The sequence below is a fragment of the Meleagris gallopavo genome, chromosome 1, assembly GCF_905368555.1.
Source record: "Meleagris gallopavo chromosome 1, MGAL_WU_HG_1.1, whole genome shotgun sequence".
Lineage (NCBI taxonomy): Eukaryota > Metazoa > Chordata > Aves > Galliformes > Phasianidae > Meleagris > Meleagris gallopavo.
Window position 1 is genome coordinate 110,857,386 of NC_139404.1, and position 69,135 is coordinate 110,926,520.

Below are 69,135 nucleotides of genomic sequence, written 5' to 3' on the forward strand. Positions count from 1 at the left end.
CTACCCTAACTCTTAACAACCCTCCGCTAAATCATGTCCCTGAGCACCACATCCAAACAGTTTTTAAATACATCCAAGGATGGTGACTCAACCACCTCCCTGGGAAGCCTATCCTGTGCTTAACAACCCTTTCTGTAAAGAAGTGTTTCCTGATATCCAACCTAAACTTACCCTGGCACAACTCGAGGCCATTTCCAACAACCAGGCTCAATGGACCAGGTTTAATTCCTCCCTCCTCCATTCCCCCTTTAAATGCCTTCTCCTCTCCTTTTATGTATTTTGTCTCACAATGTGTAGGAATGGAGAAGCTTTAGTTGTTACTGCTTCTTTCTGCCATGCATTCCCAATCAATTAGAGTTGGGCATATCATTCCAAAAGGAAGACTTTTTTATTAAATGTTTTGCTTGCACTAGCACCTGCAGAAGGAATCCACTGCTGATGTAAAGAGAGATCACAGAAAAAAAGGAACTTTCTAAACTTTCTATTTTTGTGTTTTAGCATTTTACTGACAACTTTCAAGTTCAGAATAGTTTGACCAAGTCCACAACTGGCTGAGCTGCAGATTAGAAAGGAAGAAAGACCTACACATCTGTGCATTCTTTTTTCCCAATCAAACTTTGGAAAAGTTTCAGCTGCCACTAGGAAGCTGTGTTTTCCATTTGGAAGCTCTGCAGGCAAGATAAGTTTCTGAGGGAACAGTGCTGCCTTCCTGTGAGGTAGGGAGGAATGTAGATCTGTGTTGCAGTGCAAAGTCCATTCCTATGGAGTGTAACACACCTGCCTAAGGTATTCTATTTGCAGCTAAACCTGCAGACGTGGCCCCTTTCCTGCCCTCATAGAACATGTTTGAATAAGGCTAATGCTCCGATAAGAAGACATTTCCTCTCTCCATATTTGCTTTCTGTGGGGTGTGTGGTACTGTATTTCCTTTAAAAAAGTGGTCTCAAAACTCCCTCTTCTTTGGATCACTCTAAGTTCGCTCGTCAGCACTGCTGAGAGACTAGTTTGACTCAGAATAAAAGTTTTTCAGATTCCATGTGAAATCTTTATTCTGCTGAGTATTTTACGTATCTGAAGTACATGCCTGGGGAGGAGAGGAGAGGGGAAGCTCTCACTTCTGGCTATGTGAAAATGTGTGGCTTTGCTGAGGTCAGTGAGAGTGCTTGAAATCACTTTGCAGCCCTGTAACATTCAGAAGTGTCTCGCAGTTTCTGGCTGCCCTGAGCCTGTTCTGTCCCGGTCTGAATATTGCAAAGCTGCCACTTAGAAATCTCCTCCTGATACAGATGGATAAATATTGGCATCACACATCGTTAACTTCTGTATGAAAAAAAAAAAGGAAAAAGCCCTATCTCTGCAGTTTAATTGTGAAACAGCTCGTTTGTTCCTTTTTGTAGTGTTGCATAAGAGAAGCTGAGTGTGGAGGGAAAGCAAGTGCATAAGTCTGTATTTTCCCTTTTGCATTACCTTCAGAAAAAGGACATGGTTTCTATTACATCTCTGGCTGCAATAGATGTAGTAAGATATTTTTTTTTCTGTGTATGACTATAACTTCTTAAAAACCGCCTCCCCAGGTTGATCAAGCAAGTCATGAAAAATGGCCTGTTTATAAAAATGATGATTCAGATTGAGTTAAAGGACTGTAAGGCAGGCTGTGCTGTCCCTAAAGAGACAAAAAGAAAGGCTTTATGGAGAAATATCTTGTTTTCCTAATAGCTTGGTTTGGAAACAAGTTTATAAAACACATTAAAATTCCCCAGGGCCTTCAGCTGTGTAGTGTTTCTAAACAGTCACATTTACCTTGACCTTACAGTTGTAGGATAAAAAGGATTGCCTCCTTGTTTAGTCCCGGGAATACAATACTTACCATTTATGTAGCACTTCAAATCTTAAAAGCTCTAGAACAAGGAACCAAGAGTCGCTGCCACCCAAACAGGGCAGTGGATTCGAGCACCTTTAACATCCCCCATAAGATGCTCCTTTCCTGCTTACCTGAAGAGAGAACCTGCCCTGTGGGTTCTTGCCTGCCAGGGTCAGAAATAGTCAGCAGTACCCCAGCAGGATTCATTGAGACTCAGGCCCATCCACCTAAGCCAGCCTGGTTCACACAGGTAGGTCACAATGAAGGAACTGTTTTGATTGTGTTCAAAATAGTACTAAAAACTGACAAACAGAAATAGGATTTTCCCTTTCTCCCTTCCTCCTTTCCTCCCTTCCTTTCTTCCTCTTTTTCTTTGCCTTCCCCTTCCCTTCTCTTCCGCTTACTTATATAACAATGACATTTTGTAATCCTTTTGCCCACTTTTAAATCTCAAGATTTATAAGTGCCACTTCTCACCAGCTTTATACTTGGAAGTACTTGGAAAAAATAAGGGAAAAGAGGAGCAGGTAACAGCAATGTAACAAGCTAGAGAGACCAGACCCTGTCAGATTCTTATATTATTCTTAATTTCATGGTCTACATGTCTCTTGCTGTCCTCACCAATGCCTTAGGATTTTTACTTTTATTTTTTTGACTTAGCAAATTACTAAGAAAATGGCTGAATGTAAGACTAGAAGGTGAAATTTCTTACTATTATGGTAGTAAAAACTTGATTTCCTTGGTCTCAGCACCAAGGCAGAAAGTTTCTTACTGACCTCATGACTTCTAAAGACAAATGAATACTGTATTTTCTTAATCAGAAATTCAGTCAGTGTCCATTCAATATGTTCATGTTCACTCAGAGTATCCTCATCTCATAGGGTCAAAAGTGTGGACATCGAGGTGTTTCTGAGGCTCTTATCTCCTCCTCTGTCAGATTCCTACTAGAGAAATGGCTCACCTTTTCACCCTGAAAGGCAGAGTGTGATGGCAGCATGCTGTCTAGGGCAAGAGAGAACCACTGCCTCATATAAGGAGAGCCTATTGTTTCTGAGAAGGCTCCAGGAAACCTTGGGTAGCTGTAGGGGACAAAGTGTCCCCTACTGCCCAAGCACTCCCTTGGTAAAGATTCAAAATGAAGTCAAAGGAAAGTGTGTTTTAAGGACAGTCCAACTTGGGAAAACAAAGTGACAATTAACAGCAATAATAATAATAGTAATAATAGCACAGGCAGGAAGCATTAAAATCATAGAATATCCCAAGTTGTAAGGGACCCATAAAGATCATCAAGTCCAATTCCTGGCTCCACACAGGACCACCCAAAACTCAGATTCTATGTCTGAGGACACTGTCCAGATGCTCCTTGAATTACAGCACTCAGGGCCGTGCCCACTGCCCTGGGCAGCTGTTCCATGCCCACCACCCTCTGGTAAAGAATCTTTTCCTGATATCCAACCAAACCTGTCCATATTAATATGGACTGTAAGATATGTCTATTATTCCACAGTCCAGGAGACTAGACTGTGTATCTCATTTTCACTCCTTTATATATGTACATAAATTGTATAATTTTAACCATTATTTTCGATTTATAACAGCTTAGAATGCTGGCCTCTCAAGTCACAATGGGAATCTCTCAGATGTTCACTTAATCTGGATACTAGCCTTCAATTATAATGCATTGTTTCACCCAACTGAACCATTACACAGGATTTTTTTAAAACAAAGCCTACAGTTGGAATAAAAAAAGCTTTTTTTCATATTAACCTAAATTTCCAGATGTAAGATGCCATTTTCAAAAAGCAACGAGTATAAAAATAAAAAATTGCCAGGACATTTTATGCATTATATAGCGCTTAACTCAGAAGAAGAGGCATCAACTATAGATTTAAAAACTCAGTAGATCCCTAGGAGCCGCTATGTAATCTTAGAAATGCAATTCGGGTTCAAAGCAAATTTTAAAATCAATGTCCTTATGACTCATCAGCAGCAACGTGTCCCACAGAAGGGAAAGCTGGCAAAGAAGTTGACTAATGGATGCCTCTCTTGTAAGGCTGTCAGGGCAAATAACTTCACAGCACATTCCAAAATGCTGAATGGTCCAGTGAGAGGAGAGAATGGTCTCCTTTACTATCCTTTTGTGCTTGAAATTGATAGGGTTCCAAACCCTTCGGTGATTTCCCTGGGAACCAATCCTGAAAAATGTAGAACTCATCAGTAAAATATTTGACTTGCTGAATAATCTCAATCATGTTTTCCATAGCCACCACAATAAAGATATTGTGGCAACCTTTCCAGATAAAATCAGATGGTAAAGAGCCATGCCACAGAACTAAACATGTGAGTTCAGCATGCTTTTACCAACAGGCAAAAGCCAGATTGTAAGTACTGTGAAAACTTCCAGACTCCATCTATAAACCTAAATGTGTAAGCTAGGCAGTAGCATATCTTACTCTTTCAAGGAATTCCTCTAGACCTAGTGAGCTTGGGCAGTCTTCTATAGACCTAGAGGAAGTTCTCAGAACTATGGTTTGATTCATAAGTGGTCCTGTGCGGAGCCAGCAGTTGGACAGGATGATCCTTGTGGGTCCTTTCCAACTCAGGATATTCCAGGATTCTATTAAAGTTATAGCCTGACTTTTTCTATACATAGCATGTGCTCGTTAGTCAACCTTTCTGTGATAATTTTTTTTTCCACAGTTGTGTCCTTTACATTATAACAGGGCTCTGTAATTTTTAACTCTTTTTTCATTGAATGGTTTTGGTTGTGTGTGTGTGTCATTCTGAAAGGATGGGTTGCAGACATTTGATGGATGGGGAGGTGGACACAATCAGATCATGTGCTTAAGTGGAGCACAACATCTCAAAGAAGTCAAAAGCAACCTGAATCCTCTGCATCCATAGTCAGAAAGTGGGATCATGTTTTTCTTACACCACACAAAAAAACCCCTCACACGACAAGGACCAATGAAGGCCCTCATTCACTGTATAAGAAGTCTTTGATCCTGGCTGGATGCTCCCCATGACAGTGGCATCTCTTGTTGCTGCAGTACGTGTGAGCTAATCCCAATAAGTTCATATGGCACTTATGTCAAGAAGGAATCCCCAGAGAGGGTAAATTGGAAAGGAAAATGGTCTCGTGCTCTTGATATGTTTTATCTAGAAGTATCTCATATGGAGAGGTTAAGCTGGAAAGGCTTACTATGGCTATAAAATCTAGCAAGGCTCCATGGGCAGATGTCATTGTCATTATTCAAAAATATAGCATCCCAAATCCATAATCCTTTTGAAATAGTGCAAATTCAGTGCTTTTCTGAGTATAAGACAGAAGCATTAGAGTTGTTGTGTGTTGGGAGATAGGACAGGAGCTGGACAGAGGACAGCTGTCCCTATCACTCAGGGCACGGATTAAGCCAGGGCATGTTGGCCTAAAGCGAAACCTGAAGATATCCTTCTATTTGGGAGCCTGCCTGGCTGTAAATCTCCTGGAACCTCTCAGATTAGTACTTCAAATATGCAGAATTTCATTACGGAGGAAATTTGCAACACCCTGGTCCTGATGCAAGTATGTGACAGCATGAGGTAAGAGCACGAGAAGCAAGCTGAACCTCTGACGTGCATGTAGGGACACAGGAATTGCTTAGGAAGCAATTGAAGTTGCATAGGAAGTAACTTCAGGAATACAGTGAAGCATTTCTTATTTATTCACTGTGTATGTGCTGTCGAGGCATCATGCTGGTCTCTGCTTCTTGTTAGCTCTTCAGTGGCACACCAGGTCCCAGCTGGCAGTGGCTAATTGCAATCAGCAGGTGAGAAAGGAGCGTCTTGGCAGCTGAATTGGCTCCAGCTCTGGAACACCTTCTGGGAAATAGAGGGAACCTGGAAAAAGAAAGGGAGAGAACTTAAAGCTGGGTTTCTGTGAAAAGCATTAACATTTCTCATGCTGAGAAAGACAGCAACGCACAGGACAAACCACACTTGCTTTTTCTGGAAGTTATAATGGAGCAATTCAGTATTAAGAGACAGGAATCTTCGAGCACTCACCTCTAGTGGTTTTGAGACAATCTAATATCACTTGATGACTTTGGAGCATGGCTTTTTTACAAGATTGTGAGCATCCTTTGTGAGCTCAAAGGACAATGAGAGTATAAAAAATGTCTTGCAGTTCAAATACAGGCACAGCCTTAATGTCTGAAAGGTGCCCACTGTCATCAGTGATCCACTTGTAGTCTCAAGCAAGTAGATTTCCACTTCATTTGGGTATTACTGGGACCTGAGATGCCAAAGTCAGCTTGTGGCAAATGTGTGCTCTGTGTCCTGTAGCTGTGACTACTTCAGGTGATCTGGTTTGGTTAAAGAGATCTCTACCACCTCATGAATCAGAACCCATAGCAGAGGAGACGGTGATTAAATCCGCGAGGAGAATTCGCTGCTTTCTTGCCTTGAGAAGTAGATCCTTGAGGGTCAAGGTTGAGGCACAAAAGCTGAGAAACTTGCCAGGCAGCAATGTCAGCTTCTCTGTTGATAAATCTGAGATGACTTCCATTTCCATGACTAGCAATATAGTATCTTGACAGGTGCTCAGTTATCACAGCAGTAGGTACGCTACAAGACACAGAAAGCAATGGATGACAGATACATGTTTCACCAGCTCTGCATTTTAGAAGGGTATTGTGAACTCAGGATTCTTCTGTGTGGGCCATTCCTTGCTTCTTTAATCAATGAGAACAAAGATTTCATTTCCACAAAAAAAGGACAACACCCTCTCTCCCAACAGAAACCTCACTTAACCTCACACAGGGATAGCCAGTATACGGGATACATACTATTTACATACATATATCTGCTGAGCAGTTACACATCAGTGATGCTGTGTAGCTGCTGAAATGAAAAGACATCGAGTAGCCTGTGAAAAATGAAAGAGATACCTGGATTCTTCTAATGCAAGCAGCGCGTCTGTGTGTATTTGTTTGCGATTTTGCCAATGTTGTGAGATCATCAAGGGCAAATTCAGCTAGATACAGATCAGTTCATGGGCAGAAAAAGCAATTAGTGCTTTATTATCATCCCGTTCATATGCAATTAAAATGGAGTCGATTCTCCTTCAGATAAAGATGCATAAATAAGCAGAGACCATTGATTTGGGTGCTGAAGTAGGCAAAGGTATGCAAAAAGTCGCAAAAGATCACCTGTCAGTTCAGTCACTCAGACTGAGATGCTGCAGGATGAGGTGGCTGGGGCAAGAAGAATGCATGGGAAACAGCAAGCCAAATGGTGAGATAAGATGTATTCAGCATTTTCTGCTTGTTGTTTCCAGCCTCCATTTTAACTGCTCTGAGTTTACAGATTAATTACAATACATTTCTTCCAAAGAAACATCTGTTTTGTGGGTAACTTTAATCACATCCTGGTGATAACTTCCCATGGGAGCTCATCTGTGTTGCCAAGTAATTTTCAGTGAGAGCGAAGATGGTCATGGGATTGTAGCTAGGAGTGCACAAGTGGAAACAATTGTCACAGTCCACTCTGTGCAACTTCAGTGCAACTCCGTTCCTTGCATGGGTAGCTCAGAATAAAGGAAAAGGGTCAAGAACTCAGATCACTTTGTCATGAGAATATAGCTAGTACCAGTATATGGGCAATTGCTGACCATCAGCACCATCATGCAATAGTATTGCTGACCATCAGCTGATGTGAAATGGCAGAGCACATTTGATGCCCACTGACCGCACCCCAGCATCCAACCCATTAAGCAGCTCGCTGAAGCACTAAGTTCAGACATGCTGGTTTGAGGCAGCTTCTGCTGTTGAAATTGCTGGCAAATGGCTGAAACCTGGCATTTCTTGGGTCAAACTACATATTGGCCACTTAGCTGACGTCAATTGTCCCAGCAACCGCACACTGCAAAAACAGGCTTCTGCCTGTCTGGGGTAAACAGCGCTAGTGACACTCCTTAAAAATCAAACAACCTGTCTGGTGAAAGCTTTTAGAGCCTTTCACAAGCTGCAAAAGAACACATAAGTGATCAAAGGCGGTAGGGTGGGTGCATTATTGTTCTCATTAGAGCATCATCTGCCAATTTATTGCAGCAAGGAGCCAGAATCAGCATAGCCTTCTGTCTGGGAAATAAAAACAAAACAGTGCTATTACCATTTCAGGTACTGAGGGGCTAAGTATTGGGGTGCTGTGGGTGTAGCTCTCACTGGAGCCTGGATGATAGGAGCAAAGGGAGGAGGAGGAGGAGACTGCTGTCATGGGGAATGCCTGCAGAAGCACAGAACTCTGCTGCAGCCACCAGCTTGGCAACCAGATTGTCTGACTATGGAAAGGACATCAGCTCCTCAGGATTTCACTGTCGTGTAGAAATGCAGATTCTTGATGGACTGTTAATTTTTGTGCCTAAAAAGAAATGTATCACTATCTTAGACACATGCTTCCAGTCACACGTTTATTTGATAAAGGAGATGATTGATTTTTTTTTTCACCTCTTCACTTATTTATGGCCTAGATCCTGTCATCTTTGAAATAAGCAGTTTCTGTAGAAGAGGCTCAAACATCTCAGCAGTTCTTGAATTAGGAGAAAGTCATACTTTCTGTCCATCCACATGCAGCCATCTGACTCCTGTCCTTCTAATGGAAGACTAACAGTTTTGCTGGTGGAAGACATTGTAATGCAGACAATACTATTTATTACTTGAGGGGTAGGGGCCTGTGAGCCATTCATTTCCAACACAATGTGTGGTCTAACCTAACCACCAGTTCATCCCATGACTTCTAGAAGCCAGCACTTTGGCAGACCCTATGCAGTGACAACTGGTGATCCTAATTTTGTTCCTTAATAGATAAGCAGAACAGCCAGGGAGCACAGGTCACAGCACTGTGAGCCGCTCTGTGTGCCCTCTCCATCCCTGCTGGCACCAGCTTGTTGTGGGAGCAGTTGCAAATGTAATAATGCAGCCCTGAGATGTTCCGAAGAACTGTGCATGCTGCACTTGAGGGAGGCTCTTTAGGGGTTGAACTGGATGATATCCAGAAGTCTCTTCCAACCCCTATGATTCTATGACTCTTCCCACCCACTGGGGAGGCTGTGGCATGTATATGAACAGAGGCAGCTATTCCGCTTCTAAAACAAACCTATTCCACTTCTAAAGCATGAAGTTTGGAAATTTATGTAAAAGGTATGCGTTCGCCCTTCTCTGAGATAGACCTGAGATGCTTCAAGATAGACACCTCTCACCTCTTTGCTTTCTTGGCTGGTTTATGTAAAAAGGATGGGCTTGCTGCTCAAGGGGCAGAGTCATTCTGCAGCGTAACACTGCCAAGTCATGCAGCTAGAGAGTCCTCTGGGGAAAGTGAAAGCACTGCCACTCTGGTGCATGGATCTGATCTTTTATGAAAACACACACAAATCAGGTAATTACATAATATTCAGATAGCTAGCACTTTCTTTGTATTTAAATGACTCAAAAAAGATCAAGCAGTAAAAGTGAAACATCCTGCTTAAAGCATCCTAGGGATGCAAAGCAATGTCCCAAACAAGAAAGCTTAGTTTTTAGCCATGTGCTTGAGCCCTGAGCCAAATGAGAAGTACAGATGAGGAGTACATGGGCTACTCCAGCATCCAGGCCTCCCAGGGCAAAGGAAAGCTAGAACTCTTTGCTTGTATTTCAAGAGACACAGCTATGCTGGAACGTGAACACAGTGTTTAATAAGCTTACACAAAGTTGTCTTTTACTTCTTGTTCTTTAAGAAGAAGGAAGCTTTTTTTATGTCTAACAATGGCTATAGCCAAGCTGTACAGCTCATGAGGGAACAAGTGAGATGCTATATTATTTCAGCAGAGTAGACATCGCTAATTACCTTCTTGCCTTGTAGAATGTCAATTTAGCTGAAAAAAATAGATCAAGCTATTCTTAAGTACAGTGATTAAAGTGATCAAAGGCTCATAACAGCATGGAGTACAGCAAGGTTGTAGCTGTGCTCTAAAGCCTACATTTCATGACAGAATATAACACAAGTCAAGGTGAAATGTAAACATGAGCGTTTTGCAAATGCTCACACTCAGTTCCAAAAATCATCCCAAATGTGGACTTTTGAATTTAATAACAGATTCAAATCTCAAAGCTTTGTGGTTTTTTTTTTTTTTTTTTTTTTTCAAAGAAAAGCAAGGCTTGTAGTAGGAGATATTCTTTCTTCTGACCTTTGATCATCATTTTGCCATCATTCCACAGATATTAATATTCAGAAATGTAAGGAAATCTTGCACTAGTTTAAAAGACCTGGGACAACTTCTATGTCAGCATTCAAACCAGGCTTCAGATTTTCCTGTAGTTTATGCAACCATCGACCTATCTACCTGGGATAGAAGGATGGATCCTACTGCTTCACTATTTTTAACATTTGTCTTCACCATATTACTATGTGGACTGAATACTAAGTACCTCATATAGAAATGAGAAATAAACCCAGTAGTCAAAGACTGGACTCTTCAGAACTTTCTTCTTCTGTACATGCAATACAGAAGGGTGATCTATTCAGGCTCCTAGATCTCTTTACTGGCCCTCAAAGCAACCCATCTTCCCAATTAATACAGTGTTCCTCTCATAGGAACTTCCACAGAAACAGCAAGAATTGGGTGGAATAAACCCAGATAAAAGTGACTTGACTTGTCCACTGTCAGGTTGGGAACCCATGGTAGGATTAAAAGTTGCACTCCTGTTTCCTTGGGTCCTAAGCTATTCCATTATGTTCAAATTATTTTGTTGGTTTGACTCCTTCCTGAACAAACTGGCAGGTGAGTTTCTTTTGGAAATTTATGAAAGATCTGCAAAGAATTAACAGATGAAAATCATGAGAAATGACAGCATCCCTAAGTGCCTTCCTGTACGGCCTATGGGAACAGGAGAATCTGTGTTAAGTTTGATAGGCTTGGAATTAAAGCTATGAACCCCCACAAAAGATAATTTCCTGATTTCATAAAGAGATCCTCCAGATGAAAATTGTTTTGCCTGAGATCATTTATCTGAGCAAATGGAGTCTAATAGGTACTCAGAGGACGTAAGTCAGACCCCTCCAGACACTGTTGCATTAGTTTACAGCAAGACTAAATTTGACCCAACCCATCTAACAGGATGTTTGCTAATCAAAATGTCTTTGAGGAATATTAAATGATTGCTTCTGCTCTTGACCATGTATTTCCTCAACAGATGAAGGGGGCAATTCCACAAAATTTTCACAGAGATTACTGAGTACTCTGCGGAAGACAAGACTAACTGGTGAAATACATGCAGTAATTGTCTTCGGCATCCCCATAAACTGTTGCAAGACAGAAACTCATTTTGACTCTGAAACTAAGCAAAATCAAAACTTGAGATGCAGTAACATAACCACTTGTACAGAAAGGGAAACTGCAAAGAAATCGGAAATGAGTAATTTTAGAATCTGTTTGTCAACAGAAAGAACAGTTTTGCTCATTTCCATTTTCTGTCCTGGGAGAGATCATCCCTCAGTCTTTAATTTCTTACCTAGAAACTCTTCTTCGTAAAATACAGGTGACATTCCTAGCACACCTCAGTTGATTCTGGAGTCAATCCTGTTGTTCATAAAGACCTTCATCTTCAGGACGTATATGCTAAGGTAACAGAAACACTGCTGAATTCTCACTGTCTACTACTGTGGGTGCTCCAGGTTCTGTGTAACATAAAAATACTGGAAATATCAGAAAACTTGAGAGGAGTTAATATTTTGGGTGCAAAGGAGAGGATGGGGGCTGGAATTAGTTCTCCAATTTCCTCCCTGTCTGATACATAGCTTGGCAATCAACTCAGAATCATGAGAATTCTTCCTTTTCCTTGACAACAGTTATAAACAGAGGCACTTGTTAGGATACGACTGCAGACATACGTGTTTTTGGCATTTTGATAAAGGGTCTCCATTGCTCGTTGTTCTGCTACCAAGAAAGTGAGGGCAATTTTATTTTTCCTGTATGTGTAGATAACAATTCCTGGAACCCCAGGTCCCCTCCCATTTCCCTTTTTCCTTTCCTGGCTTCTTTCCGCTGAGATTTGACAACACCAGCCTTAGGCTCTGGGTTGCCCTTAAAATCCCCTCTCCTGCTGCCCCTATTTGCATTTGGAATATATGGTAGTCCACAGAAGCCATGCTAATAGCTTTTGTACTGCATGCAGCATGACATCCATTCTGGAGGGCAGAAAGCAGCAGCACAGCTGTGAGAACAGCAGAGAAGGTTCTATGTTTTTGCTGAGGTTCTTCATGTAGTCTTCCTTAGGGAAAAGGTTTTGTAAAGGGAGCTGCTTAGTTTCCCATTCCCACAAGGAGTTAATGGCTGCTGCTCAAGCTAAGCCATTTCCCCTGGTTATCAAAGGCTGTCCTTCCAGCATGCTTTGCTGGCACGGAATGCCAGGATGCAGGATTAAAACAGAGATATTTGGAAAGTTTCTAAAATTCTAGCAGAAACTTTGTGTTGTAATAATGGTGCAGTTTTCCCATTTCTGATCAAGCTTTAGAAGCTAGCAAAACCTGTTTTCCTTGTTTAAATGTGATGCCTTGTGCTAGACTTCATATAACATTGGTTGGAAAGCCCTACCAAAGAAAAAGGCTTTGGTTCACACTACAAGCAAAATTTTGGTTGTGGTGAATGTAGTACAGCCAAAACAACACTGTTTCTCCAGCTCAGTGCCCAACAGGGAACTGCTTTACTGTATTTACATTTGCAGAGTAGTTTCTACCACACTTAGCGGCTTTTGGTCAATATTAAGTAGCGGCAGCTGCACCCACTCCATTATGTGAGTCCTAGCTCCCCAACACCTGCATTGTTAGATTACTTAGCCCTCTGTAACTTCTTGGTTGTATGGTCATGATAAGAGGAGTGCCAGTGTTATTAGTTGTCCAAAAATCATGTGCAGAGGACTTCCTAGAGGACTGTGCTGCATGTTCTATGAGAAAGGAGGCCCAATCCTTGTTTAGAAGTTGAACACTGACAGCGGCAAGAGCCATAGTTAAGATAGCAGAGCACAGAGCAGCTCAGGTAGCCAGAAAAAAGGTATACATTGGTGTCACTGGGCACCAATTGGGAACCACGTGTACTTTCAGAAAGATTCAACCTTTTGGAAGTTTCTGAAGAAGGATTTTGTCAAAGCTAGCAATTAAGCCAGATCTCCCACTTATCTTCCCAGTGCTTAAATTGCAAGAATGCACTTGTTCCCTAATTGCAAAATAGCACCAAGGATGCGTGAGTGTCTCTGACAGTTAGATTGCTGAATGTTGGCATAATCAGCAAACCCCTTGACTGCAGGCTTTCAAGTGTCCAGATCAGCTCCGGAGTTTGGAGAGAAAAAGTATGTGAGGAGGAGAAATCTGGTGAGAAAACAAGCAGTAGCTAACAGTTCTTGCTGTCATGCTATGCTGTAATTTTTCTCTCCCCTTCATCAAATTAGGTAATTAAGGGAAGGTTATCCAAATTCAACTTATCGATTCCTGAGTGCCTCATACCTGTATTTAGTAAGGCAAGATTTGCACTGCCCTCTAGAAAGTCTGCAGTTCATGAAGGTCTGAACAGAGTCCTGGAACGTATTGTGGCAGGGTTGTGCAACCTTTGCTTGTGCTGCTGCCTTGAGGTCAAGCAGCCTCTTTGGAAAAGCCACTTCTTGTACTCCCTGCACCAGCCACCAGCGCTGAGTGCATGAGCACCTTTGATGTCCCTTTTGTAGTGCCTCCCACCCAGGTATCTTCAAGATGCAAGTAAATATTAGTTATAAAGCCCTAATGCAATCCTGTGAAGTGAGTTGGGTTTCTCTCTGCCACACCAAGAGGGTTGAACAGAGGTGCCAAGCTGGCAAATGTTCTGCTCGAGATTAGACAACATTGCTGTGGAGCACAACATAATTGGTAGGGTATGGTATTGTTGTAAGTACTGCATCCTGCCTTCCAGTCCTTGCCTTTTACTGAAAGAGCTGAAGGATTGAGACTGAACTCTCTTAAAGCTCATGTGGCTTTTGCTGAGCCCAAGTGCAATGCCTCCTTCAGAAGGCATCTACCTGCCTATTTCCCTGCTGCCCTGATAGCATCGCTGCTTTTACGTTGAAAACCTCCTCTCAACTGCCACCCTGTCTCTCAGCAGTAGGAAATCAGATTTTCCATCCCTCAGCACCACTCTCTGCACTTTCATGTCTGAAGGAAGAGCTGGGGAAGGCATGGAAGTTTTTCTCTCTGTAGCAGTGACTCTATTTTCAGCTATAGCCTAACAGATTGCTTTGCTTTTCAGCCTTATCATCCTCTACAACCTTAATGCATGCAGCTACACAGGGTTACTATTAGTGACTGATATCACTGGCACTGTTGGCTGGGGCATTTAACACTAGGTGAACTAAATTCTCCTCTATACCACATCCTCATTACTCCCTTGGATTTTATAGAAACACAGAACCGTAGGAGTTAGAAGGGGACCTCTGGGGATCACCAAGCCCAACCCCCCTGCTAGGGCAGGATCCTTACAGTGGGCTGCACAGGTCACGAATATCAGTTATTATTTTATTATGCGGTTTTTGTGTGTGTGTGTGTGTGTGAAACAGAAAATACAGAAAGTTTGCTATGTCAGAAAAAGACAAATGAAAGTGTCAGCTCCTGTCTAGGGCCAAGCCAATCAGAAGTTACCATGCACTAAGTGACCAACAGCTTTGGCCTGCTGGCATCATCATTCACTCTCCAGTCTCAGCCCCTTGCAATTACTGCATGTCATACTTTTAAAATCACTACATAGAAGCAGCTAGCTGGTTATATTTAGAGCAACGCTAGGTATGGAAGCACATATTTTAGCTTCTCTTGTTACAGAGACATGAGAGAATCAGAACGCTCCCCACACATCAGCAAAGGAAAGTCTTCTTGGCCCTGCTGGTGAGGAAGGCTCTGGAAAGAATGGGTCGAGGAGCTGGGAGCTTACAGGATGTTTCCAAATTTCAGCACATGCAAAATAGCCTCCAACTAGCATGGAACTAAAGGAGAAGTTCTAAAATGTGCTACAAAGTCAAAATTGCACTCCACTCCTGGAATTCCAAACAATTTATTTTTACTTTTCCAATATTATGTTGAGAGTGGGGAGATCACTGAGGGTGCACCAGCTGGTAAGTAGAAAATCTCTGAGGACTGAAGACCCCAGCATAAGCATCTGCTCCAAAACAAGCATCCTCCAGTTCAGGTTTCCCTAAGAAGATGGATCCAGGCTGGATGTGACTCTGTGCAGCCTGGTCTGGTGGCTGGTGACCCCACACATAGCAGGCGGGTTGAAACTAGATGGTCATTATGGTCCTTTTCAACCCAGGCCATTCTATGATTCATTCTATGAAGCGCTTCCTCTTTAGCAGACTGGCCCAAATGAGAACGGCAGTGCACTGTGAGACTTCCAGGCTCTCAGGGCCACTGCCATACTAGGCAAACTGGACAGTTCTAGAGCGTGGGTCTGAACACTACCTCACAGTTGTACACTTTTTTTTTTTCTTCTGACTGTTATCAGCTATCTGATAGAAAGTGTTATTTGTCTCTGGGGATCTCACTTTGCATTCACAGTGGCCCACCAGCTGTGCAGACCTGCAAATAGCCTGTTACAAACACACCATAAAAACAAACACCTGCTCCCGCTTTTTTAATACTGCTGTCTCCTTCTATTGCCATTTTCTGGTTTTTATGTTTGGTACCTACCAGTCTGTCCACACACACGCATGCTCACGTACAGGCACAAACCAATTAGCACAAATCAATTAGCACGCCCTCTTTCCTGTGTGAATGCAGCTGTTCCTCGGGCAGACAGATTTCACAGACTGGTGACACCTCCGCAGCTTATTTTGGGAGCTGAAGGTTGATGTTTCACACGCTGGCCTCAAAATTACAAAAACAAAATCTCTGCTCTCAAATTCTCAGGCCTTGTTCTTCACACTTGCCAGCAAGCAATGCATGCAAATCCTCAGTGAGCAATAGAGGGTCAGGACAGGTCTTCCTGCGGGAAGGAGATGGAGACAGAACACAGAGCTTTAGGAAGCAGAACTGCAATAGAGATGCTTTGAGATCTCAGAGGTGTGACGTGCCCTGGCCACAACCTCCACAGAGGGACAGATGTCAACGCCTGGTCACAATGCCATTGAAAGCACACCAATGGCAGAGTGCACAAATGTAGGAAGAGTTGGTGGGATAGCACAAGGGGTTTGCAAACTGCCAGTTCTGGGACAAGGCCTGTGAGCTTCTCCTCTCACAGTGGTCTGAGTACTTGTGGTGCACTCATTAAAGAAATATATATTTTTCCTGTGATTTTTCAGCTAGTCACCACTATTTGATGAAGCTGCTCATTAATTATTGGCTACAGAAAGATATTTCCTTCTTCATCTCCCTGAAAGACAATCCATTGCCCCTCAGTACACAGCTCAACTCTAAATTGCACAGAAATTTAAGATAAAAATGCCATGTTTTCCACGGTGTTAAGTGGCTGGTCCGGGTTTCCATGCATACTGTTGTGTGCTCCGTCCCCTTCTCAGCTGCAATCAATACCATCCTGATTTCTTTATCATGCCTGATGTGGGATGGAGATGAGCAATCCTGTTCATACCTCAGCTTTGGCATTTTGATTCCCAAACAGCCCATTCACCAGTAGCATAAAAATAATGTAAAAACAAATACATCAAATAAATGTAGCTTGAAGACACCTCTATTACAACCCTGATCTGTATTCTATAAGCAAAATATGTACTGTGCATACAAACACTGGGCGAATGAAGGGATATGGGTATTAACACTGACATATCAAGCGGTTCCTTCATAAGACCATATTATCTCTGCAATCACCTAGAAGCATTTGCATTTCACAGACCACGTTTTCCAAACCGCACCTCTCGCCATTGCCTCTTACTATTCTTGGCTGATGTCTAGGCAAAGAACGAGGCCAGGTGGGCGGTTTCAGACCAGTAGTGGGAAGTGGTTGGAGCTGATAGCTGAGGGTCTCCTTCTTTGAGGGTTCTGGGGAGGTTCTGCTGCTGCTGGATGCAAAGCAACACTGCTGCAAGGTTGTGTGTTCAACATACAGGGACGGCAAGTCACTAGGCAGGAAAAGGTCAGATGAATCATGAGCAGAATTCAGTCTGCTCTTCCCATGGGGTGGGGTGACTTTTTTCACGATCTGGTATTGCTTCTTGCAAAGTGTTTATCAGGATTCCTGTTTGCAGCACTCCACTCACAGGGCACAATTCCTGACTGAAGTCACACGGCATTTTTATATCCCTCATCAGATGAAAACTGCATACTGGAGAGGGAGGTTTAAATAAGCCACCCATTCTGCAAACTGCCTCCTCATGTAGTTGTGCTGACCGAACAATACAGCACCAGCAGCTCAGAAAGTTTGAAAAACACCATAATCAATTAATGGATTTTTTTCACTATCGACCCACTCCTAAATCCTGGCTGCTAGTTTCAGATGGGGCAGTTTATAACGCTAATAAAACAAAACACCGGTGTAAATCATCCCTGCATCAGTTCAGCAAGCTGCTTCCACATACCAGACAGGCTCCAGGCCTTCACTGGGTGCTTTGGACTCTAGCACAAGAGAATTTACATTCTCTTTGCAGTTCCAATGAGACACCTGCTACTTCTCCTAAGTCACTGTGATGACACTTGCTCTTAAACAATGCATGTACCACTCAGGGTACTTTATATGATAAAACAAAAACCCAACCCCTCTTTTTCAAAGCAGGAGAACACCTTTGGCTTGAAGACAATTTATATGACGCTGCACAAAAACACAGCTGACATTTTTATAATCCTGGATTTTTTACCTACAGATAAACAGAACAGGAGGTGACTGGGACATACATGCAGGATGTGGGAGGTTAGAGTTAAGTTCCTAGTCTGCCAGGGGAAACATGATCCACTGCTCCCACCTCTTGCTAGGAGCGTCCCTACACTCTATCTTCCATCTGTCCCAGGCTGTGGGTGCCCGCAATATGCTGTTGCAAAACACTCAACTGTTTCTTGGCAATGGGAGAAGAAAACAAGGGAATGTCCACGTGAAGGCAGAGACACATGCATTTGTACTTGGTAAATAGGTAGGCATAGTTTAGTTAGAGAAATAAACTAATTTAGCATTCAGTTGTATGTCTCTCCTAGCACACCTCGACCACTGGAGTAATTGAGCCACAATCAAAGGAACAAAACCATGGAAAAGGATCTTGCCTACACCTGTGGAAATCCTTGTGGCCTGTCTGAGGCTTTTTCTGATGCTTCACCTTCAGTAATGTGAGAGTTCAGGACACAGAACCATAGAATCATTATAGTTGGAAAAGACCTCTAAGACCACCTAGTCCAACCATCAGCCCATCACACCAGAGCCATCCTGAATTTTATCTTCAGAACATCACTATGATCTTTGCATTCACAGCTGCACACTTCACATGCCTATAAACTGGCACAAATGAATTTCAAGTTTAGAATCTTTCTGCAAAAGTAAGCCTATCAGTACCATGTAATAGGTTGCCCTGTAAGGGGCTCATTTACAACCTCCTACTTTGTGGGTACTCTAAACATCACAGCAAGCACGTGCAAGAGAATGAGAGAGACAAGATCACCTCTCTTTACTATTTAAGACACAACACTTATACTAATGTTAATCGAGTAATTATTTCTCTGTAAGGAAAGGATCTGTAGATAAACTCCAGCCCACTATCGGAAATGGTTCTGCTGGCATCAGTCATAGCTACTTCCAGAACAGGTGTCACGAAATATTTCTCAATTATTAATAAGCCTGAAGCTGGGTGAATATGTATAGTCATGTCACAAGGGAAACTGGTATATTAGAAAACTCCTGAGTTAAGCAGGATTGCCTGATAGCAAGTTGGAAGCGCTTCCTGTTTGTGAGGTGTGAATTTGTACCATCCTGTTGATACAGCAGGGCTGAGACGTGGGGAGTTATCAGCTCACAGAACAAGGCCTGATCCAAACCTCATTAATGGATCAGGAATTTTTTTCCCCATCTCTCCCATAGACACAGAAGGAACCACAAAGGGAATTAGTGCTATATCAGTTGGTGCCAAGAAGAGAAATGTCCTCTCTATCCAAAAGCCCTGTTCCCAAGACATAAGCCAGCTGATGAAAGTTTAAACTCCTTTGGGCTCCCTCTCCTCACCCACCCCAGGTTTGTGTGCCCTTCTGATCTGTTTTCTGGGCTGTTATTTTCCATCTTGACTTTAAGCCAGCATGGAAAAACTTCTCATGGAACACTGCACGACTGTATTCTCTTTAGACATGCTACTGACACCGTTCTCATGTATAAATAGGGCCACACATTCTGAAGAAAGGTCTTCCAGGGTGAATTTTACCTACCACTTGTAGACTGTGGAGAGTCACTACACATAGCCTCTTATGTCTGCCTTCCTCACACAGCTACAGTGTGTAACAGCATCTGAGCAGAAATGAAAATCAGCCTCTTGAGTGCCACTGCGAACAGGCAAAGCTGCCATACACCCACCCATCATTGGGATGTAGGCATTTCTACAGAAAAGTGGTGCCTAAATCACTTGGCAGATCCTGTGCGCAGTATTTATAGAAAAATGACATCTACTCACATTTATGGTGTTGCATGAATGGATAAAAATGTTTGAAGCATATATTGCTGGACAGGCGTGTGTGCTTTGCTGGAAGTCTTGCTTTGCTGGTAGTCTTAGCATCTCCACATCTATAAATGCTCACCTGTGATTTGAAGCATGGAGTCATTTCCAGTTTCTGGCAGCAGAACCTTAAAAAGAAGAGGGGGAGTAATTATATGCGAGAAAACAGATAGCCCCATGAAAAGAGAAATTAGGGAAAACCCACACTCCTAGTTTGCTCTGGAAGAGCTGCAAAATAAGTGTTTTCTGAGACCCAGGGAGGGTGAGTTAGGAAAAGAGTGAGAGATCTGAGAGTACTGACTGAACTGGGATCATCAAAGATGGAGGGCTGAGCTCTGACCTGGCACCTTTGGAAGCCATGCTAATGAAAGCTTTATGCACTGAGTAGCTATGCATTTAATTTGAGAGACCTGGGCAGGCTCTTTAACTGTTATCTTGGAGCTAAAAAGTCACACAATCACTTCCTCGAACAATGATTTGTAGTCAGACTGTGTTCATGTCAGTTGAAGGCAGATCACGACCTCCCAGAGGACTTCAAAGATAAGATAACAAGCAAACATACAAAAAATGTGGTCTACCTTGAATTCCTCTGGAGGGTCAGCAAGGCACTGCAAAGCCAGCTTTGGGCTGAATGAGCTGACTTACCCTTCAGTAAAATATGGCTTTCTTTCTGCAAACCTCAGTACTTCGGAAAGGAGAGATGCTTGGGACAATCTAGTCTTTGGAGCAGAGGGGCAAACAGCACCTCCACATTGACATTTTCATGCGTGCAATCTGCTGTGTCCAGGGAACAGCACTGCTTGACCTGCACCACATTGCAATGCAGAAAATGGAAGTGGGGTGCAGGGTCAAAGCAAGGGTGCTGTACTACCCAAGAGCAGCCAGGGTTGGGTGGGGAAGGAAGGAGTAAGAGAAGCAAGGCAAGCAGAAGATGGTTCATCGGATTGACACCTTCTCAGCTCTTGGTGGACACGAAATTTAACTCTGACTCTCAGATTTTAGTCCTTCTTCCCAAACCTGGCCAAGCCCTGCTGACACTTGTTTATGTTTTAGGAGCCTTTGCATCACCTGGTGGCAGTGAGTCCCATAGTTTAATTACACATGTTATGAAAAAGCTTTCATTTGCATTTATTTCAAATCGGCTCCTTGGTAATTTCAAAGTTCCCATTCTGTCCTATCTAATCTGGAGGATGTGTGCCCAGTGGGTAGACCACAAGACTGGATCTCTGAATTAATTCTATTTCCATCTCTGTCATTCTTCTAAAAGAGAAGGTATTATTATTCATTGGAGAGAGCTTCACCTTCACCCAGCTCAATTAAAATTACCCCAAGCAAATAGTGATCTGGAATTTGGACTTAAATGATGTAGATGAATCTACTGCTCCCTGTACACCTGCAGAGGACAGGTAGAAGCTAAACTGGATAACAGAGGCAAAAATTTGATTTTATACTTCCAATGCCTGGATCGATTGGTGGAATTGAAACTGCTGCCATCATGTTACAAAACAACTTCTCACACAATAGCAGATCCCATTACACAGCAGAATCCCTGCAGTCAGAGAAAGATAAGTCAAGATCCCACATGAAAAGGAAGGATGTGTAATTTCTAAAAACAGCAATTTACATACTGGCCTAAGAACCATCTGTCTATCGAGCTGCTGTAATTGTGCAATTTGCTCCTTCTATTGACACATCTTCCTGTAACTGGTGTCTTTCCAGTCAAATACCACCAAAAAAAAAATAAAATAAAAAATCAGCTAGGCCAAAGAGAGCTTCATAACCCGCCTGAAACCACACAGCTGAGAGAGGGAGGAGGAGATGCTCACAGATGTAAAGGAGGTGCTCAGATTAAAAAGACATAAGTGTCGATGTTAATTACAGTCTGGGCAACATGCTAGTCCTGGCAGCTGATCTCTCCCTTCTCTTGGCTTGGTGTGAGGACACCAGGGGTAGCAGGAAGAAATGGGGCCTGGGCTGTGTTGGGGCTGGCGGCCATGCCACCACGCGTGGCTGGAGCTGGCCAGGCTGCATTCCCCCATGGGGGTGAGGGCCAGGAAGGGTGCGTGCGAACCTACCCAGCAGGCCTGGGATCAGGGACAGCCGCCACTGGGATTCCTCAGGGCTTTCTCAGCTTCCACTGTCCTAAAAAAGCCATGCCAGTGAGGTACGCTCAAGAATCCCCACAGACTCTCCATTAAGTCGCTAATTGGAGCTAATTATTGTGATGATGATTTATGAGAGGTGATAATGTGCTTGGTGTGAAAGAGACTGCAGAGCAGCACCAGTCCCCAGCCAGAGGCCCTGGTGACTGAGGGACGTGCAAACATCACAGCCAGCATCTCTGGAAAGGCAGCATTTCCCCAAAAGCACCTTGTGATGTGGGAAACAGCACAGGGAGAAGGGAAATGGGCATCTAGGACACTCGGGCCTCCCACCAGCGGTGCTGTGCTTCTGCTTCCTTCTGATAGAGGAGAGGCACCTCTATCACCTCGGGGTGTGTTCCCAGCAGGAGCAGAGGAGTGGAATGTCACCATTATCTGAGTGGTATTAAAAGCCTCTCCTCCACCCACGAGCTCATCAGGGGAGACCCAAGTGCACAGGCGCTGCCTGACAAGTGTAAGATTTGCATGATTCATGGCTTGTGTTCTTTTGCATTTGCATTTTTTTCTGCCTGAAGACCTTTGCTTCTTTTTTCTCCCTGTAGAAAACAGTAATCTTCACCATGGCTGACTGCACTGCACAATTCCCTTTTCCCCCACGGCCAAGATCTACACACATTTCCCAAGGTATTTTAAAGATGGGCTGGCTCTGCACAGCACTCAGGTAAGGAGGGAAAGAAGATGAACAGGGTTGTTTGCTTGTTTTCTGGCAAAGCGGACTGAGCCACTGAACATATCCCCCTGTTTAGGCTATACAAGGCTCTTCTCCCTCCTCAGATAGCTCTCTGCCCTGGGATAGGGCAGAAGGAGGGCAGCTGTCTGTGGGTCAGGCCACAAACCACAAACTCAGTCACTCCTCAGCCGACAAGTACCTGACAACCACCATCTCCCCATCTTTGGAGAGTCATTTCTCTTACAAAAAATGTTCCCCTGCTCCTTCTCCTGTAAATGAAATGGGCTAAATCAGTGCTGACATCTCCTACAGAGCCCCTTTCTCAGAGTGCTGTCCAAATCATTGAAAGTATCATTTTTTTACACAATTTTATTTCACAGCCTAAAATAAATAGAGGAGAGAGGGCTTAAAATTCAGTTGACAACAGCACGTTCTGTGGTAAACGAACTCTCTCCAGAAACATTTGCAAATCTGCAGCAAGGCCTCATGCATCAGACTGCACAGGAAAACCAAGCAAGGGCCTGGCCACAGAGAGATTTATTTTTTTTCTCTCTTTTTTTCTCCTTTTATACAATTCAGTCCAAAAGGAGAAAAAAAGGCTAATAATATGCAATGACAAAATTCACTCTGTAAAGTCAAGCGAGGAGTGGCTTAATTCTCAAGAAAGAATGTGGTTAAAGTCCACAGCTCTGAGCAGGGGCTGTTCCCCTGAACCAGGCTGTCCCTGGGAGGCTCTGTGCCCTCGGCCAGGCCCTCCCCATTCAGCTCACACAGCCACTGGGAACAGACCCGGGGGGAGGAAGGCTGGCCAGGATTATTTTTAGCCTGACAGCGTCCCTTTAAAGTCCTGCACAATACATCAATCTGTGGTGAATCCATGCCTGAGCAAAGACTGATAGAGAGTTTGTTTTAAAAATTGAATGCAAATAGATGGCAGTTCAAAGTTCAGCCTGCGGGCTGCCGTTTGTTTGCCCTCTGTGCTATAAAGATTGATCACGCCCTATGGGAAGGCGGTCAGAAGGAAAGCCGGGTCCTGCTGGACAACCCCTAATTTTCACGTCTGTTATCCAGGCCTTGCCTCATCAGGCCAGAGCAAGATTGGGCAGATACATGAGGGATGCTTCACATTGCCTTCCCGTGACAAAAATGGGCCCTGGAGCGAACGTGTCACTTGCCACAAGGAAGGACACAAAGGGTGACACATCTGTGATATGGGAGTAGAAGAAAAAGATGAACACACCCATCATGAGTAACTCAACTGGTAGCTTCTGCATGCCCCTTCGACATTGCACTTGTGGAAACTTTGCTCCAAATTGCAAAATGTCACAAGCCACAAGGTTACTCGCTCAAAATGCTCTATTTAAACACCAATGGTTTCACCACATCACCTCAATAACTTGAACAGATGTTGCACAGCATCTTTCTGAGATATCATCAGACTTGCTGTGGAAAGCCCATCAGGTACACTGTGAGCACAAAACACATCCCACATGTTTTCTGGTGGGGCTTTCTCCTGCATATTGCTTGCAGTGGAGTGAGGTGGCCCCGCTGCTCCTTGGGTGCAATGAGCAGGTCAGGAAGGAGCCAGGCAAGCTCTGCCTTGGAACTCACAGGCCAACATTCTGCCTGAAATGATGCACTCAGATGTGGCAAGCTTTGTTTAAAAACAGGTACCTTCAGCCAGGAGTCCTCAGAGACAATAATGCATCTGTTTGACTTCCTCAGTGGATCAGCTCCATGTTAATCATTGCTCCTGCTCCCTCTCTGCAGCTCTCCCTGTTTGTATGCTTGCTAAAAAAAAATGTAGCCAGCCTTCCCATCAGTGAGCAGCTTGGGACACGTTGCCTGGAGTGTGACCTCCAAGTGGGCTGGGATTTGAATGTGAAACCCGCCCAGTTTGATCTGGCAGGAACTGCCGTGCTGCACAGCATGTACATCTTTAGTAAGAAGGCATGCCTTCAAACCCAGCCTTTTCAGAGGACTGTCTAAGTTGTCATCTGCCATCTTCCCAGAGAAAGATCTAAAATTAGAGAAAAGCTGCCCTCCACTGCTGGAGAACACTGCTGCTGACATATAAAAGCAGAAAAAAAACTTCAAATAAAGGTCTTCTGCTAAGGCTCACGTAACAAGCAAGAAAGGCTTTGGGTTTCTCCTGTCCAGACTGGCGTTTGTGGGGATCTGATTTAAATAGACAGCTACAAAACCAGTGCTCATCTTTGTCTGCCTAAACGCTTGTACTTTGCCTGTCATCATAAGCCCCATTACTTTAATGGAAATTTACAGATTCAAGGGTTTTTCTTTTAAGTACCTTTCTTAGAAATCCTGTGGGATGCCAGGACACCCTAATCTTTTCAATAAATCAGTGAAATAGAAAGAAATCCCCCAAGAGGAAGCAATGGGGGAGACTCTCCATGGTGGCTGTGACAAGACATGGACGCTGTTCCCAGAGAAGAAAGGATCAGTCTGTAACTGCAGCTCTGCAGACCTGGTCAACCATGTCATGCAGCCTCAGTCACTGCTCAGCCACCCCAGTCTGCATTCTGTCCCCACTGCTATGTGGTGTTTATCCTCTGCACAGGAATTAGTAGGTTAGCAGGGTTGGGCTGCTCTGATATTCAGGAAAATAGTATGGAGTTGCACCAGGAGAGGGTCAATTTGGGGGTTAGGAAAAGGCTTTTCACAGAGGGCAGTGGGTATGGAACAGGCTGCCTGGGGCAGTGGGCACAGCCCCAAGTGCTGGAGTTCAAGGAGCATGTGGACAACATTAGGGTCTGATTTTTGGGTGGTGCAATGTAGCCAGGAGCTGGGCTCGATGATCCTTATGGTTTTCTTCTAACTTGGGAAATTATACGGCTATGATATACCATCAGTCCAGGAGCCTCAGGAACTCCCTGTGGTGCTGATGGCATACCAGAGCATGTGAATCCAGGTGAGAAATGAGTGCAAACCTTCTGTTACCTGGAGGCAAAGAAGACACTACAAGAGCACAGGATTAGGCTGCAGGTGAGAAAGGATGGCAGGCAACATGCTGCTTTACTTCTAATCTGTGCATCCTAGCATGCCCCAAAATCAGAGATCCTGCTCTAACATCGTCCGCTGCCACAATTCACATCAAAGAAATCAGAAAATAAACTTCCTTTTTTCTTCTCTCTGCTCTATTTCCAAATCCCTAGCACCCTGCGAGAAAAAAAAAAACTGTTTTCCAGACTATGAACCCCAAGTTTGTGAACCAGCACGGCAACAAGAGAAGGAATAAAATTTGCAGCTGGGCTGTGAGTGCAGTTGACATAGGCACACTAGGTATCCCACAGGAAACAGACTATGAAAAGTGGGATTTCATGGGAGAAAGTACTGGGAAGCTAATGGGGAGCAGGATTGGATTGCTGGAGTTAAAAGGGACCAATCTGTCCAAGGCAGGAGCAGTGGACATTTGCTGTCTTGAACTATTAAAGTGCAACCAGGATGGCTTATCGTCACCTGGCATCATCCCAATGCTGGTATTACTGTTGTTTCTGCAAATGGATTGGATTGAGTTATTAAAAGGTATAGCCAAAAGTGCATAAACTTTTAGCATCAGCAACATTTTAGACCTGAGACAAAAGGCAAAGAATACATTGGGAAAAAATCCATTTACTGCCTTAGTTTTTTCCTCCCGGACTGACCTATGGGAACAGTCTCGCAGGAATCCAAACTATCAGCACAGCACAGCCACTTATATGCTACATAGCAGGAAAAATGGGACATGTTGCTTAAAGTGAGAAACATAAATACCGGTGAGTCTGTGCTGGCTCAGCGTGGTGTTACTGCAGGGCAGGGCTGAGGAAGATTTGCTCCAGAGCCACGTCCCATCCCTCTCCTCTTTCTTCTCTCTTGTGTTAATTGAGGTCTGTATGTCACAAACAAAACTGGATTCAAAATGGGTTATTTATTTTAAGCCAAGCCACTCAGATGAAGCTCTTAGAATGTCCGCAGACTGAAATACCTGATCCTTAATCTCGGTTTAGCCCCTGACTTTGCACTTGATTTAGGACGATGCAATCCAGTGCTCTGGAGTGGCTTCAGAAGCAGTCCCAGACTCTGAGGCCGTGAGCCAAAGGCTAATGGCTCTTTCAGCAGGTCAGTGGAGCAGCAATAAGGAGAGAAACTAGCAAATGTGCATGGGTCCAAAGCATGGCATTTGCTTGCAGGTACTGCTGCTGAGAGCTGGGTGTCTCACTGGAGGTGGCAGATATCTGCCCTGAAGAGATCAGACAGTTGGACTAGATAGCTTTTGAGGGTCTCTTCCAACTGAACTATTCTCCTCTCCTTTCTTTTCTTTTCCATTCTATTCTTTTCTGGCTGCTCTTTGGGCAGATTATGGCTGCCTTCAAAGGTGTTCACAACTGAACCATACAGTTAGTACGGTTTCCATGTCTCCTGATGACCCTTTCGCAGCAGTTTGTCTCAGCTGGGATACCATGGCGTAAATACTCTTCTGCCAACCTCCCTTTGGCTTGCTCTAGCTTCCCAGAGTGTGCCTCAGCTTGCACAGGGAGCAGATGCCTCGGGGGAAGGAGATGTGCAGCCCAACAGAGGTTCCCCTTCTGGTCCAAACACCATGGCTGATCCCAAGCTGTCACAAAACCACTCTGGCAAGAGAAAAGGAGCAGAGCTGACATAGTCTTGAAAATCTGTCCCACGGATAGTTTGCTCACACTATTGAAATCTTTTGCTGCTCTTACAATGACCCTGCATGCACAGAGACGCTCTTGTCCCCTTCTGTTCCCCAAGGGCACAGACTCTCACCCACCCGGAGAGCTTCCATGAGTGCCATGATTAGCACCAATGGGGTGCAGAGGCCGTGGCAGGGTGGGGAGCTCTGGGCACTCAAACAAAGGGAGAAGTGGACACATTTTAAAGGATTTTCTGATATTTGTTTAGCTTGGCTGCTATACTTTGCTGAAGAAAAGGGAGGTTTTACTAAAGCTGGAACAAACAGTAGATCAGAACATTAAATAAAGGGTTAGCAAACCTGCCAGTAATGCTAGGTCAGTTATGCTGATGAGGTCAAAATTTAATTCCACTGTGAAATCGGAAATTTCAAGTACAAGTGTTCACATCAAGTCAAATTATAATATCTACCCAACCTCTGAGCACTCTGAACAATTGCTTTCATTGTCATTCACCTGATTGGTATTTGCAATACTAAAATCTACCCTAGAAAGAGAGACAGAGAGCAGATTTTTTTGTGTGTAGGGCAGAAACAGGAACAAGCTGGAAACTGTCCACCCAGACCATGCTGGGGCCTCTCATGGGCTGACAAGCTTTGCGGTACCCATCTAAGCACCACCTCTGATCTTCCCTCCATCCCTGTGCATTCCCTCAGCTCCTCCACTCAATTAAGAGACATCTAAAGGTGCTAGTTCAGTGGGATCAAGAGGAGAAGAGGGTCAGGAATATAAAGAGAATGCACCTAGAGGATGCTGTCTTGCAGAGGGTGCCGGATGGAGTGAGAGGGAGCACAGAGCTCTAAGCTCTCTGCTGTCAGAGTATTCCCCTCTACTGTACACTTGCAAGGCCCCATCTGCACTACTGCATCCAGGCTTGGGGGCCCCCAGCACAAGAAGGATGTGGAGCTGTTGGAGCAGGTTGAGAGGAGGGCCACAAAGATGATCAAAGAACTGGAGCACCTGTCCTGTGAAGAGAAGCTGAGGGGAGCTGGGAGAAAGCTCTGGAAGGACCTCATTACAATCTTCCAGTAGGGAGTTTATGAGCAGGAAGGAGACCCAACTTTCATAGTCTGACAGCAACAGGACAAGGGGGAATGGCTCTGAACTAAAAGGGGAGATACAGATTAGATGCTGAGCAAAAATTCTTTCCCCAGTAGGCAGTGAGGCTGGCACACCTGCCTAGAGAAGCTGTGGTGCCCCATCCCTGGAAGGGCTCCAGGCCACGCTGGATGGGGCCCTGGACAGCCTGAGCTGGTGGGGGGCAGCCCTGCCCATGGCAGGGGTTGGGAGGAGATGATCTTTAAAGTCACTTCCGGCCCAAACCATTCTGTGATTTTATGATTCTATGATTCTATGATCAAGCATCCACCGGGTGCAAAGCACTAGCCAAACCAAATAAAGAGGAAGCAATGTAATGAAGTCATGTGGCTCCTGTTCCAATAACGTACCTCTGCCTGAGGAACTCCTGAGTATTGAATGAAAATTAGGGTGGTCATCTTTTCATTAATCCCATGGCAAAATCAGTGTCAGGAGTGACTCCTCACAAGGATGAGTAAGAGGCTGGCAGATGTGGCTGTGCTCCTTGCTCAACGTCACGCTGCCCATCCACTGCAAAGCCAGGAATAGATCTAGTGATGCACAACATCCGAATTTGTGACCTGTGAGTAGTAAATACTGTAATTAACAGTGCTCCCAAAATACTCCTGGGGTTGTGAATGCTTCTTCACTCAAGTGATCTCCCATTTGCCTAACTGAGTAAGGGCACAGCAATTGTGCCCCAGAAGATTTTGTGAGGGATATTACATTTATATCCTCAAATTGCACATCTAGTTAAAACCGTCTTATAAGTCACTTTCCTAACTGTTTGAATTATAAACGTAATACCAAGTTAAAATGAAATGAGCAATTAGCATGCATCTCTTATAATCTAAAATTCACCAAATATATCAGCAATGCTATGTAACTAAGCAAACAGGATAGGTACAAAATTAAACAGGATATAGATGCATCGTACAAGGGAGATTCAGAGGTGGAAATGAGTCGCATCTCTGTCAACAGCACAGCTACCAGCTCCGTGTGCTGCATAGAAGCAAGGCATTCAGGACAGCAGTGGCTATAGAAAATATTGGGTGCCACAGCTGTCACAGTAGCACTCAATTGCCCTTAAGAACACAAAGTGCCACAAACAAAGCTCAGAAACCACTACTATTTCTGCAAAGCATTGTCAGCTATGAACACATCCAGCCTCAGGACTGTTTTTGTCCTGCTCTCATGACGGATGTTGACTTCGTCCAGTGCTACATTACAACTAGTTGCCTAGGGGATGCTGCTTGAAATCCTGGCTGAATTCACCAAGCAAGGGATGCTGTGTATTCCTGCTGCCCTTCTCCAAAGAACAGCAGTGCTGAGAGCCACACAGCAGCAGCCCTGGCTAACTTTCATGGGCTCCTTTCCTCATCCTTGGGCACATGAGGTGTCACACCAGGTGCCAAGGAGATGTCCCTTTCCCTAGGAGGGAGAGTTATTGCCCCCCTCCTTTGTACGTAGTGGAAGAGCTGACTTTGCTCTGTGCTATTTTGCACATTGATTGTTACAGAAATGCATTCAAATATTTGTAAGGTTGATTGAAAATGTTGCTAAATCAAACTGCTCAGATTTAGCCACCAGAAATTAAATCAGATAATAAACAATCAGCATTTCATTCCCACAAAAGAAGGATAATTTTGTAGGATGTTTGGTTTATATTGTCTATGCACCTGCATTTGGAATACCAAAGTGAGGGTTGATAGCAAATTGGGCTGGCAGACAGTTTTTGAACATAATTATTCAAAAGAAACAATCCGGAATCAATTTAATCACAGCACAACTGATTTTTAATTTCCAATGGTACAAAAAAGTGCCATTCACGTTAGGCTTCTCCTTCCTTTGGTTTGTAATCATGATCGTCTGCATTGTAGCCAAGCTAATTAAATAAATGCCAAGTATTTCTCACTATGTAATACAGCAAAAAGGAAAACAAAATTAAAGATGCCTCCTAAACAGCAGAATGAATAAAAGCTCATGGCTTGGCAGACCCCTGGATTGATGTTTACACACAGTCTGGATTTGTTTAGCAGAGGTGGAGTAACATGACCATTACTGACCATTGCGCATTTAGTAGTTGTACATATGGCACGTGAGAAGAGATGTACTGCTTTACAAGACCCCTGCAAAACACCACGCAATGATGAGTGTGTGGGAAAAGCAAAGCAAACTGCCCCATGGCAGCTTGGTCCTGGGAGGGAAGGGCTGACACAATTACAATAATTTCATCTGGGACAGCAAGGCATCCCCAATCTGCTTTTATTCTCTAAGCGATCCTTTTTAACCAATTTTTGGTGTTTGTTCTGAATGTCATTTTTGTAGCTGGAAGCTACTGAGGCACAATGATCTTACAGCCCTGTATCCTCCAGAGACAGAAATCTGAGATGAGACAAAACTGGATACTCGCCTTCTCATCCCGCTTTTGATTTAGGGATGGAGGAATTAGATCCTACCTTCACTCACGGGAGGAACATTAAAACCTTTTTCCTCTCCCAGGCCTGCTGAGCAGCACCAGCAGAGAAAGGCAGATCCCACCAGCTCTACCAGGTCTATTGAAGATTGATAATTCCCATCACAAGGAGGTCGCCGGTGCCTCCTCTTCTTGTGTTGGATAAAAGCTGTGCTCAGCTGGGAGGGGACATGCACCAATGCAGTTTGGCCTTCATAACTCCATGCAGAACTGAAAATGAACTATTCTCAGAAATGACAACCAACATAACTCAGCAAGAAGCAAATAAAGATTTAAAAGGGCCTATTCTTTTTCCTTTTTCCAATACATTTGGGAAAGTCAGCATCCCCAAACCAGCCTGTAGCATTCCCAGGCAATGCTACAATCCTGGTTAAAAATAAACCTGTTGAAAGACTGTCCTTGTCTCACATTCGCTGCAGGAATTTCCCGTGCCTTCTAAATCCAGGGTATGCTCAGCAGCAGCATATGGGGAAATGCTGGCAGGACTCATCCCTCTTTCCTGAGGTCCTGATCTGCTGGGAAAGGGCTGTGTTGACTCAGCGGGTGGGATGTGGTGCATAAATATGGGTGTCCTGTGCCACCCAAAGTATCCTGTAATACCCAGCCAATTCCCAGCTGCTGCCTTTGTGCAGCAAGACACTGACAGCATGAGGTGACATCTCCCCAGTGTGATCTTGCTAAAGTGAAAACATGAGATGTAATAGAAAGCTTCTAATACAGTAAAAGACTACAGTAACTTGTGGTGAGAGTGGTGCACTTCTCAACCCTCTGGCTGAGAATTTGGGATCTCTCCATTTGTGATTTATATTTCTTTTCCTGAGACCTAGGAAGACGATAAAAGTTGTCTGGATCTCTCAAATGGGCTCAAGCCCCATTCCAAACAACTGATTGTCTTGAACAACACCTGCACAGGGAAGCGGTGCTAGATGCCCAAACCCAGGAACAGAGATGAATTCCATGTGGACACAGTTGGTGTCTGGATGAAGTTTAGGAACCGTGGGAGACTGCTGGGGAAATTGGTCTCCAGGGAGAAGATGCACATTTAGGAGCAGGGCTTGCTTGCTTTTCCCTTAACCCCCAAAGATTCATCACTTCCTCAGCACTGTGATAACCGGGTCACTCTTTTCATGTTTTCTCCCCATGAAGTGTGTCCTCCCATCATGTAAATTTGTGTCGAGTATGTCCTGGCCTCTTTCCTGCTACCTTCCTTTGGGACTGTTAAGAAAAACACTTAATTATGTCTTTTTTTCCCCATTTACCAGTGGCCAACATACTCACAAATTATGCTTGCCATGTCTTGCATGTAAATTTGAACACTCCTCCAAAAACCTCTTTCTGTGCATATCTGAAAAATTTCTTATTTACCTTAACCTCTTTGCAATATTTCTTTCACCCTACTTTGGCTTTTGTGTGTTTGTGTGCACACATGCATGTCATTCTTGCACTCCGTCCGCTCTACCCTACAGTACCTCCCTCCCTCTTCTGATGTGTTACACTTTGCATAGGTTTCATCACATTCTGCACTTGCACACCCAGCCATGGTGCATTGTGTTAACTCCTGCACTATTTATTACTTCATGGTATATGAAATGTGCATGTGGGCTGTGATTTACGTGCCACTGCTTTTCATCTACCAGCACATCTCATGTCCTCACTCTCCTTTGCTTTGTGTCATTCGAATTCATCAATAATTGTGGATTTTTCCCCTCAATAGTTGTCATAGGAGTTGACATTTCTGTCTCTGTCTGTTTGGGAAAGACAACTGCCTTGCAAGAGGATTTTATACAACCACAGATGTGCCTGCTTTTTAGGCTGAAGCTCCAAACACCTCCAAAGAGCCCACGGACACCTGGCTTGGCACTGACAAGCTCATGGCATGATGAACCAGGCTGATGTCCAGAGCTCTATGCCATACTGTGGGAGACATCATGATTGGGCTGCCCCATCTAAGGGAGGTGGGATGAGATGATGTGGCTGCTCATCTCTGTGCTCTGCAGACAGGCAGGCTACCTGCAATTTGAATCACTGCCATCCAGTCCTATATACCATTGTCCTAATGTCCCTTATCTCGCTTATTTCTTGGCATTCCTCCGCAGCAATTACTCCTTTCCTCTCCAATCTCCCTTGAAGTATCCTTTACTATTTACCCACATTGATTTTTTGCGTCCCCTTTTATTTATGCCAATTGTGCCTTGAATTATAAAGTGAATGGCAAATTTTAAGACTCTAACATGCTTCTGCTTCTCTCTGTGTGCCTATTTTCATTTCTGCCTCTTTATACTACAGATTGCTCTTCCTTCTGTAAGGCTACTTTACACAGGGAAGCCTTGAAATGGATGTGCACGTATTTTTTTTATATGTCTATCATTCTAATAAGAGTGTTCCTAAGGCACTAAGACTCACTAATGCTTAATTTTATCAGTGGGTAGATGCGTCCTGTTGTACTCCCTTGGGTTCTCCTCTCCCTTTCCATGGGTTTGGTTAGAAAAAACAGCAACAACAAACAGACGAAAAGAATGCCAATCCCAGCACATGGAAACATCCTCCTTACCCTGTATTTAAAATCTTCATGTTTGACAATGCCATTTTGGGGCAGTACAATAACTGAATTTAAACCTTCCATGGTAATATTTCCACGGTGAAATAATTCCACAGTAAAGTTAAGTGCTCTGAAGGCTTATGGGCTTACTAAAGGTTGATGGATAGTATTTTTGACACAAGCAGTTCTGATGTCATTAGAGTACTTTGCAGAGATCCTACAGAGAGTATATGCTAAGTGTTGGAAATGAGTAAGGAAAGCATCTGAAATTCAATTAATGGACAAACTTTACAGAGAAAGTCACCTTACAGGGAAGCATCCAGGAATTACAGGTCAACCACAGGAGCCAAAGGCATCCCAAATAACTTCTGGAGCTCACAAAAGTAGTTTCAGCCAGCAACTGTGACTTTTTTATACCTCATAAAATAGCCCTTTTTTTTTTTTTTTTTTTTAAGGTGCAGTCAATGCCCAAACTGTATTAGATCTCAGGAAGCTTCATCCCAAACCGAACAAGAGCAAGCATACCCAAGTCTTGGATGCAGTACAGATGGACAGGCCTGTGTGGCACAGGCAAATGCTTTCCTTGGCTGAAATCAGAAAAGCAATGGAAAACGATAGGCTTGAATTACTAGAAAATGTAAATATACTTGAAGAAAAAGCTCAGATGTCTATGCCTTTGGTTTGTTTGCTTTAAACATGTTTCTTAATTTCTTCTTTCTCAAGCACACATTTCTTTTCCCTTATTGACAATGGTTCTGCCTTTCCTTTCTTTTCCCTATCTGCCATTGCCAAACATTGCTGCTAACTGGCACCAGAAAAGCAAGAGCAGGGAGGAACAAAGGAGCTACTGTCAAACAAAGCAAGCACAAATAGATGGAGTTTTCCTGTGCTACTTCTAAAAACTACACAAAAAACCTCTTTCTCTTCCAAAAGAAACCATTTTATAATGAATCATTCATTCCACAGGGCTTTTGTTCAGCTGATGAACACGTGTAAGGCGCATTTACATCAGTGCAGGTGCTGTAAGACGAGGGTATATCACAACACACAGAAAACATGTCAGTTCTGGAATGTTGCACAGATTGCAGCATCTACCTTGCTATGAAATTACTTGCAACTGTAGTTTCAACCTTCCCTTTCAGCAACAGATCTTATTCATTGGTCATTATGATGCAGAGCTTTCCATATCAACAAGCATCATTCCAATAGCTTTTATGGCTCTGAACCAACCCCTGATTGTGCCCAGTGTGCATTGATGACACTAAGAGAACTCCCTCTCTATCAGCCTGAACATATTCCTCTTGAGAAGAAAAATCACACTGCTTAATAGGCTTTAGGGAAGAGCATGTGCTGTCTCGTGCTTTTCCAGCAGGTCCCACTGAAACTGGATTAAATCCTGAAGGGTGGTTTCTCAGGAAGCAGCTAGCAAGAAAGTCCTGGCTTTACTGTGAGACATCACAGGTGGGAATGGTCAACAGTGACTGAAGACCAGGGTCGATCTCTCATCCATGGTTAGGCCCTACCCCCTTGAAAGAGTTTCCTTCCTCTTAAAGCTAGTTTGCTCCACACGCATTAGTAGGGGCTGCACCTTCAAGGGCAGCCACTGTGGGTTCAGGTGCCATAGGCAGCATGGTGATATCATGGAACTATAGAATTGTTTGAGTTGGAAGGGACCCTTAAAGATTGCAACTCTCTGCAATGAACAGGGACATCTACAGCTAGATCAGGGTGCTCAGAGGCCCATCTAGCCTGATGGTGAGTGTCTCCAAGGACAGAGCATTCACCACCTCTTCACCATCCTTGCAATAATCCCAGTACAGAGAGAAAGGCTACAGAAAACCCAGCCAGTAGAATCACAGTATCATAGAAACACAGAATGGCTTTGGCTGTGAAGGACTTTAAAGATCAGCCCACATCATCCCTGCTGTGGGCAGGGCTGCCCCCGACCAGCTCAGGCTGCCCAGGGCCCCATCCAACCTGGCCTTGAGCGCCTCCAGGGATGGGGCACCACAGCTTCTCTGGGCAGCTGTGCCAGCGCCTCACTGCCCTTTGGGGAAAGAATTTCCTTCTAATGCCTAATCTAAATCTCCCTAATTTTAGTTTAAAATTTTCCTTCTTGTCCTATGACTATATGCACTTTTAAGAAGTCCCTCCCCAGCTTTCCTGTAGGCTCTCTTTAGGTACTGGAAGGCTGCAATGAAGTCTCCCTGGAGCATTCTCTAGGCTGAACAAGATCAGCTACCTCAGTCTTTCTTCATAGGAGAGGTGCTCCAGCCTGCACCAGCACCTCTATAATTTGTGCTGAGGGCCCCAGGCCCAGACATGGTACTGCAGGTTTGGTTTCATGAGAACAGGATACTCAAGAGCAAGTTATTCTCTGTTGTGTTGAAGCAGCCAGGTTGAGCAGGCAGCACTCAGATCTCTGGCTGTTCTATAAACTCAGAACAGCAAGAGGTGCAAGCTGGAGGAAGCAGTCCAGCTTCCTGAGCCTGTTTCTGCACCAAGGCAGGATCACCCAGGCCCACATCACTTACAGTGTTGGCTGATCAAATGTTTCCCGAGGTCTCCTGCAATGAAGAGATGGATCCAGGTGTGGGACCACTAGTGCACGTACCCTCAAGCTGTGAGCACAAGATTCAACTCTCCTCTGAAGGAGGTAAAGGCATCATCTGCTTCAAGTCTGGTCTCAGCAAGTGCAGAGGCCTTCTTCTTCTGCAGACATTTCTCCCCTGCAGTGTGCCCTCCTCCATGCCTCACTTGCAGCCAGTCTGTAGGACCTAGCTCTATGCTGAGTGCTGGTGGCACAGAAGCCAGGAGCACAACCTCTGCTACCTTTTTTATTCAAAGGAAGGTATTTTTTCTCAAGGCCATGAATGTATTTTGTAGGCACATTCTGTCCCTCTCTCTGTTTTTTCAGCATCCTTTTGAAAACTGGGCAACAGCTCAGAAAGCAGCATGCCATATCACTGCCTTTGCCTCTTGTACCACAGACACAAAACTCACCCCTTTGGTTCTGTCATTTTCTGCTCTGCACCACACACTCTGTCTTATTAGCCGTGCTTGCAATGGTGCTCTGCTGAGAGTTCATCTCGAGCCATTTGCTTTGCAATCATTGGATTTATATCAAGCCTGACCAAACCTCAATCTAATTTGCAACTGTGCTAAAGTACTTTTATATTTACTTTAGTAATGAAATAAAATTTGAGTTCTGTTTTTAGACTGATTTATTTCAGCATCTCTACTGGTACAATATCTCATTTGTGTTTCATAAATTGCTAAGGGCAGGAACAAAATACTAAAACTGTTTTCTGCAAATTACTTCTAAAGAGGACGTTTTTCCCTGTATGCCCGCACACAGAGACATATCTCTTCAGAACACAAAACTGATTTTGGTGCTCAATCTGACATCTATTAACAGTGCCTTATCCTTACAGACATCTTCTGACTACCCAGTCCTCTTATGTGTCTTAGACACACCTAAATATTGTGCTAAATTGAACACTTTCTGGAGATGTTGACAGAAGTTATGATAAACATGCCATTTGTGTGATCAGAATGTGGTCAGCTATTCTGCAGCACGGCAGGAGTGTGAGATGTTCAGGTTAGATATTAGGAACAACTTCTTTTCTGAAAAAGTGGTGAGGCAGTGGCACAGGCTGCCCAGGGAGGTGTTCCTAGTCACCGTTCCTAGAGGTGTTCAAGAACCGTGTGGATGTAGCACTGAGGGACATGGGCAGTGGGCATGGTATGATGGGCTGCTGGTTGGACTAGATGGTCTTAGAGGTCTTCTTCAACCTTAATCATTCTGTGATACTATGTATCTATGATTTTATGTCCCGACAATCCCTGTTCCCAGCCCTGTGCTGGCCAGCACTACTGGGTCTCCTCTCGGTATGGGAAAAGTTCAAGGCAAGGTGTCTCCAGGAAAAGGATGGTGAGGGACATCTCGGTTTCGAAACTCATTTTCCCTTTTGGTCCATCAGCCTCCAGATTTATTAGCCTTCCCAATGAGCTGTAAAGCCCATCTATTTCCCTGTCCCAAGCTGAGGCTATTGCTGAGGGTGTGAGTCAAGGAGGAGTTATTTATGGATGGTCCTTTGTCTAACTTTATGCTGTTATTTTTAATTTATGTGGTAGGCGCCCAGTGTACTGCTAAGATGCCTAGAGATGCATTTTAAAAATTTGAATACATAAATAAATAAAATACTCTGTACTCAACCAGACCTAAATTATGCACTACAGGGAGAGAAGCAATTCAATAGGCATTAGAGAAAGGACCAAAGGAGCATGGCAGATCGATGCTATTTGCAGACCCAAGAATCCTTACCCTTGAGCAAGCAATGCAGAGGCACTATGGCTGGCAGGCCAAATTTTAGGTGGTGCTGCAGCCCCCTGATTGACCTTGCATTTGAGGGCTGGGTACACATAGATAACAACCCTGAACACATCAAAGAACAGAGCTCTTCTTGAAAAAAGCTGAATTGGGCTGATGTGCAACAGCAGCAGCATGTGCTGAATCTGGGCACTTTAAAGCAAGAGGCATGTTTGGATGGGGCTTTAGGGAGCCAGGATTTCACCCATTGGATTAAGCAGTTGGGTAAGTCAGGTCCAACCACTGGATGAATTTAGTGCTCCCAGCACTTAAAGGACAGATGTTTAAAGAATCAAAAGAAATAAAGCAAATAAACAAGAGCTGACCTAACAACAGGATGAGTCTGATGCATGATGCAAATCCCACGGTGTGCAATAAATATGGCATACAGCTATAAATGTACATAATTACAGGTAGCATATCATTTGTGATGTGATGCAATAAGCAGCATATCACAAATGTAACAAGAGCTAAGCTGGTGTGTAATGGGGGAATCTATAAACATATATAATTATACATAATAGTGCTAAACTATGCTTATAATATACTGTACTTATTGGATATGTAATCCCAGATAGCACAGTGTTGTGTTATGATATGCTTGACTAAACTATATAACTAGGGCATAATAAATATGTCCATTTTATACCTCTTCATGGCTGCATGGTTTTAACTCAAATTTCAGGGAGCCTGGGCAGATGTGAGCACCTCTGTGCTGCCTTTGCTGTGACGCAGCACTGCCCAACCACAGGGGCTCAGGGCTGTGCTAGGGACCAAGCAAACCCCACAGCACTGAAAACATCTAAACAGTGAAAGCACCAGTGGATAAGCTTCTCACCTGGGGTTCCCTCAGGCAGGGAACCACAGATTTTATTAGCTGAGTTGTCAATTCAGCAAGCCAATTTGGTTCACTTTACCAGTTTGGTAAGCATGGTGTGGAATTTGGTGAGCACAGGCTCTCACTGTGGCAGCTGTCACTGTGTGGATACTGCAGTCAGGATCAGGGATATAAAAGGCAGCAGCATAGCTGGCTTGCCTGGGCTGTGCTGGAGGCCTGGTCTCAGCAAGCAAAAGCAGTTTCTCCCTTTCAAAATGCATTCTTCCTCTGGGTTGTCTGCATGCACTTTGCCTTCTGGCTTTTGAAAGCCGGGTTGGATGGGGCCCTGGGGAGCCTGAGCTGGTGGGAGGCAGCCTTCCCCATGGCAGGGATTGGGGTGGCATGGGCCTTGAGGTCCCCTCCAACCCAAACTGTTCTGTGATTCTATGATTCTAACTAACCAAGGGTTGGGCACCCCTCTGTGGGCAGGTGAGTTTGCCGTCCGTGATCACTTCTGAGGAGTCCTTCCCAAAACATGCCAAACTGCAGCAGAGCCAGCCCATGAGCAAAGGAGATGCTGCACACATCCTCTGACCCACATGCTGACCCTGGGAATCAGCATCTACCATGGGAAAAGTGCTGCTTCCTGTTTTCTGATTCCTAGTGATGGGCAATACCAACTTGAGCAAGGGATATTTGCCAGGTGTGTGGTCAGAAAAACTTGGAAGAGATGCATGGAAGCTTTGACTGATGGCACTGATCTTGTTTGCTGATGTGAAGCAATGACCATATTCTGTCTAAAAGAGGATGTCAAAATGCGTTGCACAACTCAGAAGTTTTATACCCTTTGTTTTGAAAGAAGTCATTAGGAACCAGATGGCTTAGGGATTTGGTAACAGAATATGAAAGCTTTCATCTCTTCATCGACCATTCGTATATGACCTATTGTATTAGTCACAGAAAATCATCAGATTACTTGCTGCTGTCTTATGCAAAATGGGATCGCCATCCTCTCCTGCAGCCTGGCTCCAGCTGAATAGATTTTCCAGTTGAAATGGTAGGATTTTGTTTCAGCAATTTGACTTTCAGTTCATCAGCTTTTCCAGTACCAGTCCTCTTGGACTGTGAGCTGAGGTCCTGCTGAAGTGAAGCTGAGACATACTGCCTGTGGCATGGGGTAGGGACAATTCCACACGTGTCCTCAGGTGCGCATGCTTCATGAATGAAAGTAACTTATGCAAGATGCTTGGCTAATGCTCCTCAAAGAGCAGAGCATGTAGGAACGGGCCTGTGCCTTTATCATGACAGCTTCTCAGAAAAACATGAGTGGAAACTGTAGAAGTGATGAAATTGGTGAACAAATATGTGTTTTGGCAGGTTAGTTTACAGGAAAGATCTCGAATGAATTGTGAGAGCAGTGAGAGAAGTGATGCTGCAGTGCATGGTGCAGCAAGTGTGGGAGTCACTGTTCTGCTGCAGCAGGCTGCCACACTTCTGCTGATCCATGATGACAGCCTGCAAGGAAAGCCCTATGTTGTGGTAATTGCATGAGAATCAGAGGTAATCTCAAGGCCAAAGCAATTTAATCACCTGTTGCACCCAGTGGAGGTGTTGTGAGACTTTTTATCTCCCCTGTGCCAGCAAGAGTGCAAGGGAGGGGAACCATAAGAGAACACCCATGGCTGTGTCCATGATCCACACAGTGCTAAAAACAAAAAGCAAAACTGAACACGTGCTGTGAAGGAAATTGCATTAACATAGCTAATATGGGCTCGTAAAGAAATCACTGTAAATGTTTTTTGGAAACACAGGAAAAGAGGAGTGACATGGGACAGAAAAGCAGATAGAAGCGGATCTTCAATCAGGCTTCTCCCTCAACAAAGCCCTGCTGTGGGAGTGCTGGCTCTCAGTGTGGGCAGCTGAAGTAACCAGCTTCTGGAGAATACATGCATTCTTCCGACCTGGAGGATGGGACCAGCTTTAGCATAGTCCTTCAATGTGTGGTGACAGACAGCACCTCACACAGGAGCACTGCATATCTAACCTGATAGACACAAATGACAGCAAACTTGTGAAACTCCTTTGCAAAAGCGCTGGACAGTCCCATCCAGGGCTGCGTGACAAGCCTGGACATGAAAGTCTCCATGCCCAGTTCTCTGCCCACCACCACATTTCCTTCAGAAGTTCCACCTGAAATAGACGGAAAGGGCAAACAGCACCTTTTGGCAGCTTGGAGATGCACCGAGAACAAGCAGCTGAGAATTGCAAGGCACGAAGAGAGAGCTGAGGATTGTGGCACATTAAGAAGAATGGAGGGGCTACATTCGTCTTTTGATTTACAACAGAGCACAGGGAACACTTGGGCTGTGCAGCTGTAGCATCACAGGGAATAGACCACCTCTCACATACAGATACCAAAATATACTGCAAAGCAGAAAAAGGCTGACATGTTTTTAATGGAGATAAAATTTGCTGTCCTACTCCCCTTCCTGTAAGTCTCAGTAATGTAATGTAAAAAGGAAAAAGAAGGGGTATGATCTCATGCTTGGTACTTTGTCTAAAGTGAGATGCTGATCACAGTCCAGCTCTCTGGGGGGAAATCTGGGCTCAGCGAGCATCTGCATATTCCTTTTAGAGGAAGCCATGTACCGAGGGTCCAGGCCATCCACAGGCAGCCACTGGGGTTTTGCATCTGATTTCATGGGCAGCAGAGATGGAGGGGCAAGGACTGGGATATTTCTCATTGGTAGGGTAGTTCTTCCCAGGTGGGAGAGGAGATTAGGGGAGATTTAGTGTATATAAGGAAGAAGCTTTTTAACGATAAGTATTGTGAGGCACTGGAACAAATTGTCCAGAGAGGTGGTAGATGCCCCAATCCTGGAGGGGACTGACACTCGAGATAAGTCTGGGCAGGGCTCTGAGCAAACTGATGTAGCTGCAGGTGTCCCTGTTCATTGCAGGGGGTTGGACTAGGTGACCTTTAAGTGTCCCTTCCAACTCAAACAATTCTATGAATCTATGATTTAGTCTGGCTGCATGGCTACATGCCACCGAGGGTAAAATAGCTCCATGACCGTGGAGGCAATGTGTTCAAATTTCTCTTAAAATAAAAATAATAAAAAAGAGAGAGAGACAAATAAAAGCAATAGAGAAGCAATTATCAGGAATGTCAGTATCAGAACAGCTGAAAATACATTTAAAGCCACCCTCAAAGACTTGGTTCTCTTAGGAGCAGCGGGCACCTCGAAAAGTTCTGCTTCCAAAGCACAGTTCTATGTTACTGTTTTGCCCTTTATGTCTTATTTTTTGCTTTTCATCCCAAGGCCACGGAGGGCAGGTGGGGAGCCAGTGGCTGTGGGGCAGTGAGGCCAAGGTGTCCCAGCACCACAAGGAATGCCAGACCATCCAGCTGGGTTGGCCACCAGCTCCCACCACGCCTGCCTCAGTGCCAGCAGTGACATCGCTGGCATTTCTGTCCCTCTCCCATCTGGGCGCGTAGCTGCGTATTCATCATCCTTAGGTTTTCTTTACTTTAATCTCCTCCATTTGCATATACACGCGTCCAAATGATAACAATTACCATAAAACAGTCGTGCTGTCGCCCCACCAATAAAAACTGCTTTGTTAATCAGGCAACTTTCCACGGCACCATGCCTGAAAGACCTCATTTTAAACTGGCAGTCTGAACAGGGCAGCAGATAAATTAGCCTATATATGATTGTATGCCGAAGTACATTGATTTAAGATTTCTCCCATTTAGCCTGACAACTTGTCTAAATAGGCTCCTGCCTGAGGAAGACAGCTTGCAGGCATGGTGCAAGTGGCAGGGCATTGCAAATATAATATGGTGCTGCGCAGAGCAAGTCAGCAAAAACGTCGGGAAGGGACTCGCTGGGTCACACGGAGTGAAAAAGAGGGTTAAAGGCGAACAGAAGCAGGAACTCTGAACAGCGCGGCTCTCAGACTTCATCCCGATTTTCTTCTTCCATTTCTAATTGCGAAGTCACTACAGGGAAAAAGCAATTACCAATCTGCTATCATTCACCATGTCATCTTCAGGTCCTCATTAGCAGCTCCATCAACAGCCTTAGCATTTAGCTTCCACCCTGCAGTTCTGAACATCCTAATCATGTTGTGAAGGTCTGGGGTGCCTGAGGAATGGGGAGCAGAGCCCACATCTGCCTCTGCAGCTGGAAAATAGGTGGCACTTCGGGATGGACCACTAAAAGGGAGGGACTGACAGGGATCTGGACACCCCTGGTGCTGTGGGCTCCCACATGGGTCAACAACAGGAGCACTTGTAAAGGAGTCACCAGCAAGACTGTGAGCATAAGCCTCACAAGGGCAGGGAGCAGCCACTGCAGGTGACCGGATGCATGGCACAGGCTCTCAACACCTGCATCCTGTCAATGCTGGTGATTGCAGCATCGGCACCTGGGGAGGGTGGGGAACTGGGAATGTCACCCTGATACACTAATTAGCATTTATTTGATCATCCCCCACTGTAGGTCCTTACTAAAGCTTTTCAGACATGAGGCAATTTTTTCTAGCAGAGCAATACATTCAGGAGCGATGTAGTTTTAGACTGCACATTTCAGCAAATAAATGGTCTAGCAAAAAAAAAAAAAAAGCAAGAGAGAAAATAAGAGTGTACCCTGAGACTCCAAAATGCACCACTCCACAAGCTCTCCTTGCACTGAGAATTGGGATCCTCTTTGTCCACTGACTCTTGCAGATGTAACACATCCTTTCACACCACCCTGACCCAAAGAGGGGTTAGTTTACAATGACTGTCACAGGATGTGCCTCTTTCCAGGCCATTTTTTTGCTGGAATCTGACTTTTAACTTTGCATGAACTCCTGAGTCAAACCTTTACCTGCAGCATCTTGATTTTTTACTTTGTCCCTTCTGTCAGGAGGCTGTCCTCCTCCTTCCATGATTTACCTCCTGTTCCTGACAAGCTTTCATTCTTTGTCAAGCACTAACTGTAAACCTTTCTTTCATCTCTCCCAGAAGGTCTCAACCCAAACCCTACTCATAGTGCGATCTTATCACAGACCGTGCTCCTACAACCATACAGGCATTTCTGCAGCTTGAGATCACTCGCCAGCCCCTTCCACTTTGCCTGCACATGCAGAGAGATGTATGTACATCTCCTTTATTTCCTGTTGACATAGCATGCATCACGCCCGGGTTTCTGCTGTGCAGTTTCACAGCTAATCTGAGCTAACTGCGAACAATTAGGAATGAGCTGCTTGCGGCCAGGAGCAGAGGAGCTCTTTTTTCTGGCACCAATTGTCATTGCTCGGCTGCAGTTAAGCCTGCTTCACATTTGCCTGGCTTACAGAATCACAGAATAATTAAGGTTGGAAAAGACTGCTAAGATCACCTAGTCCAACCTCAATCCATCCCCACCATGCCCACTGCCCATGTCCCTCAGTGCCACATCCACACGGTTCTCAAACACCTCCAGGGACAGTGACTCCACCACTTCTCTGGGCAGCCTGTGCCACTGCCTCACCGCTTTTTTGGAGAAATCATTTTTCTTAATATCCAACCTGAACCTGCTAGGAGTTTGCAGCTTTGTCCCTCCTCTTTTTGTTCAGTACGAGATGGTGTGGGCGCCATGGGCTGGAGAGTTGGAGATTCCTCACTGCACATTCAGTATCCGCCATATAGCACACAGACAGCAGCTCTTCCCTTTAGTGCACTGAAATGAAGTTTGATATTACTCTCTGTTCTTTGTTAGAAGCAGGTTTAAATTACATTAGAGGCTTCGAGATCTGCAGTACACGTCATCCCCCTCATCACACAGAGCAGGGAGAATAAACACTGCCAAGTTTGCTGCCTAATGACTCACGCAAAGGGAAGATTTCATGGGAGGGGAGGTCGGCTCCTGGTCAGTGCCCACACAAGGGTTGGACACTGCATGACCCAGGCAGACAGCTCAGCAAAGTTTTTTCTTTGTGGAAAATGTCCTTAAAATAGTGAGGAAAAGAAGTGGGAGATAGAAAGCCAAATTCCAAGGACATCATTCAGTATTCAGGCAGTTGCATCTTCAAGTTTCATCACATATGTAGGGGATTAAATGCACATTAATCACTGACAAGTCTCAGGATAAATATTCAGTTACATGAAAATTTTCTCCAGATGTACATTACAAGGTAAATACCTACAGGATGTTAAGGAATGGTCAATATCAGGAACAGTTACCAAACAGAACATTTACAGGGACTGAATAAAAGCTAAAGTCCAACTTTACAACAGAATCTTTGCTGTTAGGCATGTAATTCCTGTGAATAGCTCCCTGGCTTCAGCGGATTTAGATCCTACCTAAACAGTACCCAGGTTTCTGCTCACCTCCCATGGAGGAGCAGCTTCATCTTGGCTGTATGAGGATGCTATCTTAATATTTAGCAAAAGTATGGTTTTGTTTTTGCCAGGAATTTTTCCTTCACAATATAAGCATTTACTTACAGTGGGAATCCTTGGTAACACTTCTAGCCCCTTCCCAAAAATATCATACCTCACACTTTCAATGGCAATAAAGTGGCTTTTGTGCCTAATCTTATGGCCATCATTAATTTTGTCAGTATTTCTCAGAACTCCAAGCATCCAGTTTCCCTAGCCACTTTCATTATTCTAGAAAAAAGGGAATATTTTACATGTAGATAACATATTTCAGTCTCCTTGCCAAACTACTTGGGATAGTATCCTTTATATAATGGTTTACTATTTATAATATTGAACGTATTTGGCCTATCTCAGGAATGCTATGTTTTTATATCAGAATTCAGCAGCACACTAAAAACACTGAAAAGAGATCCAAAAGTAAGAAAAAGAAGTAAGTTCTCTACCAGGTGTTGTTTTCAGTGGTTCGGTCTTGCATTTAGAAAATGGCATTTTTAGCAAGGAGAGAAGTTTGAAATTGGCCAAACTTAGCCCCAGGTTTTTAGCTATTTTAATTTTTTTTCTTTAAAATAAGACAAACATCCTTCTTAAATCAATCCTGTAGGATTCAGAGCATTTTAAAATTCTTAATAGATCAGACAAACTTGAAAACAGAACATAACCAATTTGCAAGAACCCCAGTGGAAAGAAAAAGCCCTCCTCTTACGTTTCAGTTAAGCTGTGCTTATTATTAAACCAGGCTCAACACTGAGTAGCTCAGTCACAGTTTGGGAATTCATGGGACTATTTCATCCTGTATTATCAATTACCAGATACTGATTTCTCCTATGACCCCCACAAGCATGTTTTCTCTCCTCTTCTCCCACAGTCAAACCCACAGCTGTTTTCTACATTGTAAAACTGTTTTGTGCTCAAGCCACTCTTTTCCCCTTTTCCTGCTGACTCAGACACCTCTTGGAGCTGAGTACATCTCTTTCAAGGCTCCCCATCAGCATCCCAGCACCACTTCTGTTGGCAATGGCTCAGCTCCATCCTCTCCTCCTATGAGAATCTGAGAGCTGGTAACTCAGCATCCTCAGCACAGGGATGGTCATCTGAGTGAATACCGGATCATGTGGTCCTAAGAGTTGCCTTCATTTCATAGCATGATTGCACACACTTAGTCTAAAGTACCAGCTCTTCCATTTTACAGAAGTGTTTTAAAACTGCACCGTGCAAGGGAAGACCAAATTGAAATTGCTTGTATCAAAACATGTGCAATGCATCAGTAAGTGCAGCATGTTCCAGGATGGATGGGATTCACTTTTCAAATGCAGCCTGGACCAGAATGACAAAATATTTTATAGGTAGTCGTGATGCACAGTCAAAAGCTAGAGGAGCCAGTTAGAAGGATTGGAGGCAGCTAACGGTGCACTGTGGGTACACTGCTAAAAGGGAACCAGCAGGTTCAGTTCCCCTTCTCATTCATCATCAGTCTTAGTAGGTTCATCTACCCAACCATGAAAAGAGAAAGAAGTGAGGTGGGTGCAAGTGGGCCCATCAAAAGCAGTTCATTTTGCAGCCAGAGCACCCAAGGCTGTGGGGATCAAAGGAAAGTACTGCAAACCACCCCTTCTCCATTCTCCCCAGCCAAAACCTTGGTTTCCAGCTGAGCAGAGTTCCCAGTAGCCCAGCTGAGGCCAATGGGCACCCTTAGGACTCAGTGGGGATGGGCTGGGGATCATACAAGGCTGTAAATTTCCCAATGAAATGTTTGCAATGGTTTGTGAAATGACTGTTTGCAGAAGAATCACATATTTGGTTACAGCTACAAAGAGCCAGCACTGACCCAGGAGAGGTGTTTCTTTTATCTGCTGGCGCGCGTGCCCATCTGGTCCAATGCCCAGCTCTTGAAGGACAGGACAGAAATCTGTCGCAATCACTGTCAAGTAGTCCTGTTTCTTAAATTCAAAAAGACTGAGACTTGTTAGCTCAGTTTTGAGACCCTTGGCCCAGCCTTTGGGGTGCTGGATCCCATTGAGTCAAATTTTGAGATGCCAACACCTTAAGAATTCTGAGATGTGCAGGAGGTGGTGGTGCTTTGTCCCCTTTCCCCGGTGGGAAATTACATCACTGCTCCATGCACTGCTGAGTCCATCCTTCCATGAAAATGCCAAGAGGATTAAACAGCTTGCATAATTTCAAAAGGAAGCAGTGAGGGTGAAAATAAATACACATTGAAATAGTATAAAGTGCACTGGTTAAAAAGAAAAACAAAACAAAAAGCCACAGTCACAAAGGTATCTGGGTTTGCTGGCAGTGCTGGGAGCCAGATGGGACTGGAAGCAGGCAGGGTAATGCCAGTGACAGCAGGAGCAGTACCACCATGCCACTGAGCCCTTGGGGTGCTGCAGACATTGCAGTGATTGAATGGGCAGATAACCACAAAAAAATGATGGCTTAGGTATTTTCAGAAACTATTCTGGTTTTTTTTTTTTAACCTTGTGGGGTCTGCTCCTTTTTTGTTTTAAACTACCAAACACTGACCTGCATGTATTGGCAGAAAGCGTGGAAATTGTACTTAATAACTAACACAATAACCATCTCTTACAGACTGTTCTAGGGTGAAATAAGTGAAATAAAGAGCTTTTCTCTCCTGCCTGTGAGGCTTTGGCTCAAGTTGCCAGGGGACACAGAAACAAAGTGCCCTCAGTTGCTCAGAGACCTTGTACTGATGAATTTGCCCATTAAAGAAATAGCACTTGCGGAAGGAGTTCCCACCTTTCCTGCCTACCTGCAATAAAATACCGCGCATTTTGTGGGATGGCAGAAGCACGAGGTGACTGTAAAGTCAGGAGGCTGGAGTCCCTGGAGCAGCCTGGGTCATTCCCTTCGCCTCTACTGAGCAGAGCCCCATTTCCACGACAAACAAAAGGAGCATCAGAGCCAGAAGCCTCCATACTGTAATGACATTCATCCCAGCGGGTCTCCGCTCCCAAGGAGAGCAGGCACCAGGAAATTATGTGCAATACATTTCAGTGATTTACAGCTCTGTGCTCGTACAAGCCCACTGTCAGCTCTAGTTACCTTACAGGCAGTGGCAGCTTCAAGCAATGTGGAGATTTCTTTCCCAGCTCACAACACACAATCTAGGTGGCAACGTAAGTCCACAAAAATCCTAAGTTAGAAAAGAAAATGTAATTTCAAGGAGGGAAATGCACATCACCCCAAAAGACAGAAAAATCTAATAAATTGCTGGGAATTAAATCCTCTCCCACAACCCTGACAGTGAGAGGTCAGGGTGAAATGGCACCATCGGTGTGTGGGACAGAGAATTGACTCGTGCCCACTTCCATGGCTACACAGCTAAAGAAGGGCTGCTATGAATGAGAAATTATTTGGAGGCAAACAGCACTTATCAGTGAATCAACAGCAAGTGTGGATGAGACAGAGCTAAATCCAGTGACAGTCAGTTGACACAAAAGTCAGATTCATGCATTCTGAGACCAACATGTGAAATCATTAAATATGCTTCTGTTTCTCACTATTCTTTATCATAGGGAATTACAACTCATTTTTCAACTTGCAAAAATCCTAGTTAAAGTTAATTTTTAACTTACCTTCTTTATCTAAAGAGAACTAAGGTGAGTTCTGTCTATCACAGTGGGCACCTCTCCAACTTCTGCTCATAATTTTGAGTCACCTTTCAGATGTCTCTTTTGTTCAGCATCGGACTTTGTGCCTTATCTCTTCACAGGGACCTATTTTTCTTAATCACCCAGACTGAGACCATTTTACTTTCAATGCATTTAAGTTTTAGACTGATGACTGACCCTACAAACTCTGATTTGGGCCGCTTCAAAGCCCAGAGGATGGAAATGGGATGTTTTGCATTCATTTTTATTGTCCTTGTTGTACACATGATTGAAGAACTAGGAAACACCAGGGTTTCCTATATTTCTACATGAGTCTTCTAGATGAGCCAGAGCAGAGAAAAGGCTGGAGAGCTTCTTTCACATCTCCTATGTATGTGAGGGCATACATCTACACCTGCTTATAGCTACAAATTTGCAGCTAGACTTCCCAGGATTTCCTGTTCCCTCTTGACTTTATCAGACTTGGCAGGGAGAAAATACTCCAAACAATGTTTTCATTTGCCAGTTTCATTTCTGATATTCTTTAAAGGTGCTCTTCCTTAGAGCTGGACAAGGAGCATATTCACAGCTAGGACATCCAGCAGCTGCCTTCACAGCTACTATACAGTGAGCTACTATAAGTTAGCTACTATACAAACATGCAGAAAGACACAATTGCTATCCTGTAGGGGACATCTTCCCTACACACCAGTGACGCACATATGCATATAGACATAATTTAGATGTTGGGGAAAATTTTTCACTCAGAGTAGCATAGCTGCCCAGAGAAGCTGTGGTGCCCCATCCCTGGAGGCGCTCAAGGCCAGGTTGGATGGGGCCCTGGGCAGCCTGAGGTGGTCAGGGGTAGCCCTGCGCACGGCAGGAGTTGAGAATGGGTAATACATCCCCACCAGTGCATGTGGAAGTCCTCTGTGCTTTGTGCTCCTGCTTGCTCTGCAACTCCTTCTTGTCACTGCCAAACTGTGGGAAACAAACCTGGCTCCTTCCCTACCCCTCCACCTTTGCTTGGCTCTTCTGAGCCTCTTCTTCCTGGTCGGGAGTTGGCAATTCAGGAGGCATTGCGTGCTACAGCAACAGCCAGATGTTTGGTCTTGACAGGCTCAGCATGAGATGAGATTGAAACAGCATAATAAAGATCACACTTAGGAGAGTCCCTCTCCCCATTTTTTATTTCATGAAACTTTTTTTTTTTTTTTGAGGTACAGATAAATATAAGTACTATCTAAACCGTTGAGTTAATAACATGTAAAATGCACTCTTTGCCATGCACATAATTAGTCTTGCATTGCAAACATGAAATATTAATAAATAAAAATTAGCACCTTTGTTGTGGCTGTGTTTCAAACTGCTTTGAAAATTAATTAATTCCCAGCAGCTTGTGTGAGGCAGAAAACCATTATTAGCCTAGTTTTTACACACAGAGGCGGAGAGCTTTCTCCAAACCATAAGCTCCTTGTAGAGCAGCATCGCCTCGCTCTTTAAATAGCACTGTTGACTACTGGAGCTCAGATTACTTTGCAAAGGAAATTGGTTTCCTTTCCTGGAGACGGAATGAGCCAGGAGGAGGGCTGTCAATTCAGAAGGAGGGAGGTGTCTCCTCCACAAGCGCTGGGGAACAAGGAGGAGGCATGGCTCAGGCCCTGCCCAGCAGCAGCAGGCTTGTGTCCTGAGCTGTCAAGCAGCCTGATGCACAGGACATGCAGTCTGAGCAGCAACCGCTGTGCCAGGTTTTCTAGTGCTATTATATGGTTCCTCTTGGCCAAGATTTTGAAATCTGTCAACTCAGCCAAGGCTCAGCCCTCAGGGCCTGGGCTAGAAGCCCCGAAGCCCCTTCCTGGGGCCAGATGCTCCAGGATCAGTGATGGGTGTCCCATGCCACCATGCAGCTCCCTGCCAAGAGGCTGCTTTTTGTATGATGAAGATGTTTGTGGAGGCTCCTCACATCAGCAGAGGAGCCTGAGAGTCCTAGCCACTGGCTCAGACAGCTCTGCAACATGCCCATGTAGCCGTGCTCCATAGGAGCTGCTTCTTGCAGGGACACAGCTAACAGTGCAAACAACAACTGAGTTTTCTGGGGCTGGAATTTAAGACTAAAATGCCCACAGCGTTCACCAGGTCTTAGTAAGGAGCATGACCCACCAGAACCTGCCTGTATGCCCAGACACAAGCTGCCCCTCCCTGCTTACAGGGAACGTGAGAACTCCCAGGGCAAAAGGCCTGGCTGCTTCAGTTCACTTCTGTTTGTTTGAGATAACTCCATGGAAGAAGGGAAATAAAAAAAGGGCACTCAGGGTTACTGATGCCAGGTAACAAAGGCCACTTTCAGCAGGGCTGTGGCTTGGCTTTGTCTCACTCACCTTGTGCCGGATCTTCGTCTCACAACAAACCATTTCACACAAGCCTTGGTCCCAGCCTGCTTTCACATTTTTACTCAGCCTTGGTGCCCAGTCTACCACAGACTAACAGACAAACTGCTCTCCTTCCACGCTGGTAGCAGGCAAAACAAACCAGGCTACCCTCTGCAGAATTTTCTCAGGCCGAGTAAGTGCTTTGTGTAAAGTGCAGGGGACTCTGTGCAACCAGAGGATCAGTTTAATTTCTGTGTCAATCCTGAGGAGAGAAAAGCTTTTAGAATTAGAAATACAATTTTTGCAGAAGTATGCTACCATTTCACTGGAGCTGTCACCACCTTTGCTTCTGCAGGAGCATAGGCAGCAGTCGGATGTTTGCTATGTGAAAACCTGTCTACCACATATAACCAATGTAAGTCAAAAAAGGCCGAGCAAAACATTGGTTTTGGCTGCTGGTAGGAGGGGTTCCTCCTTCCCCTCTGTTCTAAGCAGCAGGCATGTGAGAAGGCACTCACTTATTTCTGATTTCAGTGGGAAAAATCAACAGGGCTTCAACATGCATTTTGACAAAAGGAGAAAGATAAAAAAGAGAGAGGGGAAATGCCCACACTGAATTAAAAGGGCAAAGCAGAGCCCCAAAGGACTGCTGGTGGTCTTCCCAGCACCTTCAACCATTTTTGGCCTCTGGCCAGCCCTGGTGTGCCCAGTCGCACTCTGAGGCCTCCTTGCGAAGACAGGACAGCACTGGCAAGCATTTGTGGTGCTCACAGGCTGTCTTGATGACGGGCTCTTAATTTGTAGAAAAAAACAAAACAACAGAGAGCAAAGGCCAGCAGAGCTTGTGAGATCTGTCAGGTGGTCCAAACACTGTGTGAGACCACAAAGTTAGAGGGCAGAGGCTGTTGAGACACCAAACCTGGTACCTTTCTTTCTTCGGCTCTTTTTCACCGAGGTAACAGGTTTGTTCAGGTTTTACAGCAGCACCGTGTAATAGAAAAGTAGCTGCTCCTCTTTCCAAATGTTCATTTAACTTCGGTTTACCACAGCATTCATTTTATACCTTTGGCGTACTGTTTTGTCCAGACTGCCAAACAAACTAACATCAAAGAGTAATCAGCATGGACATCTGAAAACTCCCTGAAACACAAAGCAACTCTTAAGGCATATTTAATAAAATACATAATAGTGAGGTTATCTATAAACTGACATATCATTCTGGACAAGAGTTCCTCAGAAGAGCCCAGGGTAGTTCTCATGAAACAAACAAACAAATACAAGAGTCATCTGGACAACAGTTCATTGGAAGTGTTGTGGGTAATGCTCAAGAATAATAATGATAATATTTAAAAAAGAATGATCTGTAGAGGCAAGCAGAGTGGAAAGTAAGATGGTCAAAAAACTTGAGACAATTCATTTGTAGAAAAGCTGATCCCTGAATGTCAAAGATTTACCTCACTGTGGAAGGAGCTGCAGTTTCCAAGCACTAAATGTTTTGCAGACATCCAGACACACAGCCCAAAAGCTCACCTGCATCAGTTCAATTCTTCAACTCTCTCCTTTCTGATAACTAACACGGTTGGGAAACTCAGTGCCCAACCCTGACCTATGCCAAATTTTTCGTGAAGACCAACAATATGGAACTTTGGATTAATACTGTAAGAAGTGCTCTGAGCTCTGCTATCACATTAGAAAGGAACAAGGTGCAAAGGGCAGGACCTTTTGCTGCCCTTTTCCTCTCTGCCCTGCGTGAAAACGCACAAAACATCCCTTGAGGATCCAGTGTACCACTCCTGAGACGTTCACAAAGCAAGCATGGAAGGGGTTCAGGAGCTCCCATCAGTGTGCTCCTTTATGCAGTTGACACAAATCTTTTAAAATAAGCTCTAAAAGCCAATGCCAGATCCCTGCACAGCTCAGCAATACCGAAGCATCTGCCTGAAGCAAGTTACAGAAGGGAGGTGGCAGTTTCAGGAGCCTCAGATGAGGCGTCATCCTAACTCACTCGGGAGAAGCCCCGTGGAAAGCAAATTCCTTGAAAACTGCCTGGAGTCACAGATTCTCTCGTGCGACATATTTGCACGCAGCCTAGGTCTCCTTTTAACATACTTTGCCTTTTGTCTTGTTTTTCTGGCTTCAAGCAACAGCCCAAATGAAATGCTGGAAACAATGAAAGCATTAAAGGAAAATGTCATGCCTATCAATATACGCCTTTGTGGCTGTGGGAGTGGAGAGCACCGTGATGTCACTGGTGGGAACAGCTTAAAATTTTCCATTGAGAAAAGGAATCCGGCTTTCACAGAGCCAACACGTTCCAAAAGATGTGCCGTGCCACCCGGTCACACAGACGAGGGCTTCGCAGCAGTGCAGCACAGGCTGGGAGGATGATTTAATTCAGAAATTGCAGAAACAACTTGTATTTATTTACCACAGGAGCACGTAGCACAAGCTGCCATGTGCATAGAATTCAATTCTTTGAGCAAAGATGTTGAAGATAGCACTGTCTGTATGTTGACAAATTACCGTAGGCCAGATCTGGGCCACGCAGCTCTGCAGATGAACCTTTCCCTGGGCTGTTCAGCCTGACTGTGACTTTGCACTGGATCTGTTTACAAGCGATCTCTGGAGTTTGCTCCAGCTCATCTGGGAACAAGCCAGGGGCTGTCCAATGGATTCCAGCTGGTTTCAAGGAGATGTCAAGGAGATGGGTCTGCCATGTTGGTGATGGAGGTGTTAATTAGTTGGTTTCTCTGAAGTGCCTTGCAAACAGCATTGCATCCTGGTACCCTACAGCAGAGTGATGTTTCAAAAGGATCCTCATCACCTCCCAGCAGCCAGTTAGTTGCTCAATTATCTTAAGTGCATCATTTAACATCTTCCTGGATAGTGGCTCTCTCCTGTGACAGGTATTAGAATTTAGATTCAAGTAAACAGTTTTTGAGTTCGAGAAGAGCCAAGACTGTAATGTTTACTTCCAGATCTCCTGTCACGCTCCTTAAATGCCCAGTGGGGCCAGTGGGAGTTGCTGGTTCCTCACCAGGGGAATAAGCAGAGGTTTCATTTCTGGGCTGAGGTGAAAGCTACTGAAAAAAACTTCAGCACAAACCTGTGACTTCCCCACCTGGGAATCAGAGCAAGAACAGAGTCTCAAGGAGTGAAGTTTGCCAAGCCTTCTGGTTTTCTTTAGGAGCACAATTTCTGCTCTTTTCAGGCACAAACCTGAAGGAAAATAAGGGCAACTAACAATATTACAACAAACTTTATAATGAGAAAGCACACGCTCCTGTCAACATGTTCTGAGATATATAAGGACTTCCATGATCTACAGGGCTTTTGTTGCTGCTGTTGCTGGAATGCATCAGTGGATATGAACCAGGCCAAGCAGCAAGCCTGCTTCCCTTTGAGGTCATTCTCTATCTCTGCAGTACTGCAGTTGCTGCATGCACGCACGCGCACACACACACACACACACACACACACACACAAATGGTTGAGGTGGGAAGAAGCCTTTGGAAATTGTCTGGTCCAACCATGTCATGTAGCGACACTGAAAGCAGGTTGCACAGGATCATGTCCTGTTGCATAGGTGGGTTTTGAGTATCTCCAGGAAAGGAGATTCCAGTCTCTCTAGATAGCTTGTTTCAGTACTCTGTCTTCCTCACAGCAGAACAGTTTTTCCTCTTGTTCAGACAAAGCTACCTGTGTTTCAGTTTGTGCCCGCTGACTCTTACCCTGCCACTGAACACCATGAAAGAGTCTGGCCCCATCCTCATTACACCATCCCTTAAGATACATTGATCCCTTAAATGCATGGAAAAGATTCCCTCTGTCTTCTCCAGTCTCAACTCTCTCAGCCTTTCTTTATAGGAGAGATACTCTCCTACTGGACTCTCTCCAGTAGTTCCACATCTCTCTTATACTCGGAAACCCAGAGCTGAACACAGTACTCCTTGCACTTGCCTTTGTTGAACTCCATCATGTTTCTCTTCACTCAACTTTCCAGTCAGTCCAGGTCTCACTGAATGGCAGCCTTCTGGTGTGTTGGCCTCTCCCTCCAACTTCATATCATCAGCAAAATTGCTGAGAGTGCGCTAAGTCCCTTCATCCAGGTCACTGAAGAGTAAGCTGGACAAAACTGGACCCAGTACCAACCTTCAGGGGACACCACTAGCTTTAGGCCTCCATCGGGACTCACCAGTAATCACAAGACCCTGAGACTCACCATTTAGACAGTTCTCAATCCACCTCACCATTCACTCATCTAACCCACTCTTCCTGAGCTTACCTATGAGGATGTTATGGGAAACAGTATTAAAACCCTTGCTCAAGTCAAGGCTGACAACATCCACTGCTCTTCTTTCATCTACCCAGCCAGACATAATAACATAGAAGGCCATCAGTTTGGTTGAGCACAGTTCCCCTTTTGTGAATCCATGCTGACTAGTCATGATCACCTTCTTTTCCTCCACAAGCTTGGAGGTGACATCCAGGATGAGCTGTCCTGTTACCTTTCCAAGGGCAGAGGTAAAGCTGACTGGTCTGCAGTTCCTTACATCACCCCTCTTGCCATTTTTGAACTGGAGTACAATTGGCTTTCCTCTAGTCCTCAGACACCTCTCTTGTTCTTCATGACCTATGAAAGGTGACGGAGAGAAATAATATGTGCCAACTCCCTCAGCAATTGTGGGTGCATCCCATCAGGGCCCATAGATTTGTGGGTGTCAGATTTGCCTACATGATCTCTAATGCAGTCTTCCCTGACCAGTGGAAAGTCTCCTGTAGAATTTCTCTCTGGTCACACAGATCACAGAATGGCCCAGGTTGGAAGGGACCTCAAGGATCATGAATCTCCAACCCCTCTGCCACATGCAGGGCCACCAGCCTCCATGTTTAATACAAGACCAGGCTGCCCAGGGCTCCATCCAATGTGGCTTTGAACACCTCCAGAGATGGGGCATCCACAACCTCTCTGGGCAGCCTGTTCCAGCACCTTACTGCTCTCTCTGTAAAGAACTTCCCCCTGACATCCAAACTAAATCTTTCCTCCCTCAACTTAAAACCATTTCCCCTTGTTGTGCTGTTATCTACCCTTTCAAAGAGTTGATTCCCCTCCTGTTTGTAGGCTCCCTTTAGGTACTGAAAGGCTGCAATGAGGTCACCCCGCAGCCTTCTCTTCTCCAGGCTGAACAAGCCCAGCTCCCTCAGCCTGTCTTCGTAGGGGAGGTGCTCCAGTCCCCTGATCATCTCTGTGGCTCTCCTCTGGACCCTCTCCAGCAGCTCTCTGTCTTTCTTGTACTGGGGGCTCGAGACCTGGACACAGTACTCCAGATGGGGCTTCACAAGAGCAGAGTAGAGAGGGACAATCACCTCTCTGTCCCTGCTGGTCACCCCTCTTCTGATGGAGCCCAGGATACCATTTACTTTCTGAGCTGCAAGAGCACATTCCTGGCTCATGTTCCATTTTTCATCCATCAGGACTCCCAGGTCCTTCTCTGCAGGGCTGCTCTCAAGAACTGAATGCGTACAAGTCCATAGTGCTGGATGGCATGCATCCCAGCATTCTGAAAGAGCTGGCTGAGCTGATTGCTGAGCCACTCTCTATCATACTTGAAAAGTCGTGGCTGTCAGGTGAGATCCCAGATGACTGGAGGAAGGGTCATATCACTCCCATTTACAAGAAAGGGAGCAAGGAGGACCTGGGGAACTGTAGGCCAGTGAGCCTCATCTCTGTACCTGAGAAGATCATGGACCAGATCCCCCTGGACTACGTGCTCAATCACACGAGGAATGAGCACATGATCCGAGACAGCCAGCATGGCTTCACCAGGGGAAGGTCATGCTTAATCAATCTGGTGGCTTCTACAATGGAGTGATAGCGTTGGTGGACAAAGGGAAGGTGACTGATGTCATTTACCTGGTCTTTAGGGTCTGAGATTCCTGAGGGCTGGCCTTAGCTGTAGGCATTCAGCAATTATCTTCACCAAGGCACCCATTCAATTCAGCAGCAGGCGCTCATTTTCCTTAGTCTTCCTTTTGCTACAGACATATGTGAAGAAGAAATTCTTGTCCTTGACATCCCTGGCCAGATTTAATTCCAAATGGGCCTCATTCTTTCTCGTTGCATCTGTGCATACTTTGAAATGACCTAGGCAATTCAGGGACAGGGTTCAGAGTGCCTGTTTGCACTGCAGAGAGCGGCATGGCCCTGCACCAGCCAAGCTGGCTCTGAGTGAGCTGCCCGAGACAGGGAGGACGTGACCCACTCTGGCACACCTCTGCAGCCAATATGAAATGTAGCTGGCTGAGATCTTTGGCAGGCTGGAGCATTTGTGCAGGCAGAGCCACATTCTGCTCCGCTACATGGTGCCTAAACTGAGGTCTCAGCCTTTGGAGCAGATTGGAATACCCTGCAGCCCCCTGCTTCTAGCTTTCTTTGTGGTCCGACTGAGCCCACTGGAGAGAATGCTATGGACCTGTATATTCTTGCAGCTCAGATAGTGCAAATCCTGCAACATCCCTGTGAACTGATCTTTCTGTCAGGATAATCACCTGCCCCAAAGGTCAAATTGCTACAGCTTGAATTCATTGAGCACTCCTGGTTGTAACGAAAGGGCCATCAAAGCTCACATTCCCAAAGCGTAGCTGGATCTGGCTTAGTGAGAGCAATGAAGTAATAACAATTCTTTCTATCATTAAATTCAGCCAGCTCAGTTTGGGTATGTTCAAGAAGCAAACCAATTGAGGCTGAAGTTAACCAGGCACATTTCAGGGTAGATTTGTATTGTAAAATGCAGCAATTCTGGGTTGTTAGAGTTCCGTCACAAAACTCCTGTGCAATACTAGCAAGTGAAGGGTCACACCAAATGTCTACCATATGCTGCACATATCCAGTTTCCTCTCACAGTTTTCATTGTATTACATTCTGATTTTTTTTTCCTTTAAGATTTAATTCCCTAGGCTGTTGTTGGAAGCATACGGAGTTACAGCAATGGAAGGAATTTCACCTGTTCAAATCTAGTTTGAGGGATCCAGGCATACCTGGTTTTTCTATATTGCGTAATAAACATTCCACCTCTTATCCTTCCAAGGTATGGTAGTCATTTCTTTCATATTCTTGCACATATCCACAGTACTCATTATGCTGCATGGGGCTAGGGTAACACAAGAACTGTCAGCTTACTTAACAGAAGTATGTAAATGAATGTCACTACCACCTCTAATGTCAAGCAAAAGTCAACACAAAAGATTATATTCCACCAAAAGTCTTGGTCTGCAGGTCACCGTCCCCCTTTCAGCCTACTGCAGCTATTCCAGGAAAGTCAACAGACCCTGGCAGGTCACTTCCTCCAGGTGGGTCAACAAACAATACTGCTGACTTCATTCAGACTTTAAGAGTATAATTGTTCACACTGGGAAAGTGTACGCAAAGCAAATTTCATTCTGGCTCAGACACACTCAGCCAAATTACAGCAAAAAACTTTTTCCATTATGTTTTCTCTTAAAAGCATAAACACTAAGCCAAATTGCTAACTTGACCAAATTGTTAATAAAGTACATCAGCCAATTCTATAGGTAAGTTTTGCACTTGGAATTTCTATGCACGATGACAAAAGCTTACCTGTCACAACTTGTGGCCCACTGTCAAATGCCACAGCTTTTAAATCTTATGCAACTTCCTGATGCAGCTCCTGAGTTTTAGGCAGAATTGTTACTTTCACGAGTACTGCTTTCAGGAAAGTTGTTGATGACATTTATCAGCCAAAAAACAAAGCAAAAGACATCAGGTCAAGTAGCTTAAAATAAACAAATAAAGGCTTGGGAGACTACTTCCACTACTCCTTACTCAGGCAACTTTCCTTGAAAGTAACCCCCTATTCCAAAACCAAATTACTTTTCTTGTTGTAAGGAAGGCAGAAAGATTCAGGGTGAGGACTGTTAAGAACTAAATGGGTAGTTTTACAGTGATGCATTCTTTCTCTCTTTCAGTCTTACTAAGAGCATAATTATTTTAAACTCTCATTTGATGTGTAATGTAAAAGTTTGTTCTTATGCTTAGTTATCTGTTCACAGACATGGTAACTTTGTTCAACCTGTTCTAAGATATTTCTGCAGCCATTAGAAAAATGGACATTTTAATATTCCACTTGAGCATAATAGAAACATGAATGCCAAAAGCTCTTGAATAAGAACTCATCCTTCAAATCAGCAATAGGAACAATAGCTTTATTGAATCTATAGCTACAGTGAAACATCAGTAAACTTTCATCTGAACATCCATGTACTCTGGAACAGACAGGTACCAAAAGGGACAAGATTTCAATTTCTCCATTCCTTCCAGTTTTATGGAACACGTAGTACAGATCTCAAGAACCATGGTTTCAGCTAGACATTTGGCTGATCGTATCCAGGCAGCACTATACCAGCATTCACTTGGGTTATGACGAGGGTAAGGAGACCATACAAAAGACTGTAATGGGAAGTGAACAGGTACTCTCCACTATATGTTTGCCAGACGTAAGACCACTAGTTACACTCAAACTAATTCCAAAACGGTCAATAGATTGCTTTGGGACTTCTCTCAGCCCTAAAGAAACTTTCCAGTATTTCTTATTCTTTGATGGCTAATTAGAAGATATGAACCAATGTACGAAGATGGTGTCTTTTCAGCAGCCATTTTTCTTTATCCTGGTTTATTCAATGGTGTTTTAATCCAAGTTAACTATGTCTCTAGTAGCAAATCATGTTCTAAATGACAATTAATTATGTTAGCAGGAATATAATCGAGGGGAGAATATCCAATCACTTCTACTTACTGTAGCATACACTGACCAAAAGCAGCAATGAAGAAGACACACTGCAGAACACTATTTGAAAGGAGTGAAGTATTATGGAGCATACCTGGACCACATAGCGTAAGAGCAGCAGAGATTCCTCCCTTGGAGATGAGCACACAAGAAACAGCCATGCCATCAGATCTGCTAGAAACTGCTGCCTGATTTGAAAGTGCGCATAGGATCATGAATAAATCATTAATGTCTCACAGTAGAAGTCTTCACTGGGCTCCACACACATCCTTGGTGGCTCAGTAGAAGATGTGCAGTGCTTCCTTTATCAACCTACAAAAGGAAACATGGGGTGTGCAGGGGAGGAGCAGGATTATGTGCGAAGACTTGCAGAGCCTTGGGTGGATAACTCCAAACTGTGTGGTGTGATGGGCACACATGAGGATTCTTCTCTGGATGCCATCCAGAGAAGTCTAGACAGGCATGAGCTGTAGGCCCAAGCGAACCTCATGAGGTTCAACAAATCCAAGTGTAAGTTCTTGCACCTGAGTCATGTCAACCCCTGCTATTAAAACAAGTTGGGGGGATGTAAGGATTGAGTGTTGTCCTGACAAAATGGACTTGAGGTACTGGGGAATGGGAAGCTGGACATGAGCCAGCAATGTGCCCTCACAGCCCAGAATGCCAACCGTATCCTGGGCTGCATCCAAAGAAGTGTGGCCAGAAGGGTGAGGGAGGTGATCTTGTCCCTCCGCTCTGAACTGGTGAGACCTCACCTGGAATACTGTGTCCGGATGGGGAGTCCTCAGTACAGGAGAGACATGGACTTGTTAGACCATGCCCAGAGGAGGGCCTCAAAAATGATCCAAGGGCTGGAGCACCTCCCCTATAAGGATGAGCTGAGAGAGCTGGTGCTGTTCAGTCTGGAGAAGAGAAGGGTCCTGGAAGAGCTGAGAGCTGCCTTTCAGTATCTGAAGCAGAGGGGAGGGGCATAAGAAGGAAGGGGATAGACTCTTTAGCAGAGCCTGTAGTGATAGACGTGAGGAAATGGTTTCAAACTAAAAGAAGGAAGATTTAGATCAAATATAAGCAAAAAGTTTCTTACAGTACTGGTCATGAGGCACTGGCACAGGTTGCCCAGTGAGGCAATGGATGCCCCATCCCTGGAGACGTTCAGGTCAGGCTGGATGGGGCTCTGAGCAACTTGATGTAGCTATTCATTGCAGGGGAATTGGACCAGGTGATCTTTAAAGGTCCCATCCAACTCAAACATGACAGGGTGACATAGCCTCTCCATTCCCTGAGCCCTCCATCTTGCATAGAAGCACAGCACTGTGGATGCCAAGTGTCTGTCAGCCTTTCAAACACCCCAGCAGACAGACCGCATGTCAAATATGCTATTTGCCAGGGCACACTTTTATTGATTTTTTTTTTTTTTTTAAGAGAGCAAAACATTGGAAAAGGTTTATCTGATTGCCTGTCACCAAAATCAACACAGAGCAAATCTTAGGCATTCATCCTGCACATTCTCAGCAATAACAGAGAAAGCTTATTTAAATTCACTCACCTCACAGCAGCGTTTCTGGGAGAGCTGCACTGTATCAATTTTTGAAGTGCTATGCAAGACTGAAACACCAGGCAAACAGCACAGCCAGTTCTGGCACTTAAAGAGGGTTATCTGGGGTTCGAGAACTGCCTCATGCAGAAGCAGGCTCTAGCAGCTATTGCAGCACTGATATTCTGTGTCCCAGAGCTGAAAAGTACTCGGATGGGACTGTTCATCACAACCCTTCCTCCAGCCCTTGCATTGTTCAGGCTCTCTTTTCTTCAGCCCGAACAATTTGAAACCAGACTGAGGAAAAAATAGCGCATTATGTTTTCAGCAGTCACACATCTGCCACAAGGAAAAAGAGCAAGTCCTTCTCAACAGGAGGAGAACATTCCCATCCAGTAGACCTAGCGGACAGCTCTCTTTCAGCAAGCCTTAGGAAAAACATGCTCCTAAAAAGGCAGTAATAAACTGAGATTCAGCCTGAAAGAATGCAGGCTAGTATGTTTTTGGGAGGAGGGGGAGAACGGAAAGGGAGGAGTACAGAATAAGAGGCACTTGAAATCGTGAAAAAGCTGAGAATCTGTAAACAAACTGAAAAACAGTGAACAAAATGCACTACAGCTGGAAACAAAGAAAAAAAGTCTCCAAGCTTGGGGAATCTGTGCTGCATATGCACAATGCAATTCCTAGTCTGCAATGAGCTAGGAAAAAATAATTAAGGGATTTAAAGCTGTTGATGGCCAAAAACCCCCATGCATCTTTATTTTGCAATTTTTCAGAAGACCTGAGGGTTTTAAATCTCTTGCAAGCTCTTGATGCCTGGGTTAAAGCCCCAAGGAGTCAGGACTGGTATCCTGTGCCAGGCATACTGGCTGCCCCAGAGGGGCTGTGGTTTGAGGGATGCTACAAGGAAATGAGGCTTGGGAATTTGCTTTTTGTAACCATGATGCGTATGCACAAAAAGCTTCCAGCGTTACATTGAGTTTCAAGAAGCATATGTAATGTAATATGTTTATCTTCTTGAATTTGTTTCTTCAGTGTGTGCTCTCATAAACCTACTGGGTTTATTTGGGCCCTTTGGGCCCTGTTTTTGTAAGATCCTCTTTCCCTGTTGCAGGTATGTGTTAAGTCCTGGGTTGAGGACCAGAAGCTGCAAACAGCAAAGATCTGTGAACCACCCCCATTTCTGCCTGCTACAACACTGAGCAGATAATCTCATCAGCACTTGCTCCTGTCACAAAAATGCAGAGGGGAAGACAAAGTGCTTGGAAAAGCACCTTGACTCAGCACAAGCACCCCTGTGTCACAGCAGGTTTCCTTCTGCAGGGGTTCAACTTGCTGTGCCAGTCAGAGTGGTGTTGGGGTGGTATTCCTACTAGCGGGAGCCTGACTGTAGTTGTTTCAGCAGGTTTCAACAGCCCAGCCAAGTGTTTCCCCCGGGGCTGGGGTATATAACATGGAGAGTTGAAGCTGATGCTTTCCCACTCAAGCATTATTGATCTGGCCCTGGAGGAGCCAGATGAGCAGCAGGAGTAAAACCAGAGCATTGCTCCCAGGCATGGGTCTTGCTTACACTTCTTACGTACACACAAAAAACAACAACCCAACAACATGATTTTGCTTTGGTGTCTGTGAATGTCTGGGTATCCCTGGAAGATTTTTGAAGCCATCAGCCCAGGCTAACCAGTTTTGAGAAAGGAGCTGGTATTTCCAGGCAGAGCATGCACTACCTCTTGAGCTGTGCATGCCTTGGGGGTGGGTGTGCTGGGAGACATGGGGCACCGTGCTGCATGCCCCACTTCATGCTTACCTTCCAGAAACAGGGCCTGGGGCCAGAGGGAACATGCTAGAAGAAACACGGTGCAGACAGACCTCATAATGTCCCAGACTCTGAAAAAACTTCAGTTGAAGCTTTTGTTTCTATAGTCAATCAAGGCCAAGACACCGATCATAGAAAACCATGCATCATAGCCCTTACACCCACTACTCTTCAGGTTTCCTACCCACTTTCTCAGGATGCTTGACCAGTCTGCTTTGCTTCAGGAGTGTAACAGTTAGGAGAAAATGAGATCACATCTAATGGGCATAAAATCATACATTTTATAGTTTATGACAATTTTCTCCCATCTACATATTCACATGTGCCACTGGGTTTTCTCAAGGCCTTTGCTCCACAGCCAGGACACTGAAATCATAAAATGATCTAATGGATTTTTCTTTGCTCTCATTTCAATGTCCCTGCCCTTTTCCAGTGTATTTCCTACACATGAAGCATGCTTCTTAGTACTCATTTTCAACGCTCTTTCTTCTCTAATTCTGCTTTAGCCTACTCTTTCTCCTCATTCTTTCTTTTTGCCTGTCTTCTGTTTATCAATCCTCCTTCCCTTCTTCTGTCCTATTTCAAAATTTCCCTGACAGCCAGACCTGCTATCTCTAAAGCATAATGCTGTCAGCTTTAACAGGACATGGTCTACCTCCCATGGCTTTCATCTTCACATCTTTTTTTTTTTTGGGGGGGGGGGGGGGGGAAGAGGGAAGGGGAGGACTGCATTCTCTTTCTGTCCTCCAAATCCCAATTCCTGTTTCTGTCTCTTTCCCTGCACTTTTCTTGAACTTCTTTTTCCATTGCTCACCGCACACCATTCTATTCCAGCCCCTCCTTGTGTTTCTCCTCCACTTTTTCATCTATCCGTCACAAGACAAACAAGCTGCCTAATCTACCATCTAGCTGCTACTGAGCTTTCCAGTCCACACCCTGTTGTAAGTGAGCACCTAATACATATTAAGATTGGAATCTCTCTCGTTCTCTCCCCCTGCCTTTTCAAACTGTGCTGAAAAGATTGATGTGTGTTTTTTCCAGTAGTTCTGCCTTCTCCTTCCATGCCCCTAGATGTCTTGGAGAAACAGAGTGCCAGGGACATGGATTACAGAAAACTGTAGTTAGCACTCACTCTTTTAAATACATGAGAGTTTTAGTGTCTCTGTCTCCCAGAAGAGGAGATGAGGCCTGATGTGATGATTTTTATGCCAATGGAAAGACTGATATTAAACTCAGCAGGAGCAGGACATGATACAAGAGGGGTTGCAAAACAAAGTGTGGAAAAAGAAATGGATGTGGGAAAGATTTGTAGAAGATACAGGAATTAAAGGATCATTAGAAGAAGCCCATATATAGTGTGGTCTTCTCCCTTGTAATCAGAATCTCCCTTAAAACCTGTATTTCCCTAAAACAAATCAGCAATCCCCAGGGTCAGCCTTCAGGGGCTGACCTAGAGAAGATGTTAAAGGAGGATCCACTCCTTATGACTTCAGCTATTTATTTGCCATCTTTCTTAAGAAAGCCACTTTCCCACAGTTGCTGCTTTCCTCAAAGATGCGTGCTATTCTGGGGAAAAACAAAACAAAACAAACAAAACAAAAACAAACAAACAAAACAACAACAAAAAAAAACCAACAAAAACAGAAATGTAGGACTTCTGCCTCACCCAAACTGAATCACGGCAGAGGTTCATGCAGGTCTGGAAGGAATTTGATATCCCTGACAGTAGTAAAGAGGAGTGGATCCTGCTTCTCTCCATCCCCAAAACTTCCATAAAACCAGAAGACACAGAGACACTCGTATCGGAATCCCTGGTCTTTCCACAAGGCCGAGGGCTTGGGGATGTCTTCAGTCCCACAATGGAAGAGGGACAAAGATGAGGTCATAGAATCATAGGATGGCTTGACTTCGAAGGGACATCTAAGGTCATCTAGTTCCAGTCCCCCTACAGTGGGCAGGGTTGCCAACACTAGATCAGACTGCCCAGGAATCAATCAAGCCTGACCTTGAACACCTCCAGGGATGAGGCATCCACAGTTTCTCTGGGCAGTTCCAGTGCCTCACCACGCTCTGAGTGAAGAATTCCCTCCTAATATCTAACTGAAACCTCCCCTCTTTCAGTTTAAATCCATTTCCTCTTGTCCTATCACTATCTACCTGCATAAAATAGTCAGTCTCCCTCCTGCTTGTAAGCTTCTTTCAAGAACTGGAAGATTACAATCAGACCCTGGAGCCTTCTCTTCTCCAAGGTAAACAATCCCAACTCCCTCAACCTTTCATCATGTGAGAGGTGCTCCAGCCCTCTGATCATCTTCATGGCCCTCCTCTGGACCTGCTCCATTGTCCTTCTTGCGCTGTGGGCTGGACACAGTACTCCAGATGTGGCATGACAAGGGCAGAGTAGAAGATCACTTCCCTGTCCCTGCTGGCCACCCCTCTTTTGATGCAGTCCTGGATACCATTGGCCTTCCAGGCTGCAAGTGCACACTGCTGGCTCATATTCACCATTTCATTCATCAGGATCTCCAAGTCCTTCTTGGCAGGGCTGCTTTGCAGGAGTTCATCTCCCAGTCTGTACTCATATCTAGGATTGCTTTGACCCAAGTACACCTTGCACTTGGCCTTCTTGAACCTCATTAGGTTCTTGGGAGCCCGCTTTTCAAGTCTGTCCAGAGTCCTTCTGGATGGCTTCCCTTCCTTCTGTTGTATTGACAGCACCACTCGGCTTGGTGTCAGCAGCAAACTTGCTGAGGGTGCACTTGATCCCGCTGTGTTAATAAGGATGTTGAAGAGCACCAGTCCAAGACAAACCCCTGGGGGATACCACTCATGACCAGACTCCACCCTGACATAGAACCACTGACAACAACCCTCTGGCTACAACTATTAGCCAACTCTTTATCCACTGAACTTCAAATCCATATCTTTATCCGTCCTTCAAATCCATATCTCTTCAGTTTAGAGATAAGGATATGGTGTGGGACCATGCCAAACACCTTGCAGAAGTCCAGGTAGATGACATCAGTTGCACTTCCTTTATTCACCAATGCTGTCACTCCATCATAGAAGGCTGCTGGATTGGTAAGTCATGATCTGCCCTTGATGAAGCCAGGCTGGCTGTCTCAAATCAAACTCATCATCTCACGTGTGCCTTAGCTTCTCTTCCAGGAGGATCTTCTTCATGACCTCTGCAAGCACAGACATGAAGCTCGCTGGCCTGCAGTTCCCCAGATCTTCCTTTCTCCCCTTCTTAAAAATGGGAGTGATGTTTCCCTTTTTCCAGTCACCAGGGACTTCGCTGGACAGCTGTGACTTTTCAACTATGATAAAGAGGGTCAGTCAACACGCATCTCTCAGAAGGCGTGCTTCCAGCCTGAGCTTGCTTAGCTGCAGGCAAGCGCTGCTCCAGAGCACAGGAGATAAGCACAGAAAATGCAGACAGGAAAAGCATCCTGAGCTGCCCGGCAGCTTTTTTTTTAAAAAGGGAAAAGGAAAGAGATAGAAAGAAAGAAGCACGTGGAAGGAGAAGGAAGGAAAAAGAAACAGGGTTCTAGAAAATCATTCAAAATCTATTAATTAACCCAAATTCAAATTGGCAATGTTCTGTTAAATCAATTGTGCTAGTAAGAGAAAACTGCCTTGACTTGTCCTATCTAGTCACCACAATTTGTTAAGTGTATTACTAGTAAATGATGTGTATTTTCCATAATGTTCTTGCCATCAGAATTAGGCTTCTGTAAGTTGCATTTCTCATCTTTTCCTGCAGCAAGAGCTAATATGGAAACAATGAAAAATTCAACGCACACTGTTTCCCCTCTCTTGATTGCTAATCCTATCTACTACAGGCTACATAGTGAGGATTTGCTACACATACATGACCTTAGTTGCCTAGAATCAGAATATTAAGGAGAAATATAGCAGTTTTTTACCACTCATCAAATAAAGCAGTAACTAAGGCAGCATGCTGCTGGCAAAGTAGCAGTATATAATACTGTTTTCTTTATGCTGGGGGACTCAGATCTGCCAATTCAGAGAAATTGTGTTTTCTTAGAAATTAGAACTTCCATTTGATTAGAAGTGAAAAGATATTTTCTCTTTCCTCAAACAATGTCTTCCCTTTTTGGACTGATTTCTTGGCAATCTCCACATATCAAACTTTAACCCAAAGAGTTTGTGCCTAATGTAGTTCTGGAGACAAGGTGCATCACAGAGCGCAGTTTAAGAAGCATCCTCAGAAAAGCCCCTATGCTCCAAGTGGCAAAGTATAGCTTTTCTGCAGTGCTCATAATCCACTTTTGCACACTGCAGTGAACTGAAGGGACACCAGCCAAAGTGGCAGATCATGCACCATGTTCTCAGTGTGTTTCGGTGTGCTTTTCTTTCCCTCCGTAAGAGCATCTTGATTTCCTAGTGGAAATTGAGGGATACTTATGTATCTTCATAGATGCTTGCCTCTCATAAGTAACGCAAAAGACTTCAGAAATGCGTTCGTGTTTTTTCCACAGAGAAAATGGAGAGGACTGAGGTCAAAGAAAGCTCACCGTCTCTCTGACATTAGTTAAATTGTGGCAACTATACTTAACTTTGCTCTTTGTATTATTGCTCTTTACTACTTACATCTGCTGCCTTGAGGCTGGAGCAAAGGTGTCTCATTCTTTAACGACAGTTAAAGGGAAGTAAAGAAAAGTGAAGATGTTTCCCTAGAACTGAAAATATGAATTGGGAGTGAATGCTCAGACTGCATGAGTCATGCTGCTTTTCTAGGAAGGGACTCTTACTGTATGCTGGGGACGGACCACGTTTTTTTTATAACCAGAATGCTGTCACATAAACCATGCACTGGGCCAGCCCGTGTCCTCTGGGGTAACTGAATGCAAATGAGACGGACTGTAACTCAGCCAACAGACACTGAATTACCAATCATCGAAGGCAGCCACACTGTGTTCCTCATGATACGTGCTGACAGCCTGCAGACAGCGGGTCCGTTGGATGGTGCTGGCCTCCTTTCCTTGCTTCGAGCTGCAACACCACATGTAAAGGAGCGGGAAGCAAGGGAAGTTCCTCTCCCAGATGGGTATACAGTGGTTACATCAATGCTAATAGAAAGGGATCCTGTCCAAAATAAACAGCCAAAAAGACTGACTTCAGGACCTGAGGGAGATAAATGAGTTTGGAAGAGCCCAGTGGATTGGTTAGCACCCTTGTTCCCACTACAACCCTCCCTCCAGAAGAAGGCCGCATTTCCTGGCAAAGTCAACAGACAGTGCCTTCTGCTCTGTCCTGACGTACAAGATCCTGCCTGCACATGGCTGTGTTTTCCAAGTGGCTGCTCAACAAGAAGAGGAGGAGAGGTGGAGCTTGGCATGGCAAGACTCCAGTGCCACAGGGAAGAGAGGAGGGGGAGACTGGTTGGGAAAGCCAGTGCCGTGCATCAACCCAGCAGAGATAATTGGGAAAAGTGTGGAAGCCGGAGAAGTTTGGTTGTTCCTGGAGTGCAGCCAGATGCCATCTCCCACAGGAAATGAGAGAGGCCAGAAAAGAGAAGAGCTGTGCCAAAATCTGCACTCCTCTGAATCATCAACCTCAGACAGAAAAGGTTTCGCCCTTGTCAGTGATCTTTGGGGCACATCTGCTGAGAAGGGCTCCCCTCAAAATACCTTGTCTTTTTAGCCACTAGCAACTCTAGAGTGCTGGTGGAGACCAATCCCCCAAGTTCGCCTCCCCAGGTTCTTTGACAAGTGGTTCCAGTCCCTTCAGCACCAACCTGCTCACCTGGCTCCCAACCCTCCGGTTCGGGCTTTATTTTGCATGGCATCCTTTAATTAGAGGGTAAGGCAGACCTTGTGGTCAGGGTGCTGGCAGGGAGGGCAACTCCTGAGTTCCAATGCCTGTGCCTCGACCTGGGACCTAGCACATGTTAGTGCCTTCACAAGAGATGAACCCAGCATTCTCGTTGCTCTTTTCTCTTTTCCCTCCCACGTACTCTATAAATATTAAAGCCTTCCACACTGAGCATAATTGCTACCACAGCGTACTTGGCATTGCTGTCCCATAACACCCTGCAGCTCTATGGTTGGGGTACTCTCCAGGGAGCTGTGACATTGCACATCACAGCCATCCCTTAGGCAGAGGCTGGGAAGCCATCTGGCAGTGGTGGCAGGGTAACAGCATAGCTGTTGGCTGTGCTACAAAGGAGCAAAGTATCTTGGTCTTGAAGACCACATAGAAGCATCTGCTCTTTGTGAT

The 69,135-nt window shown here is 44.7% G+C and overlaps 1 long non-coding RNA gene across 3 annotated transcripts; it reads right to left on the reverse strand.

Moving 5' to 3' along the window:
• Nucleotides 1-5,549: 5,549 nt before the first annotated feature.
• Nucleotides 5,550-44,178, reverse strand: LOC104914703 (uncharacterized). Of its 3 annotated transcripts, XR_014879850.1 has the most exons (5): nt 24,025-24,519; nt 19,601-19,646; nt 11,386-15,869; nt 5,906-6,466; nt 5,550-5,740 (listed from the first exon to the last, which is right to left on the reverse strand). It is a non-coding gene; the product is annotated as an uncharacterized LOC104914703 (long non-coding RNA). The 3 variants fall into 3 exon arrangements; XR_014879853.1 differs by lacking the exons at nt 11,386-15,869; nt 24,025-24,519 and adding an exon at nt 43,900-44,178; XR_796107.4 differs by lacking the exon at nt 11,386-15,869 and having other exon boundaries at nt 24,025-24,504.
• Between the last annotated feature and the right edge of the window lie 24,957 nt (nt 44,179-69,135).